This window comes from Staurois parvus, unplaced genomic scaffold (assembly GCF_062004578.1).
Source record: "Staurois parvus isolate SC_StPar_1 unplaced genomic scaffold, SC_StPar_1.0 ptg000538l, whole genome shotgun sequence".
Taxonomy (NCBI): Eukaryota; Metazoa; Chordata; class Amphibia; order Anura; family Ranidae; genus Staurois; species Staurois parvus.
This window is the reverse complement of record NW_028318334.1, coordinates 8,380,129-8,440,846: the sequence shown is the minus strand read 5'-3', so window position 1 is coordinate 8,440,846 and position 60,718 is coordinate 8,380,129. Positions and strand designations below refer to the sequence as shown.

Here is a 60,718-nt window from a genome sequence, read left to right as displayed (position 1 = left end):
CCTTTCCCGATTATGTGAATGCTGTGACGGCGAATCACGGCTGTCACATGACCCTAAAACTCCACCCCACCAATGATCAGATTTGTCCTGACAACCACCCCTGCACAGCCATTCACTGGGAAGATCAGTGTGCTGCTGTTTCTCCTCTCCCAGCTCTTATGCAGCTGAGAACAAAGGGTATGTGATCACTTATAAAAAAAAAAAGGTGTATATAATGTTCTTTTTATATTTATACGCAAATGTTGTACCTTTCATTTCTATTTTAAACTGAATGAGTTGTTTTTCAAGTTGAGGGTTTACAATCACTTTACCTCATCCCATGAATCTATAGCCTTCATCCTTAACCCCTTGGTGCCGGCACCTCCTGGCCCTTTAAGGGTTTCAGAAGCCGGGAGGCGCCGGAACCAAGGGGTTAAAGATGAAGGCTATTAGTTCATGGGATGAGGTAAAGTGATTGTAAACCCTCACCTTGTAAAACAACCCATTCAGTTTAAAATAGAAATGAAAGGTACATTTGCGTATATATATAAAAAGAATATTATATACACCTTTTTTTTTTTTTCATAAGTGATCACATACCCTTTGTTCTCAGCTGCATAAGAGCTGGGGGAGGAGAAACGGCAGTACACCGAGTGAATGGCTGTGCAGGGGTGGGTGTTGGGACAAGTCTGATCATTGGAGGAAAGTAGGCTGAGTTCCCAAACACTTACAGAACTGTCCATGTTGTGCTCTCATGCCAAGTGTAGTCAGTGTTTAACAGGAAAGCAGAGGGACTGTCAGGAACACCAGGGATTTCACACAAAGGAAGCAATGCAAAGAGAACAGGATACCTTTTATACAAGTACATGGTACTGCAGGCACATATAAGGAATAGGAAATATTGGGTTTACATATTCTATAGGCTGACAATGTACTTATGGGATACATGGAAACACTGCCATCTTGGAACTGTTCTGACCTGTATTACTGTGATTAACAAATTTCAACATTTCCAGTTTCAGAGCTGTCATTCCCTGGCTGCCACAGTCTGTGCTTGATTAGCTGTATTGGAGTGCAGGGGAGACATTGGGGGGCCTAATAGTCTCCATAATTAGGACCTGTCACTGCCAAAAGCACAAAATCATAGGGGTCTTGTTATCCTCCTTCTGATAGCATAAAAGTAAAATTAATAGAAAAGAAAAAAATAACAAGTGTAAAAAAAATAATAACTAGAAAAGCTACAATATCTGGGGAAATTGTGTGAAGTGTTCTTGCCTCCACCAGTAGTCTACAACTGCAGTGGGCGGAGTAACTGGGTGGAGTGGCTTGAGTAACTGTTGTGTGGTTGGAGTGGCTGGAGTAACTGTGAAAAGGTTGGACTGGGCGGAGTAACTATGGAGTGGGCAGAGTAACTTTTTAGTGGACCCTCGTACCGACGCGTTGCGCCACTCCCACCTCGTGACTTCATCAGGGTAACGTGGCGCAACGCGTTGGTACGAGGGGAGGAGCTTCCGGTGACGTCATTTTTGGTGTGGGGGCCATATTGGATCACCCTGTTGAGTACACCCATAGCATGTGGTAAAAAGCTGGAAAACTCGTGGGCAAATGTGAGTGTAATACTTATTGTCGTTTTAAATTTGATGCAATAAAAACCGGTTGCACTATGGAGGGTCTCTGTTTGTGTCTTATCATCATCCTGTGAGGAGCTGGCTGTTAGTCTGTTGGAGGCTGGAGACGTGAGGGGAAAGCCTGAGAGGGACCCATTCTGATAGGATCACTTGATCCTCAAAGCGTGTTGACCCTGTGGGGTCTAATGAAGGAGGTGAGGGGGTATTTTGGCTGGTAAAGGATTGGCACGTGTGTACCACGTATACGGCACATTATATATTCTTGCATGAAGAGTGAAGTGTGAGGATCATCACAAATTATCGTATTACTATTATTATATCATTTTGGACTTTTTGAATTGATTATTTGTTCACTAATTTTGTGCACCAGTATACATATTGTTTCACAATGTGCAAATAGAAATGTGTTTGTCACTTTTTTCACTAAATATTCCCCGTGAGGGAATTCACGTATGACACAACTATTTTATTATTTATGTATTGAATTATCACCTTGGATATATATATGTAGGGGATGTATATAGAGTTTGTGCATTTTAACACGTAATTTGTTAGTATTATTGGCGCTACACTATTTATTTTAATTGATCATTCACTTACTTGGGTATAAGTTTGGTGTCGGCAGCTTTTAAAGGATAGGATTCCATTTAAGCGCAGGAGGTTGTTTTTGGAATTTTTTGTTTTAAAAAATGTTATACCATAAATAATAAAATCAAAAAAGTAAAATCCCCCCGTCCCCTTGCGCAAAAGCAAATGTTTACATAGGTCATGCACATCTACGTAAACGGTGTTCGCACCACACAAGTGAGGTATTGCCGCAAACGTAATAATTCCAACACCAGACCTCCTGTGTAACGCTAAGCTATTAACACGTAAAAGGCTTTAAAAAAGTGTAATAACATAATAGAATTTAAAAAATTTTAAATACCCTTGCGCAAAAGCGAACGTTTACGTAGGTCCTGCACATATATGCAAATGGTGTTCGCACCACAAATATGAGGTATCGCCGCAAACATAATAATTCCAACACCAGACCTCCTGTGTAATGCTAAGCTATTAATCTGTAAAAGGCTTTTAAAGAGTCACCTATGGATAATTTATAGAATTTAATGTACCGTAATTTATCTCCATTCCATGAGTGTGCGCTACTCGGCGTAACATCATCTTTTATATTTTACCAAACAGTTGGATATTGTGTTTTTGTGCATTAAAATTTATTAAATGTATTTTTTCCTAAAAAATTGTTTGAAAAACTGCTGTGCAAATACTGTGTATAAAATATATATATGTATGTAAAATATATTGGTTTTGGGGGTAATTTTCAGGCAAAGAAAACCGTGATTTTTACATGTAGGAGAGAAGTGTCAGAATAGGCCTGGAGCTGAAGTGGTTACATTTGTTTCTTCTGTTCCATGTGACTTCTGTCACCCCTCCTCCACGCACGCCCTCCTCCTCCTGGAACAAGTTTCAGTTTCGTTTCTTCTGTTTTGTTGTCTCAGTTCTGTCACTGCGTCTTCCCCATAACAGCTTCCTCCTGTGGCTGTTACCTGCGTCCATTCGTTGTACAATGTCGAAAACTCTGAAGGAGCTGGATTCTATCAAGAGCAGTCTGAGCTGCAGCATCTGCTTTGAAATATTCAGCAGCCCTTTAAGTCTTCTTTGTGGACACACGTTCTGCCAGAAATGTATCCATGCGCACTGGGATTCCCCAATTCCTGTACCCGATACCTTCAACTGTCCTACCTGCAGGGAAAACTTTGCCCAGCGGCCAGAACCCCAAAAAAATGTTAGCCTGCAAAAGGTGGTGGACGATTATAAAGAACTGGAGCAGCAAAGGTTTCTGGTGGCAGCGGCACCAGAAAGTGGACCGAAGGGAGTTAAGACCGTGTGCCAGGACCACAATCAAGAATTGATTTCATATTGCTGCACAGAGAAACGGTGCATATGCTACAAGTGCATGATGAAACGCTGCCGCAATCATGATCTGCAGGAGATAGAAGAGCAAAGTGAGAAAGAGAGGGTGAGAGACCCACACAGACACTTCACAGCTACTTTTTTTTTTTTCTTTGGTGTTTGATAGAGCGGAGAAGAGACAAGTTTTTAATTAGCAGATTTCCATTCAAATCCTGTCTCAGTGACACCCGAACAATAAATGAGGGCGGAGATGGAGATAATGGGGATGGTTGGGTGGATCAACCCCCTCCCTGAGCATCTGTGGCACAGCATATGAGCTAGTGTTGGGGTGGCAGAGGTCTACAACGTAGAGAGGGCTATACTGAAGGGGTGAGCTGTATTGAGAAATAGAACTGTACTGAGGAAAAAATAGATCAAAAATAGCTGGACTGAGGAGGGGAGAGCTGGACTGACAAAATTAAACGTACTGATGGAAGATAACTGTATGGAGAAAAAGAGATGTACTGAGGGGGAAGGCTGTACTGAGAGGTGTATGGAGTAGGGAGAGGTGTACAGAGTGGGGAGAGGTGTGCGGAGTGGGGAGAGGTGTACGGAGTGGGGATGGGGAGAGGTGTACTGAGTGGGGAGAGGTGTACGGAGTGGAAAGAGGTGTACAGGGTGGGGAGAGGTATACGGAGTGGGGAGAGGTGTACAGAGTGGGGAGAGGTGTACAGAGTGGGGAGAGGTGTACAGAGTGGGGATGGGGAGAGGTGTACAGAGTGGGGATGGGGAGAGGTGTACAGAGTGGGGAGAGGTGTACAGAGTGGGGAGAAGTGTACGGAGTGGGGAGAGGTGTACGGAGCGGGGAGAGGTGTGCTGATTAAAAGAGATGTACTGAGGGGGAGAAAGCTGTATGGGGTGGGGCAAATGTATGGAAAAAAAAGAACTGTACTGAGAGGGGAGAGTTACTGATAAAAATAGCTGTACTGAGGGAAGAGAGTTATACTGAGGGGGAGAGCTGTACTGAGTGGGGATAAATGTACTAATGTACTGAAAGGGAAGATCTGTACTAAGGGGGAGAGCTGTACTGAGGAGAAGAGCTGTACTGAGTGGGCATAAATGTAGTGAGGAGGAAGAGCTGTACTGGGAGGGAGAGGTGTAAAGAAAGTGGAGAGAAACATACTGACAGGGAAGAACTGTGCTGAGGGAGAGGTGGAGATAGAACTTTCTTGAGGAGGGAGTAGGTCTACGGAGGAGGAGAGCTGTACAGGGGGGAGGCATTACTGAGGGGTCAGAGCTGTATTGAGTGGGAAGTTTTGCACTGAGGTAGCAGAGCTTTACTGAAGGGGGAGGGTGATACTGGGGGAAAATTCTCTGTTGTGGGAGGGATTCTGTAGCTAATGGGAGGGAATGTTTTGTTGTACCCTACTGACGGTGCATTTCACTCTCCTGACCCTTTCACTCTATATGTGATGCATTCTTGACCCCTTCACTGTGTGTTGCACACACCCGACCCCTGCACTCTGCTGGTCTCACACTTCTGACCCTTGTACTCTATATGTTACATACTCTTGATCCCTGTACTCTGTATGTTACATAGTCTTGATCCCTGTACTCTGTATGTTACATACTCTTGATCCCTGTACTCTGTATGTTACATAGTCTTGATCCCTGTACTCTGTATGTTTTGCACCCCTGACCTATGCTCTCTGCTTTCTGTTTGCTGTACTCTGTGTGATATGCACTCCTGCCCTTTGCACATTACAAACTTAACTCCTAACCCCTGCGATCTGTGTCTCAAGTATGATCCATGTGCTCTGTGTAACATGCACTCAAGTTTTTAGCCCCTTCCACTGTTCAAGCAATTTTGCCACATACACAGTTCACCATTGCACGTGCCACCTACTTTATTCCTCTGGGTCCCTGAGCCTGATCCCCCCTCCCTCACCAGAAAAACAGCCCTAAATGAAGAACAATAGGTGTCATTGAAACAGAGAGACACAGGAAGCAATAAGAGCCCAAGAGAGCATCTATCTACTAGGGGTGCTCCAAAATTTTGGTGGCCAAAACGTTTTTGGCCGAAAACACCCCCATTGATATGAAAATAAGCACCGATACAGGTGGTGAAAATAACCCGCCCCCTCGACGCTTCCGCCCCTCACCGCTCCCGCCACCCGCCGCCACTCGGTTACCTGAGAAACCACCAAACGATCCCAGTGCTGGGCATAGATATAAGTGAAGGAAAGATGGCCTCCACTCATCTCTATGCCCTTGGAGGACCGTAGCGATGTCACTTCCGGTTCCGGCATCTTGTAAACAAGGCCATTTTTTTAAAGCACTAGATCAATGCTTTATTTGATCTAATGTTTTACATTGTAAATGAGAGGTGTGGGGTCTTATTGACCCCATATCTCTCCATAAAGGGGACCTGTCACTAATTATTTCTATCACAAGGGATGCATGCATTTCTTGTGATAGGAATAAAAGTGATGAAAATTTGTTAAAAGGGCAGTGTAAAATAAATAAATAAATAAATAAATAAAAACCCCACCGTTTAAAGTGCTCCAGTCCTCCTGTGCTCACATGTAGTGGTGAATGCATATGTAGGCATGTGAGTTATCACCATGAACATCAGAGCAAGAGCAATAATTCTAGCGCTAGGCCAACTCTGTAACTACTAACCTGTAGAAATGTTTAAGTAGTACCCTAGTTTGACGCCGTTCTATGAGCGTGCGCAATTTTAAAGCATGACATGTTGGGTATCAATTTACTCTGCGTAACATCTTTCATATTTAAAAAAAATTGGGGTATATATTGTGTTTTATTTTTAATCATTAAAGTGTATTTTGTTCCAAAAAAATTGTGTTTGAAAAAAATATTAATTTTTAAAAACTGTCCATTTCGGTTTCAGTTTTCAGCCAAGCGCATCTTGAATTCTCGGTTTTGGCACCAGAATTTTCATTTCGGTGCACCACTACTATCTACGGTTGCCAGCTCCTTCCTCTCCTTGCAAAATAGGAAAATGTATAGCATGTTTTAATGATGCCCTAAAATATAACAAAAAGTCCTATTAACGTGTATATAAAAAGGTAAAACTTTATTTTGTTCAATTTTGGATAGAATAGGGAAGGAATAGAATCTCTGTCAAGTTGTAATGCTCTCTGTGTCCCCAATGGCAAACCACTCGAGCAGTACCAGGACCAGTACCAGTGCTTTATATAGAAATTGCAGATTCTTGCAGGTATGGAAACTAGTTCCAAGCAAACACTGTGTGCGAGCATGGCTAGAGCATGGCGCCCTCCTAGTTTGCTAGGGGGAATTAGTGTTCAATTGATAGAGAGGAGGGCTGAGTAGTAGCCTGAGTGTGATAGAAGGTTAAATTGTGGTCAGGAGCTGAGAGGCTCTGCAGGCCAGCCCCTCTGGAATTTTCCGCTGCTTTAGGGCTTTGGAGGAAGACCTAGAGACAATAGGTGGATTGGAGGAGTGGCTGGTTGCACTCTTGAGGGATCCCAGCTTATCCCCAACAGAAGGCTTGGCAAGGGGCTGGGACACCCTTAAAAGTGCTGGAGCCTGCTCAGTTGCAGGAGAGTTTGGGTGGAAGCTAGTGAGGAAGAAGGCAGGAGGCTGTGAGGAGGCCCAGTGGGGCCTACCTGCAGGTCTGGAGCTGGAAAGGAGGAAAGCTCAGAGCTGACTGACCCCCAGATCGAGGACTGCCTGTATGGCAGGGAAGGAGCGGCCCTGCTGATAGGCCTGGTAGCAGCCACCGACCCACCAGTGGTACAGGAGAGGATCTGAGTGAGTACACCTACACACCCTGGGTGGATAGGGGAAGAAGCACTCTTGAGGGAAACCAGATTAACCACCTACTGTTCATCTTTTAAAGTGACAAAAACCGAATCCCCTGTTCAGGGATACCTCTAGATTGCTGGGTAAAGATGTAGGGTCTGGGGTGGCTAGCTCTCCAACAGAGACTGTGCTGCAGAGAAGGTTTGTAAATAGTTCCAGGAAGTTGTCCTCAGGTCCTTCAGTCCATCAGTCCTTCAGTCAGTGTCCTTGGGCATCCTGTACACCCCAAACCCTATCCTGGTTCAAATCCCCTAAATAAAACAACAACGCCAAAGATCAAGGACTGATTTCTGACTCCGGATCCAAGTCTTGGTGAAGATGTGTGATGCCTGGCTGTGCATGAATATAGTTGGACCCAAATCTTCTAGCGACTTCTAAGGGGGTAGTTCTGCATATGTAATTGTTCATATCAGAAGTTACATGTGATTAGGGCCTCTGACCAGTCCTGGTTGCAGACAGTTTGCATTAATGGCTGGTGGTTCTGGCTTAACACAAACTGGATCCAGCCAATCATTCAGTTTGTATGGAGCCACATCTGTACACAGCAACCTAATCACCTGTCTGCACGAATTCTTAACATACAGGACTGGGCGAGGCTCTTTAGAGCCAGACATTACAGTTAAAACCCCAGATCTCATAATAATGACTGGGAGCTGGGACTTTTAATTCCTGGTCATCTGATCACTGTGATAGCCTCTGATTAGCTATTACAGTGATCAGTCACTGTGCAGCCTGCCCATGTGTGGCATTTTTCTCTCCTTGCAGGGAAGAAAAATGTCAACAAACAAAAAGTGTGTAAAAAAAAAAAAAAATAATAATAAAAAAAATAAATAAAAAAAATTGCTAGATCAAGGTTTGGTGAAAGTTTTTTTTATAAAAGCATTTTTTAATTTAGTGTCAGCATGTTTTAGGTAGGAGAAAAAAAAAGCAAAATGCGCACTATTGTTTTTGGGCCCTACTATGTGTACAAACAACAAATAATGTACACATATATGGTGTTGTTATAATTATCAGGAGCAGGAGAATTTATATTGGGTTGTTCTTTGGTGGTAAATTATGATAATAAGAAGGAATATGAAACTACATTATAAAAAATATATTTTTTTACTATTTTGGGCCAGTTTTCCTATGATAATAGAAAAAAATCAGGGGATACCCATTACCATTAACCACTTGCCCTCTAAAGGATTCAACCCCCCCCCCCCCCCCTCCTGACCAGGCCATTTTTTGTGATACGGCGCTGAGTTACTTTAACTGGTAATTGCACAGTCATTCAACACTGCACTAAAATGAAATGTATGTTCCTTTTTCCCCCCACAAATAGAGCTTTCTTTCGGTGGTATTTAATCGCCTGTGCGTTTTCTATTTTTTGTGCTATAAACAAAAAAAGACTGACAATTCTGAAAAAAAAAAACAATATTTTTGACTTTTTGCTATTAAACATGTCTAGCAAAAAAAAAAAAAAATCTAATTTCTTCATAAATTTACACCATAATGTATTCTGCTACATGTCTTTGCTAAAAAAAAATCCCAATACGTGTAAATGAATTGGTTTATTTGAAAGTTATAGCGTCTGAAAATGGCGGTATATATATTGGAATTTTTATTTTTTTATACTAGTAATGGCGGCGATCAGCAACTTATAGCGGGACTGCGGCGGGCATTCTGACACTGGGGGGAACTGACTAACTGCCACTGGCATCCCCAGTGACACCAATACAGTGATCAGTGCTAATAAAAAGCACTGACACTGTACTAATGACACTGGGCAGGAAGAGGTTAACATCTGGGGCGATCAAAGGGTTAACTGTGTGCTGTTATACGTTATGTGCTGTGTGTGTTTTACTAGGGAAACATGCTGCTGTGTATTTCTGTGCTGTGCAGAGAAATACAAAGCAGCACGCTTGTTGCTTGCAGGAGAGAGACATGTGCTGTTTAGATACAGGTCTCTCCCCTGTCAGTTTTACTTAGCGATTGCCATGTGCCGGCGGAGAATCTCTAGCCGGGGCCCGGTGATTGACATCCGTAGCTGCCAATGGTGGCACAGGAGGGCGGCATGTGCCCACTACCCAGAAATACAAATCACATATACTGTATATACATGACTTTGTGCAGCCCTGCGACAGTATTTCTGCTATTGGGCGGATGGCAAGTGGTTAACCACCAAAAGAAAGCCCCATTTGTCCTGAAAAAACATGGTATAATCCACCTGGATACACATAGTAGTTGTGATGATATGTACAGTTGTACTAGCACATGTCAAAGTTGCCAAATTGTGTTTAGGCATTAAAGCAGTTTTTCACCCTCCCTACCCCTGTAATTTTTAAATTAACCCCTACCTTCACGATGGTGAGATCAACACATTTTAGATACACTGTCCAATGGAGATCCTTCACTCTTCTGTCAGCACATGCTCCTGTGCCACCATGTTTTGCATTGAAGTCATCGAAACACCCCGCTAGGCCCACTCCCTCCTCTTTTACTGAATGAAAGGCTTTGCCTACCGGGATATATGACAATTGTATCCCGGAAGGCTACGGGAAATAGTGCATGTTGTTCACCTATGCGAATGACGTTCAATGGGGGCAGGGTCAGCCAACTTCATCCCTAATCGTGCAAAGACTGGAGGAGGGATGATGACATGGAGGGTGAAGATCCACATTAACATTTGTTTTATTCTCCATCCTGAAGGAGTTAATCCACTAATCATTGTGACCTAATGAATGGCACCACAACACATCGCGCTTAGTTTCATGTGTTGCCACAATGCAAGGTAAAAAAACACGTTTTACATTTGCTAGTGCAACAAATACTGTAAGTCTGAATAGAGCCTTATGGATCTACACAACATCATTTGACAATTCTTTTTCTCTCATGTTACAGAGGAATCTCCGGAATGATTTTGAATGCAATGGCCGCCAGAAAGAGATGACAGAAAAAGAGATTAAGGACTGGAATAGTAAAAGTCAGCAGTTTAAGGTATGGGATAAGTAAGTAATGTAATCCAGGCTGCCGCTTCATTGTTTGGATCTGAAAGGATATCTATACCCAAGAACAAAAAGGGAACATATTCTAGCCTACCAATACCTATACATTTTTCTGTACAGAAAAATACCTGTTGATCCTGCCAAAAATCTTCAATTCTGGTAATTCCCTGTGTAAATGTGAGATCTCAAACAATGTGATCACCCTTTCCAGCTATATGGGGTCACCATCCATAGAGATGAGGAGAGGGGGAGGTTTCTAGTCCAAACAAGATGAACAGCCAAGGATGATGATGATCCCCTATAAACGGTACAGCGAGTGGCAGGATCTTTGGGTGAAAAAAAAGGAAAAAAAGATTAAAAAGAATACTAATTCAGACACCATAGCTAAGGACTTGTAGGCTGCAAAATATTACATTTTCCTTTTTTGGATTTGGCTACGCTTCAAAGAAACCCTGTCACCAGACCATTCATTTTAACAACAAACCTTCCCATAAGATTATACAGTATACACAGTTGCCAACATTTAAAAAACAGTTTTCAGGGACACCTTTTTCTTAATGTGTGTCCAGCAGGACATTGTAGGAGGAGCATATACTTTAATTAGGGTGAGGGATTCATTTATAATGGGCATGATTCTATAAGAAGCATATGGTTGCCCTATTCATTTATTTGTTACAGGAATATATAAAGCTACATAGTTGGTAAGGTTAAATAAAGACACCAGCCCATTCAGTTCAACCTGTGCGGATGTGTGTGTGTTTATGTCAATACCATCTCCCATATCCCTGTATAATACGTTCGCTAGGATGCCCATCTAAGTTTTATTTTAAGCTATTGACAATTCCTACTGACACCAACAATTGTGAAATTGTCCTACTAAGCCAACAGCTAGCTGACAAAACTGACAGAAGCAGTGTTTTGTTTCATTCCAAAACTGAATTTACTTATGTGAAAATTTCTGTAAAATGGCAGTGCAAATTACAAATGTATACAAAGAACATATTTCTTGCAAACATCTACCTAGAAATCACAGTGAATACATTTAAATGTGATCTATCTATGTATATGGTTTTGACAAGCACAGTAAAAAGAACTTACAGGCATATGTGTAGCAAAGGGAGAAAGGAGGCCTTCACTGGTGTTATTCTAGAAGCTGAATGGCTGCAGTGGTTTAATAGAAAATCTTGTTTTAACAAACATCCTGGTCTTGTTGAAGGGGACTAAAAATAGATGCAGTTTGCATGAATGCTCAATAGATGGCTCCCTGCTCAACACAATGATGATATACAGAACACAAATCATACAATGTAAGGAAATGTAGTGCTCAGCAGGGGAAAGAGACAGTCCACAATTATACAAGGAGAAGAGTGTCTCTATGTGGGTATTCCAAGGCTATAATCCAGACGCTGTTGCTGTAGAGAGTTAGAAGAGACTTTGAAAAACAAGCATAAAAGCTCCAATCTGAGTGTAGCACAATGGGTTTATTTCTGACAAGCATCAAATTGCACACTTACAAAATAAGATGTATAAACAGACACTCATCAAAGACGGGTGTGTCTGGGTTTGGTGATTGCCAGAATGGTACTTGCCTGACTGCATTGTGCCAAGTGTAATGTTTGGTGGAGGGGGGATTATGGTGTGGGGTTGTTTTTCAGGGGTTGGGCTTGGCCCCTTAGATCCAGTGAAGGGAACTCTTAAGGCGTCAGCATACCAAGACATTTTGGACAATTTCATGCTCCCAACTTTGTGGGAAGAGTTTGGGAATGGCCCCTTCCTGTTCCAACATGACTGCACACCAGTGCACAAAGCAAGGTCCATAAAGACATGGTTGAGCAAGATTGTGGTGATGGAACTTGGCTGGCTGCACAGAGTCCTGACCTCACCCCGATAGAACACCTTTGGGATGAATTAGAGCGGAGACGGTAAGCCAGGCCTTCTCATCCTACATCAGTGCCTGACCTCACAAAATGTGCTTCTGGAAGAATGGTCAAACCTTCCCATAGACACACTCCTAAACCTTGTGGACAGCCTTCCCAGAACAGTTAAAGCTGATATAGCTGCAAAGGGTGGGCCAACTCAATATTGAACCCTACGGACTAAGACTGGGATGCCGTTAAAGTTCATGTGCGTGTAAAGGCAGGCCGACCAATACTTTTGGCAGTATAGTGTATGTGTGCATGCACACATTGGCTTTAATCAGCTTTTTAGGCATGGGCATTCTAGAGGAGTTTTTTTAGCTGTAAAACGCTTGCAAATGTGGTAAAAACGCAACAGACCGGCATTTTTGAGACACATTTTTTTTCTATTTTTGTTGTGCTAAAAATGCTAATGAGGGTAAATGAGGCAAATGCAGCTATACGCTAATGCAAAAATGCTACAAAACGCAGAAAAATTTGCATGTTTAATGTGACTCTATAATGCGAACTCTACCAGCGTTTTCAAAATGCCCAGAGTGCATGTGGCCTAAGACTTTCTCAAGGCAGTTTAGATGAAACATGCATAGGGGGTTGAACCTAATGCTGGGAGGTGAGATCTGTGCCTTGCTGTGTTTCCATCTGGGATTCCTGCCTGTGTGTCCAGCAGTGAAGGTTGCACTACTCTGATAGAAGCATTTTAAAAAATAATACAAACATGAAAAAAAATATAATAAAATATACTGTATTGAGAATTAAAAAAAAAAAATAGCTTTAAGGGTTTGTCTTTTTTCTTTTTAACCACTTGCAGACCATCTGCTCGCATTGTGTTGGCAAGCAGCGGCTCTGGGCAAAGCGTCATAACCTTACGTTGCTTTCTATTTCAGATTAAGGTGGCGTCTGCTCCCCCCGCTGCTCCCTCACCCAGCGAGAGAAAAGAGAACACCACATTGTGAATAAAAGCACTACATTTTACACACACACGTTAGATTAGCGCATTTAAACCTTTGATCGCCCCTATTAACCCTTTGATCGCCCCATCACCCAGCTAGTGCCATTAGTACAGTGTCAGTATATACAATTTTTCACTGATCGCTGTATTCCTGCCACTAGTGACATCAGATAACATCAGGGTCAATTAGCGCCCCACCCAGCCAGGGTCAGCTAGAGTTATATTGCCCACACACTATCGCACACATGCTATTGGTCGCTGATCACCACCATTACTAGTATAGTGTTTGTACGGATCAATATATTGATCATGAACAGAACTATACGAGTGCCTCCTTTGTATAGTGTCCCCAAAAATGCAGTGTTAGCAGAATTAGCCTTGCTTGCTGCCAGCACTAGCGTTTTGCCCCTTCGCTGTTTTTCACAGAAAATTTGTATAAATTGCCAGGCAATTTATACGAACAACAATACATCACCACCCACCCAAATTCAGCTCTTTCCAGGCAATTCACATGAATACCTATCACAGTTTCTGAATTTAAAACTTTTTTGGGCCTAACCCTTAACATTACAAAAAAGAATGAATTGCAGGTATTTTGGTCCACACACTTGATTCATCACATACCCGTGTTCTCTGCTGTTACATATATGCCCAACACGGACCAGCAACGGACTGGTACGTCGCTGGACTTTGAGTGGTTATACCGGGACGATGCCTGCAGATACAGGCATTATCCTGGTATCATTTTTTCAGCTGGTGCTCGGCTTTCATGCAAAAGCAATCACAGCTGCTAATTAGCTGCTGGATTGTTTTTAGAACCAGTGGGATAGGACGTTTTCCCCCCAGCCGCCTTCCATGGCTTTCTTGGGCTCTCCTGTCCCACAGGGGAATCTGAGAATGCAGCCAGCAGTTCCACCGGATGACCATAGATCTGATCAGAGACCAGAATGGCTCTGATCATCTCTATGGTCTAAGAAACCAGAAGCTCTGAGCATTTCATCATTTCCGTTTCACCAGATATTGACAGCGCCATTTTTAAATTGGGAAAGCATCTGATCACATCGATCTTGGTGAGATCAGATGATGTAAGGGCAGGGGAGATATCTAGAGTCTAATAGACCCCAAATTTCTCAGAGCAGAATACCTGTCATTGCCTATTGCTGTCACAGGGGATAAAGAGGGGGTAAAAATAAAAAAAAAATCACCCCCTCCTTGCCCCCCTTCCCATGCTCATGTGCAAAGACGAACGCAAGCGTTGGTCCCATGTTGGTATGTAAACAGATTGCACCATACATGTGAGGTATCACCATGAACATCAGATTGAGGGCAGTCATTCTAGCACTAGAACTCCTGTGTAAATATAAAGTGGTGACCTGTAAAGGCTATGTTTTGTGTTTTTGTGCATTTTTTTGTTTTTTTTATGTGAACAAAAAGTGTCAGAAAAGGCTTGTTCTTCAAGTGGTTAGAAAAGTGGGTGATCTGTGGCAGAAGCTTCCAATGTTGGCCCTGAAATGCCAGGATAGCAGAAGCACCCCCCCCAAAATGACCCCTTTTTGGAAAGTAGACACTCCAAGATATTTGCTAAGGGGCATGGTGAGTATTTTGCAGATTCTTTTTCAAAACCCTGTGACAAAAATTATATCTGCAAAATACTTACCATGGCTCTTATCAAATTCCTTAGATTGTCTACTTTCCAAAAATTGGTCATTTGCTGTGTGTGTGTGTGTGTGTGTGGGGGGGGGGGTGTTTGTACTATCCTGGCATTTTAGGGCCTCCAGAACTGTGATAGGTAGTGAGAGAGTGAAATGAGGAAATAAGCCCTTTGAAAGCCTTACAGTGGTCATTAGATTTTGGCTGCCAAAAAGTAGCAGAATATGTTTTGGGGTGTTATTCCACATATACCCATGGTATGCACGAGCAATATATCATTTAAATCATAACTTTGTGTAAACAAAAAAAATTGGTAATTTTTAAAAAAAATTGTGGCAAAAAACTAAAATCTTCCATGAACTCAACATGAACTCAACATGCCTCTCAGCAAATTCCTTGGGGTATCTACTTCCCAAAAAGGGGTCATTTTGTGGGATCTTTGTACTTCCCTGGTATTTTAGTACCTCAAGAAATGTGATGGGCAGACAGAAAGTAAAAGCTGTGTAAATTCCAGTATATATACCATAGTTTGTAGATGCTATAACTTTCACAAAAAACAATTAAAATAAACTTATTGGGATTTTTTTTTACCAAAGACATGTAGCAGAATACATTTTGGCCTAGATTTATGACAAACTTTGGGCTTATTGGATATTTTTTGTAACGGAAACTAGAAAATCTCTTTTTCGGTCTTTTTTCGTTCATATCACAAAAAATAAAAAACCCTGTGGTGATAAAATACCACCAAAAGAAAGCTCTATTTGTGTGAAAAAAGGACAAATTTTGTTTGGGTACAGCATTGCATGAACGCACAATTACCAGTTGAAATAGGGCAGTGCTGAATAGCAAAAAGTGGCGATAAATCTTCCGGTGGTTTAAGATAACAAAGAAAAACAGAAATATAAATGTATCCATAACAAAATATATAAAAGTGTAACAAGTAAAGAAACTTGATACTCATGATGATGCATACAGTATGCATAAACAGACCAAAACATGGTACATATCAGGTGTGACATATGACAGTAGCAATACAATAAAAATGACGAAATGGCAGAATAGATCTAGATACAGAATATAGCGTCATATAGAGACCAGAAGGCTATGCAAGATAGAAGTACCTATAGCTCAAGGCATTCTCTGGCTCAGGGAGATTGAGAAGGGAAAAAGGGCAAATGAATTATGTTAAAAAGGTGTTTATGGCATGTCCAAGGGTCCCACTTACCATCAAAGTGAGTCTTCGAACTATGTAGGATGTGAAACAATTTCTCCAAGAGCATGACTGCCTCAAAACTACGTTTGATCTGTGGCAAGGGTATTTCTGGGGACTTCCAATAGAACACAATCACCCATTGAACTGCAACACACAGCGTATGGATAATTTTTTCTTGGACATAAATAACCCCAGAGAGGGGGGCGCACAATAGGCACTGAGCCATGGCTAATGAGACTGGGCAACAGACCAATGTAGCTGCAAAGAATGGTATTTTCCGCCAAACTTATTGCGCCTTGCCAAAGAAACATGTGAGAGTGTCCCTGGGAGAGGACAGCCACGGAAACATTTGGGTGATACAGTGGGGTAAATAGTATGTAATTTGACTGGGGTTAGATACCATCTGGTTAACAACTTCATAGCCATTTCTCTAACATAAAGGGATCGAGTGCTCTTTTGATGGGTTGGTCAGACAGTCTTCCTAATCCTCCAGAGAGAATGAGGTACCACAATCCTCCTCCCATTTAGACACATGTTTCAATTTATCTGGGGAATTAACAACAATTCTTTAGTTATAAATGTCAGAAATAAGGCCTTTACCTTCAGGGGAGTTCTCAGAAATTCTTTTGAATACAGAATAGGGTGAGTAGCAAGTAAGGGCTTAGTGGAAGGAAAAATGTGGCAAATTTGTAGATATCGGAAATGCTCAAGCTGTTGAATATGACTAGTGTCTTGGAGAACTAAGAAAGATACAAAAGTGGAGTTAGTTTGAAAAATGGACCAAAAAAGTAGCTTTTGAAATATCCACCAAGAGAAATATGAAGGTCTACAAAATGCATGGGAAAAAACAGGATTGCCCAAAAATGAGACATGAGGTGGGGTAGATGAAACCATATTGTGTTTTTGTTTTATAGAGGTTCCAAAGTGTAAGAGAGTGAGAAACCATATGATTAAGTAAGGCGGTGTCTAAAAATTGGGTGAAATGGACTAACTCTCAAAAACGAACCCATGGAACCCTGGAGGGTAATAATGTTCCATTGGGAAGAACCATGCAACCTAATATATTGAGGCCCAAACCTCAACTGTGTCAAGAACAATATAGGGTGAGTCTAGCAAAATGGGGCAAAATTAGTCCATATAAATGTATTAACCTCCATCTGAAAAGTCCAATTATGATTTTGTTAGCTGAATAGGGAGGGCCCCGAATAAATATATACGTTTTGGGAGGGCATTCATTTTAATGGCAGTAACGCAGCTTAAAAACAAGACTGGATAGGCAGTCCAGAGCATGAGCATATCCCGAATCCTAGACAAAAGTGGGGCATAATTTAAAAATAATAGAAATTGCAACATGGGGCAATTAAATTCCAAGATAGGAAAGGGATTTATATCCATGGAGGCGGATTCTGGTACAAGAAGATTTATATAAGGCCCTAAAGATGTTCAGAAATTTTGGCTTGAACCCACAACACAGTAACAGAAACTCTAAATATTGCCAGAGAATATTATCAAAAGATGTCAAGGCTCAGTAGCAGTACGTTGCACGAAAAAAAGTTTGCATCTTGAATAAAAATGGTAGCAAGACAAATATTATCAGTAATTTGGTGACTCGGGATGAAACCCAACTCCAACAGTCTAGTGAAAATTTTAAGATCATTATTTATGACCCAACTTGGTCTGTGATTTTGTGGCAGAGTATGATCTGTGGAAGTCTTAGGGATCAGTGACATGTTGCCCAACATCTACCCAGGGAACTGACAGCCTTGTAAAATATAACTGTATAAGTATGTGAGACGAGGTACCAATAGAGCCACAAATTGCTTATAATATCGTGCCAAGTATCTTTCTTGCCCTGCAGCAGAATTGCATTTACCGGTAAGTGATTTCATAATAGAGAGAACATCCTCTTCTGTACAGATTGCACTTAAAACTTCCTGTTGGGATGAAGAAAGAGATGGTAAAGAAATGCCATCAAACCAGGACATCACAGTTTGGGGGACAGGGGAAGAGGGCATGAACAATAATTTGGAATAAAAATCTTTAAATAATAAAAAAAATAATAGAATATTTTTGAGGTGTCCTGAGGTAATGAAACCAATTGTCCAGCAACATTACAAAATTTATAAACATGAGTGGGTCGTAATGTTTGGTTCATCTTACGTGCAGACATGGCCAAGTTGGAGTTACTACAAAGTAGGAAGGAGGGCACAGTACAGGAGAGAGTCAGGAGGACATGGTACAGGGGGCAGCAAGGCACAGTACTGGGGTCAGAAGAGCACAGTATGCGGGGGGGAGGAGGGTCAGGAGGACACAATACACGAGGGCAGGAGAGCACAGTATGGGGAAGTGGCAGGTGTGCACAATATAGCGGGGGTAGGAGTTAACAAAAGGACACAGTATGGGGAGGTAGAAGAACACAATACAGGGGTGAGTAGGATACAGTATGGGAGGGCAGAAGGGTACAGTATGGGGAGAGTCAGGAGGGCATGGTACAGTACAGGGGGCAATGATGTAAAATACCGATACAGTGGATATAAAAAGTCTACACACCCCTGTTAAGATGTCAGGTTTATGTGATGTAAAAAAAATGAGACAAAGATAAACCATTTCAGAACTTTTTCCACCTTTAATATGACCTATAAACTGTACAACTCAATTAAAAAACAAACTGAAATTTTATAGGGGGGGAGGGTAAACAGAAAAAAAATAAAATAATGCGGTTGTATAAGTGTGCGCACCCTCTTATAACTGGGGATGTAGCTGTGTTGAGAATTAAGCAATCACACTCAAAATCATGTTAAACAGGAGTCACTACACACCTGCCATCATTTAAAGTGCCTCTGATTAACCCCAAATAAAGTTCAGCTGTTCTAGTAGGTCTTTCCTGACATTTTCTTAGTTGCATCCTACAGCAAAAGCCATGGTCCGCAGAGAGCTTCCAAAGCATCAGAGGGATCTCATTGTTAAAAGATATCAGTCAGGAGATGGGTACAAAAGAATTTCCAAGGCATTAGATATACCATGGAACACAGTGAAGACAGTCATCATCAAGTGGAGAAAATATGGCGGAACAGTGACATTACCAAGAACTGGATGTCCCTCCAAAATTGAGGAAAAGACGAGAAGAAAACTGGTCTGGGAGGCTTCCAAGAGGCCTACAGCAACATTAAAGGAGCTGCAGGAATATCTGGCAAGTACTGGCTGTGTGGTACATGTGACAACAAGCTCCCATATTCTTCATATGTCTGGGCTATGGGGTAGAGTGGCAAGACGGAAGTCTTTTCTTGCGAAGAAAAATATCCAAGCCCAGCTAAATTTTGCAAAAACACATCTGCAGTCTCCCAAAAGCATGTGGGAAAATGTGTTATGGTCTGATGAAACCAAGGTTGAACTATTTGGACATAATTCAAAAAGATATGTTTGGCGCAAAAACAACACTGCACATCACCAAAAGAACACCATACCCACAGTGAAGCATGGTGGTGACAACATCATGCTTTGGGGCTGTTTTTCTTCAGCTTGAACTGGGGCCTTAGTCAAGGTAGAAGGAATTATGAACAGTTCCAAATATCAGTCAGTATTGGCACAAAACCTTCAGGCTTCTGCTAGAAAGCTGAACATAAAAAGGAACTTCATCTTTCAGCATGACAATGACCCAAAGCATACATCCAAATCAACAAAGGAATGGCTTCAGCAGAAGAAGATTCAGGTTTTGGAATGGCCCTTCCAATGCTCAGACCTGAATCCGATCAAAAATCTGTGGGGTTATCTGAAGAGGGCTGTACACAGGAGATGCCCTCGCAATCTGACAGCTCTGGAGTGTTTTTGCAAGGAAGAGTGGGCAAATATTGCCAAGACAAGATGTACCATGCTGATAGACTCATACCCAAAAGACTGAGTGCTGGAATAAAATCAAAAGGTGCTTCAACAAAGTATTAGTTTAAGGGTGTGCACACTTATGCAACCATATTATTTTAGTTTTTTATTTTTACTTCCCTCCACCTAAAAGATTTCAGTTTGTTGTTCAACTGAGTTGTGCAGTTTATAGGTTACATTAAAAGGTGGAAAAAGTTCTGAAATGATTTATCTTTGTCTCATTTTTTTACATCACAGAAACCTGACATTTTAACAGGGGTGTGTAGACTTTTTATATACATTGTATGGTCTCAAGTAAAGCAGTGCAGGGAAGCTGCTGTCACAAATCTTACCTGTTCTGGCATGATGTCACTGGGCTATAGCTGCAATCCAAGATGACATCTTCCTCTACCCTGTTTCCAGGACTCTTCTGGTGCTTTTCAGGGGTTAAGGAAGAACCCCCAATGTGGAGCTTCTTACTACTGCTGCTGCTTGTGTGGGTGGGATGTGTAAAACTCCAATCCCTCATCAGAGAAGTATACTACCCACCCACCCACACAAGCAACAGCAATAGTAAGATGCTCCTAGGGAGCACGCACAGGCAGTGAATGCGAGGGGCCGTTTATAAAATGCCACCCGCTTCGGCACTGCCCCCATTCGGCCGTTTATGTACATGGGCCAGACGGGAAGTGGTTAATTCTGAAAAAAAACACAATATATACACCATTTTTTTGTAAAATTTGAAAGATGATGTTATGGCGAGCAAATAGATACCCAACATGATATGCTTTAAAATTGCGTACACTCGTGGAATGGCGTCCTATGGTACTTAAAAATCTCCATGGGTGACACTTTAAAAATGTCTACAGGTTACCAGTGTAAAGTTACAGAGGAGCTCTAGTGCTAGAAATATCTTGCTCTGAGGTTTGTGGCGATACCTCACATGTGTGGTTTGATACCTTTACATATGTGGGCGTGATCTACATATGCGTTCATTACTGCGCACAAGCAGGGGGCGGCATTTTAAAGTTTTTTTTTTAATTTATTTTATATATTTTATATTTTTTACACTGTTGCTTTAAAGAAAATGTTTTAATCACTTTTATTCCTATCACAAGGAATGCATGCATTCCTTGTGATAGAAATAATTAGTGGTAGGTCCTCTTTATGGAGAGATATGGGGTCAATAAGACCCCACATCTCTCCTCTACAATGTAAAGCATTAGATCAAAAAAGCATTGATCTAGTGCTTTTTTAAAAAAAAAAGTCCTTTTTTACAAGGCCCCGGAAGTGATGTAGTGACGTTGCTCCGGTCCTCCAAGGGCATAGAGATAAGTGGAGGCCATCTTTCCTTCACTGATCTCTATGCCCAGCCGGCACATGCACAGATGCTTCAGGGGATACTGATTCTCATGGGATACTCATCTTGCCGCTACTCCGGGATTGTTCAATGGTTTCTCAGGTAAGGCTGAGAACCACTGAGCGGGGGTGCAGCAAGGGGCGGGGTTATTTTTGGCCTTTATATTGGTGCTTATTTTCATATCGGCCAAAACGTTTTGGCCACCAAAATTTCGGGGCATCCCTAGTAAATAGGGCTTTTTTTTTCTCAGAGAAGAGGTGCAGGTACTCACATCACCCTGTCAACTCTTCCCCGAGTGGAAAAGAGTAAAGAGTGTGCACACAGCATGGAAAAGAGTGAAGCGGTGCACGCAGCACGCCATGCCACGCTAAATGGCGGGTGTGGTCAGAGCTCAGAACTCATATTACACAAGGCCCACGGTTCAGGAATGCGTAACGTACAGAGTTCAGGAGTACAAGTCAAACAGAACTCAGGGGTGGATACCACAGCTGTATAACCAAAATTGACCTGCCCCCAACCTCTCCATTACACAGCCCCCGCATTACAGAGACCCCTGATAGTACAGGATAGCCCCACACAGTACAGATTTCCAGCTGTAAAAGCCTACCTCATGTAGACATCTAAATGGTTGGAGACTGACGCAGTGTGCTGCCATCTTTCATGCAATATCAGCAGACCCCTTAACTTCTTAGCAACTACATAAAAGGTTATGGTGGGAGGGGAGGAGCAGAGGAGCTGGACCAGCACAGATAGTATTTGGACACTCCAAGAAAATGAGAGGGCAGGAGGCAGAAGGGACTGTAACTGTGCTTACTGGAGTGGTTGAATTACTCAGCCAGATCAAAGGCAAATAGGCACATAGAAATTGTTTATGAGAAGGATAAGCATTGCAGCTAAGCATTTTAATTTCGTTATATGCTTTTACTTGCATGTTTTTAAGTTGGCGACAGTGTCTCTAAGTTTGGTCAGCTGCAAACATTTAGATCACCAAGAGTCTAAATTCAATCTTACTGGTTTTAGGAATTCCATACTACCCTGGTGTCCAGAGTGATGACCAAGTTTGACCAAGTGCGGAAAACAGTGGAGGAATGTCAGACGCTGGTTGTGGAGTCTGTAAGGTATGAAGAGAAAGCAGCATTGGCCCAGGTTTCTGGCCATCTTCATCTTCTACAGCAACATCTTCAGGACCTAAACAAATATCATACAGAGGCAAATCAGCTGCTGGATACCAGGACTAATGATACCGAATTTCTCGAGGTAAATCTATGATAGAGCGCACCCCAGGGCCGGTGCTAGACTATTTTGCGCCCTAGGCAAGACCAGCTATGCCCCCCCCCCCAAAAAAAGAAAAAAACTTTTTTTTTAAAAAACAGTAGAAAATATTAAATCAACAAAACACAAAACTGCTAAATTTCTTTGAATTTGCAAAAATATGTGCCATAAGATGCCACCAGCACCAATTTAAAAGGCAAAATCAGTGTCACGGACGTATCTGTGGTTGGCAGTGGCAGGGTGACAGTTGCAGTGATTGGAGGATGATGGATTCACACTCTGACAGATCCCAGGCTGGAATTCCCCAGGCAATGGGGGGAGATAAAACTCTGACAGCAGGCAGCTGAACTGAGCGATCCCACACAGTAACAGATCTGACACAACACACCACCAACACTGACACAGATCAGCAGGCACTAGAAGAGCAGGCTGTGGGCTTGTGATGATCAGGTCGCACCAGGGGCGGACTGACAACTCATGGGGCTCCCGGGCAATTGGGGATCATGGGGCCCCTGTGTCCTTGCCCACACTCAAAATACACCCAAAAAAGCCTATAAAAGGTACCAGGGGCATTTTATGGGGCCCCCTACTGACCCTGGGCCCTCGGGCAGTGCCCGAGTGCTCGAATGGTCAGTCCGCCCCTGGGTCACACACACAGACATGAGACATCAGAGTCAGACATTACCTTCCTCTGCAGGTGCAGCTCCGCCTCCACTGATGAATGGGAAGAGAAGGGCTGGAACACCACAATGATCAGCAGCAGCCAGCCACTTTGCAGTAAAGGACGGAGTCTAAGAGGAACACTAGAAGGATGGAAGGAGCGGCAGCTCAGCTGCCACACTGGCCTCAGACAACTGGCATTTATTATTATTATTATACAGTATTTATAAAGCGCCAATGGTTCACTCAGCACTGTACATTACAAAGGGCGACAGAACATGTGACAGAACAATACCAATACAATGCAAAACATGAGGGGATTGAGGGCCCTGCTCTTTCGAGCTTACAATCTAGGAGGGAATTTTCCTCTGTCCTTTCTTCCTCCCCTCTGCTGCCCCTCCCCTCAGATGAAGGATCATTCATGACGTGGCGAAAGCTCACATAGAGAGAGTGCTGGCCTGTGCTGTGCCCAGGTGCTCCTTGGTGGCAGTGCGCCCTAGGTGACCCCCAAGTTTGCCTAATGGAAGCACTGGCTCTGGAGCACCTCCTTCTATTATTTTACTACAGAGCCAAAACACACTGTAGCCTACCAGCAATCCTGTTTCGTTGCTGTAATCTGACATAAAATCTAACAAAGAAACACATTAGTTTAGCTTGAGGGGCCACGGTGGTGTGGCTTCACACTTAAAAGTTATGTAGCAAAAAAGAGGAACTTTCAGTTTAAACGAAAAAAAAAATACTGTAGCTGCTGACATTTCTTCTCCAGTCTTCAGGTCCCCGGCACCACTATCTTGACTGTGGGAAGCCAGGTGTGACTTCCTGATGTTACATAGCTGGCTTCCCATGAGAGGCTGCAAATGGTGAGGATGGCTGAGCTTCTACTCAGGTGCCTAGTTTAGCCAAGCAGATGTAGGAGTGCCCTAAAAAAATAAACCTCTGTAACGCTACCCTCTTAGGAGCTGCTAAGTATTTTGAGTTTTCCGTTCCTTTTTTGAGCCCTGGCACAACCCCCTTGCTGACACCACCATAAGACCTGAATCAGAGATTTCCCCTAGATTAAACACACACAATAACCACATAGTGTGTGATAAATAACAAATTAAGCTGTATTGAAGCCATATTAGCAAAGATACACATATGATGGATCAATGATTGATGTGAGATATATGAACTACCAGGAGAAATAAACAATAAAATACAGTACAATCACACTTTAAGTAGTCTCAATGGTCATGCAGGACTTTAATCAGAGCTCTCCTACTGAGCAGAAAAGGAGAGAGATCAAGAAAGTCAGACTATCTTGCTTGTGGGCTCCCAGTAACCAGAACCAGTGCTTAAGGGTTTCTTTTCCTTTACACAGTGGAAAAAGTCCCATATCAGACCTTTCACACAATGTGAAAATTACTCTTCTGTCAACTTTGATGGAGCTCTTTATGTTGGTGCACAGTGGAGATGTGACGGGCCTGAGGTTGTTCTTGGAATTGAGGCACAGAACAGAGAACCCCAAATTACCAAGTGATGCCTTCAGGGGTAGGGCTACAGTTGTTTTGGGGATGGCATTGTATAGTACTTTAAAGAAGAGGCAATGGTAAACCAAATATGTGGCTGGGGGCTGGGGAAGAATGAAATGGGGAGAGAGGTGCAATGTCCAGGGAAGGTATGGAGGTTGTGGTTGGGAAAGGGGGGTAGTTGGTTATAGTTGAGAGGGTACACTTTATGTTAATGGCATGGGTACAGGAGTTGGGCCATAGGGTGGCACCAGGTATCTGTTGGTTTATGGTATTGTCCAGAAGGGCTGGCAGGTAAATGGAAAGGGACAGGTTTGGTTAAGTGTGAGAAGAAGTGGAGGAAGAAAGGTCTTTTGGCACCTATTGGACCAGAAGTGGTGAAGGGTGTTGTGGGTGGTGGATATGAAAAAATTAGCCAGGTATTAAGGAAGGCAGGGGATGAGGCAAAAGAATGTATATGGGGTCTGGGAAGGAATGAAAATTCCACAAGTCATCTTTAAACACTAGTCCAGGGCACTTATACCCCCTTCCTGCCCAGGCCAATTTCCAGCTTTCAGCGCTGTCACACTTTGAATGACAATTGCGCGGTCATGCAACACTGTTCCCATATGAAATTTTTAGCATTTTTTTGAGACAGATAGAGCTTTCTTTTGGTGGTATTTAATCACCTCTGGGATTTTTATTTTTTCCTAAACAAACCAAAAACCACTGAAAAGTTTGAAAAAAAAAAGTTTTTTCTTAGTTTTTGTTATACAATTTTGTAAATAAGTGATTTTTCTCCTTTACTGATGTGCGCTAATGAGGCTGCAGTGATGGGCACTGATAGGCTGCACTGATGGACACTGATAGGTGGCACTGATGAGGAGGCACTGGTAGGTTGCACTGATGGGCATTGACAGGCATCACTGATGGGCACTGAAAGGCAGCACTGATACATGACACTGATATATGGCACTGATAGGCAGCACTGACTGGCACTGATAGGTGGCACTGACTGGCACTGATAGGTGGCACTGATTGGCAGCACTGATTGGCATTGATAGGTGGCACTGACTGGCACTAATGGGTGACATTGAAAGGCATCTCAGATGGGCACTGATATGTGGCATTGATGTGCACTGGTAGGCACTGATATGTGGCATTGATGTGGCACTGATGGGCACTGGCACGTGGCACTGATGGGCACTGACAGGTGGCACTTCTGGGGCCACACTGATCATCAGTGTCCTGATGATCAGTGTACATGTCCCCTCCGATTACCGGATCTCCTCTCGAGCTATCAGCGTGACAGCTCGAGAGGAGAGAAATGCCGATAACCAGCATTTCCATGTTTACATGTGATCAGCTGTGATTGGACACAGCTGATCACATGACCGAGCCGACATCTTCGGCTCTTTCCGTGATCTGCTGTGTCCGAGGGACACAGCGCACCGGCGATCGCCGCGCCGCATGCTCCCTGAGCCGCACATGCGCAGTGAGAATAGTAGGACGTCATGACGTCCTATCAGAATGAGAGAACCACCTTGCTCCAATCATTGTACTATAGGGCAGGCGGAAGGTGGTTAAAAGCGGTTGAATTAAAGGATATGTACATCTTTCCTTACATGTTACACCCGTAATCAGGGTATAACATGCTACTGTTGCAGCAGCTCTTGCACCACTGATCCCCCATTGTGACAGTAGGCAGGGGATCTTCTCTCCACACTTGCTGTCACATTAATAAAAACCTCAGGCCTCTGCCCATCCGGCCATATCTCTCATCCACAGAGCTCTGTGAATGGGAGAAATACAACTACCATCAGCCGTTGTGCTTGATGGCCTGTAGTTCTCAATGAGCTACCAGGGCGCTGATGAGCTCTCTAGGTAGTTCATTGATGCTTCCTGTCATTCAGAAACAGCCTGTCCGTACGAGGTACAGGCAGAGAGCTACACTGACAGTTTGCAGGAGCCTGAGATTGCACCTGGGATCTGCTGTTAGTGGGTACAATGCTTTACAGGCACCTAATTCAAATAAACAAATAAATGCACATTTTTTTCCCCTACAAAAGATGTGCATTTATTATTTTCTTTACAAAGCAGACTTTACTTGAGTCTTGGGCTCAATGCACACTAGTGCTTCTTTAGTCCTCATTCACACTGAACGTTTTTAGTGTTTTTGCATTAGCGGTTAGCGGCGTTTTCCCGCATTTTGTGCATTTTTTTACCAAAAAAAAAAAATTTTTGGTCAAAAAAAGTCCAAAAACGCCGGTTTGTGGCATTTTACCACGTTTTTCAGTGTTAGAGCATTTTTACAGCTAAAAAACTTCTCTAGAAGTCCACTAGTCCTGGGTTTTTTTCCCAGCCAAAAAAACATTGATTACAGTCTATGTGTGCATGGACACATAGGATAACATGCTTGGGGGTTCACTAGCTATAGAAAAAAAACGTCAAAAGCCAAAAACAGCAGCTGTAAAAACATCCATTGTGCAGGAGGACTTAGACCAGGCTCACATATGTGCAAAAATCTGTGCAGCCGACCACCCACACAGAGAAATGCGGACCCGCGGGAGGGTGCCATTAATTCTAATGGCACGCCGCCCGCACTGCAAAAAAAGGAACCGTACTGGGAACCAAGGTTCTGGAGTGTTTTCCAGCAGAAAAAACAATGAAGACTCCTGAACGCTACTAAAATGCTCCTAAGGCTCCATGCACACTAGAGCTTTTTGTAAGCTCAAAAAGTGCTGGGAAAAACATTGGATTAAAAAAAGTTTAGCAGCGCTTTAGTGGTTTTAGTAGCGCATTTAAGAGCATTAGCGTTTTATTAGCATTTTTACAGTGCATGTAGTGGAAGCTAGAAAAAAACCTGTTATGAGTGTTTTAGTAGTATTTAGTGCGTTTTTTTCTACTGGAAAAATGTTCAAAAAAACTCTACAAAAACAAATTTTTTTTCTGTTCCTACATGCTGAAGCTCAAAAAATGTTGACCAGACTTCACTGTGCTGAAGACCCAGGGAGGTGAAGAAGGGGGCGCACTAGCCCAGAGGTGATGTGCCAGGAGGGGGAGGAGCTCTGGGGCAGGCCCTCACCATACAACAGGTCAAGGACATGGGGAGGGGGTGAGGTGGGCCACACTACCTTGCAGTGGCTTCTTTGGAGGGGACATGCCGCGATGATACAGTCTGCGGAAGGAGGAGGGGGACCGTCGACTTTAAGCCCTGCTGCTTGCCCGCAGCAGGGCTAAATGTAAAGAAAAACCTCCTGCCCGGCGCCCCTAACTGCATGTCCCAGTGTCGGCGATAGGAGTCATACATCCCTGTCATATTATATGCTTTTTGGTAAATCTAAAGGAAAATTGTACAAGGCCTAGCAATACTTTTCTCGACAGCTCCATGTCAGCACAGCTGGGTAAGGGCCCCGGGTAAAGGCCCTGCCCCCCATGCTTCAAGAACCTAACTCATAAATTTGAGCCCACCTGCAGCCTCATCGTTCCTCTTTTTTTCATCCCATGTGCAGGACTTAGGTGTGCTCCTCTGCCTGACTGGTCTAAAGGGCTGGCTGTCCGTCCATGCGTGTGGGTTTCAGCTGGACGTGGTCCCTGGTGTACCGGCTAAATGACGCATAATCCAGGGAGCCCTGCTGCTGGTCCTCGGGGCGGCTTTTATCACGGCTAACATCCTTTTCTGGGGTCCGCTGGGTCCATGTGAAGTGGGCAGTGGTGTAAGCAGAGTCTCCTGTAGGCACGCACTTCCGCACAGTGCCAGTGTTTACAGTCGGATGGCAGAGGGTAAATTTATGAATATCTTGTTTCCAAATGAATGCTGCATTGCTGGGTATGGTTGTGTCTTGCTCCCTGCAGCCGATGTGCTTCCCCTGAGCTCCTCCACAGATAGTAGTCTGCATAACAGGTGCGCAAAGTCTGTTCACATGGCATTAACCTGTTGGTGACTTCTCATATTTGCTTTACTATTGTGCCATTATGCCAACCAGCAGTGTCAAACTGGCAGCCCTCCAGTTGTTGCAAAACTACAAGTCCCATCATGCCTCTGCCTTTCTGAGTCATGCTTGTAACTGTCAATCTTGCAATGTCTCATGGGACTTGTAGTTTGGCAACAGCTGGAGGGCCGCCAGTTTGACACTTGTGTGCCAACCCCTTCAAAAGACCAGATCTCTCAGAGAAAGTAGAGGAGTTGCTTGTGGATAACCACTGTAGCCAGCATTGCCTGTTGGAGTATGGGACGTCCTTTATATTTTGATTGTGCTGTTCAGTTTCTCAAAAAAAAAAAGAGAAGGTCTTTATGATGTCAACAATTCCCTTGGATGGTTTGTGTACATTGCAGAATATTGCTGCAATTCTGATGCAGATTGCTACTTTTCTGTTGCTCTTCCTAACAAAACATTTTCGTTATCTCTTGCTCCCTGGCAGGGCAAAGTTTGGTTTATTACCCACCTGGTGACTTCAGGGCTGTGGTTGGAAGCTGCCTATCAACCTTCATCAAGCAGGTGTTAACCCTTTAGGATTTGTTAATAAGCAAGTTATTTCTACTTCATTACATTATTATGTTTTTTTAACTGCTTTAAGCAGCAGGCAAAACCCTGTGAAATAATTATCTAGTCTGGCAATGAGCAGTCTCAGAGCTTTCCCAAGCAAAGAAACCTTCTTCAAACTTAAAAAAAAAAAAAAAGACACAGATGAACCTGAATGTAAGTCTTTCATTCACCCTGTAAAGGGGTTATATATTCTAACAATGAGCAGTCTAATAGCCTTCCCTGGCAAAACAGCCTCTTCAGCCTCTTCAGAGGGGTAGAGATGAATGAACATGATGGGATAAATCTTGCTTTGTTCAAGAAACCAGAAATGAGGATGATGACACTTAACATGTTGTCACATTCATTAAACAAGTGGCCAGTACAATCAAAAGGAGTTGTTTCAACTCACCTTATGAAAAGGATATATTTTCTGGCAATTAGAAGCCTCATAGCCATGCCAGGCAAGACAGCCTCTTTAGACTCTATGAACAGGAAGATGTGGACGAACATGACTGTATATACCTGCTGGTTTAAGGAGCCAGGGATTGTGATGATGACACCTAACAGGATGTCACATTGAATAAACACATTGTCAATACACTCTAAAGGAATGGTTTCTACTTATCCTTTGAAAGTGTTATCTGCTTTGGCAATGAGAAGCAACCTAGCCTTCCGAGGTGAAACAGCCCTTCAGAGTTTCCATAGAGGACGATGTGGTTGGACATGACTGCATGAATATTGCTTTGTTCAAGCAACCAAGGATAAAAATGATTACTCACACTTACACTGTGAAATAGTTATTTATTTATCAATGAGCAGTCTCCTAGCCTTCCAGACAAACAATCCTCTTCAGACTCTTCCAAAAGAAGATTTGGATGAGCATGACTGTATGAGCCCTGCTGGCTCAAACAGCCAGGGATAAAGAAGTTGACACCTAACAAGTTATTACAGTCATTGACCATGTGGTCAATACATTCTAACAAGTTATCTGTATTGACCACATGGTCAATGACTATTTCTAAAGGAGTTGCTTCCACTCACCTTGTGAAGGGTTCATATATTCTACCAATCAGCAGTCTCAGAGCCTTCTCAGGCAAAAAAGCATGCCAAGAAACACTCGGGGCAGGAGATCCTGGTGCGGGGGCGTGACCTAAACATGGCGCCGATAGGGAGCGTGTGAGGAGAGCTCTGGTGCACACGCCTAGAATGGCATGAGAAGTCAGCATAGAAGTACCTTTGGGATTTGGTTGGCGCATCCCCAGTCATGGAGGAGTGATCCCGTGTTCCCAGGTGCAGCTGGGAGAGCAGTGTTGGTGTCAGGGCTCCCGGGTATGACCAGAGGTGTGTGACTGATGCAGGGAAACGCAGACTTCAGATATGTTATAAACAATATAATTTATTAACACTAACCATACAAACATAAATGCAGTGCAATACTAAAACATAACACAGTGCAAACAAACCAACCAACCACCCACAGATAACAGTACATACAATGCAAGCGTCGTCAGGCAGACCGGGTCAATATCAGTCGGGCAGGTAGGTACAGGGGGGGCAAGCGGAGAATGGTCGGGGTCACAGGCCAGGTTCAGCAGGTAGCGGGCAGCGTGGTACAGAGGGTCAGGCAGAGGAGAATGGTCAGACAAGCCAGGGATCAGAGCAGGGTCAGCAGAGAATCAGACAGGAACAGAGAGCAGGAACAGGATACAGGGCCCAAGAGAAACACAACACCAAGGCAGAGTCTGCAGGTCTGAATGTCCCTTAAATACACCAGTATAATTAGTTCCAGGTGTTTGACTGGCTGCAAGGTTGAGTCTCTGATTGCTGGGAGCACCCGCTGGCCAGCCCTAGTACTGCAGCTCATAAGGCAGCTGAGTCCCACTATTGCTGGCCAGTCCATTTCTGACAGTACCCCCCCTCAAGGAGCAGCCTCAGGACGCTCCAAACAGTCCTAGCTGGGCAAAATGTTCCACCGCCCGGGTCTGGTAACTGGCGGGATATCAAAGACTGGCACACCGGGCAGGACTTCGGGCAGTGGCACACCGGGCAGAGGCACATCGGGCAGGACTCCGGGCAGAGGCACATCGGTCTGGACTCCGGGCAGAGGCACATCGGGCTGGACTCCGGGCAGAGGCACATCGGGCTGGACTCCGGGCAGAGGCACTCCGGGCAGCGGCACACCGGGCAGAGGCACATCGGGCTGGACTCCGGGCAGAGGCACATCGGGCTGGACTCCAGGCAGAGGCACATCGGGCAGAGGCACACCGGGCTGGACTCCGGGCAGAGGCACATCGGGCAGGACTCCGGGCAGAGGCACATCGGGCAGGACTCCGGGCAGAGGCACATCGGTCTGGACTCCGGGCAGAGGCACATCGGGCTGGACTCCGGGCAGAGGCACATCGGGCTGGACTCCGGGCAGAGGCACTCCGGGCAGCGGCACACCGGGCAGAGGCACATCGGGCTGGACTCCGGGCAGAGGCACATCGGGCTGGACTCCAGGCAGAGGCACATCGGGCAGAGGCACACCGGGCTGGACTCCGGGCAGAGGCACATCGGGCAGGACTCCGGGCAGAGGCACATCGGGCAGGACTCCGGGCAGAGGCACATCGGGCAGGACTCCGGGCAGAGGCACATCGGGCTGGACTCCGGGCAGAGGCACATCGGGCAGAGGCACACCGGGCAGAGGCACATCGGGCAGAGGCACACCGGACAGAGGCACATCGGGCTGGACTCCGGGCAGAGGCACATCGGGCTGGACTCCGGGCAGAGGCACATCGGGCTGGACTCCGGGCAGAGGCACATCGGGCTGGACTCCGGGCAGAGGCACATCGGGCAGAGGCACACCGGGCAGAGGCACATCGGGCAGAGGCACACCGGGCAGAGGCACATCGGGCAGAGGCACATCGGGCTGGACTCCGGGCAGAGGCACATCGGGCTGGACTCCGGGCAGAGGCACATCGGGCTGGACTCCGGGCAGAGGCACATCGGGCTGGACTCCGGGCAGAGGCACATCGGGCTGGACTCCGGGCAGAGGCACATCGGGCTGGACTCCGGGCAGAGGCACATCGGGCAGAGGCACACCGGGCTGGACTCCGGGCAGAGGCACATCGGGCAGGACTCCGGGCAGAGGCACATCGGGCAGGACTCCGGGCAGAGGCACATCGGGCAGGACTCCGGGCAGAGGCACATCGGGCTGGACTCCGGGCAGAGGCACATCGGGCAGAGGCACACCGGGCAGAGGCACATCGGGCAGAGGCACACCGGGCAGAGGCACATCGGGCTGGACTCCGGGCAGAGGCACATCGGGCTGGACTCCGGGCAGAGGCACATCGGGCTGGACTCCGGGCAGAGGCACATCGGGCTGGACTCCGGGCAGAGGCACATCGGGCTGGACTCCGGGCAGAGGCACATCGGGCAGAGGCACACCGGGCAGAGGCACACCGGGCAGAGGCACATCGGGCAGAGGCACACCGGGCAGAGGCACATCGGGCAGAGGCACACCGGGCAGAGGCACATCGGGCTGGACTCCGGGCAGAGGCACATCGGGCTGGACTCCGGGCAGAGGCACATCGGGCTGGACTCCGGGCAGAGGCACATCGGGCTGGACTCCGGGCAGAGGCACATCGTGCTGGACTCCGGGCAGAGGCACATCGGGCTGGACTCCGGGCAGAGGCACATCGGGCCGGACTCCGGGCAGAGGCACATCGGGCCGGACTCCGGGCAGAGGCACATCGGGCCGGACTCTGGGCAGAGGCACATCGGGCCGGACTCCGGGCAGAGGCACATCGGGCCGGACTCCGGGCAGAGGCACATCGGGCCGGACTCCGGGCAGAGGCACATCGGGCCGGACTCCGGGCAGAGGCACATCGGGCCGGACTCCGGGCAGAGGCACATCGGGCCGGACTCCGGGCAGAGGCACATCGGGCCGGACTCTGGGCAGAGGCACATCGGATTACCAGGCGAAGCAGCAGGCAGCGGGCCACCAGGCGGAGCAGCAGGCACCGGGCCCCCAGGCGGAGCAGCAGGCACCGGGCCCCCAGGTGGGGCAACAGGCAACGGGCCCCCAGGCGGGGCAACAGGCATCAGGCCCCCAGGCGGAGCGGCGGGCGCCGGACCCCCAGGCGGAGCGACAGGTCTCGGGCCCTCAGACGGAGCGGCGGGCGCCGGACCCCCAGATGGAGCGACAGGTCTCGGGCCCTCAGGCGGAGCGGCGGGCGCCGGACCCCCAGGTGGAGCGACAGGTCTCGGGCCCTCAGGCGGAGCGGCGGGCGCCGGACCCCCAGGTGGAGCGACAGGTCTCGGGCCCCCAGGCGAAGCGGCGGGCACCGAGTCACCAGGCACGACAGTGGGCTCCGAGTCAACTGGCATGACCGCTGGCACTGGGTCAGACATTGGATCGTCTGGCTGGACAGCGGGCATCGGGTCACCAGGCATCAAGTCATTTGGCTCGACAGCGAGCACCGCGTCATCTGGCAAGGCAGTGGGCTCCGAGTCAACTGGCATGACCGCGGGCACTGGGGAAGACATTGAATCGTCTGGCTGGACAGCGGGCATCGGGTCACCAGGCATCAGGTCATTTGGCTCGACAGCGGGCACCGCGTCATCTGGCAAGGCAGTGGGCTCCGAGTCAACAGGCACGACAGTGGGCACCGGGTCATCAGGTACCGGATTGTCTGGCTCGACAGCGGGCATCGGGTCACCAGGTATGACAGCGGGCACTGGGTCACCAGGCATCAGGTCATTTGGCTTGCCAGCGGGCACCGCGTCATCTGGCAAGGCAGTGGGCACCGAGTCACCAGGTACGACAGCGGGCTCCGAGTCAATTGGCACGACAGCAGGCACCGGATCAGGTACCGGATCATCTGGATCAACAGCGGGCATCGAGTCAACTGGCCTAATAGGATCGTCAGGCTGGATCAGTTCATCATGCTGGGTAGAGGCATCAGGCTGAATGCCGGCGTCCGGCCGAGTAGAGGCTTCAGGCCGAGTAGAGGCTTCAGGCCAAGTAGAGGCATCAGGCCGAATAGAGGCATCAGGCCGAGTAGAGGCTTCAGGCCGAGTAGAGGCATCAGGCCGAGTAGAGGCATCAGGCCGAGTATAGGCTTCAGGCCGAGTAGAGGCATCAGGCCGAATAGAGGCTTCAGGCCGAGTAGAGGCTTCAGGCTGAAGAGAGGCATCAGGCTGCGTACAGGCATCAGGCCGAGTAGAGGCATCAGGCTGCGTACAGGCATCAGGCTGAGTACAGGCATCAGGCTGAGTAGAGGATTCAGGCTGAGTAGAGGCTTCAGGCTGAACCACGGAAGGCAGGTTCACCGGTTTGGATACTGGCAGGATGGTATTGGTTGGAAAGAATTTTTGCTTTTTTCTGGTTTTAACTACTGGAGCACTGCAAGTAAACGCAGGTCTGCAAACGAATGGAGCAGCTGGAGACAGAGAAGAACTGGAGGATGGAACAGGAGAGGGAGCAGTTGCTACAGTGGGCTTTTTTACAGGATTAAAGGCAGGATAGGTGCAGCGAGTGGGAACAGGGTACTGACATGCAGTAGATAGCAGGGCAGGAGGAGCTGTTGGGAATGCAGGAATAGAGTTTTGAGGAAATAGATTAGAAGCAGGACTGGGTCTTTGTAAGCTGACTGAGGCTGGGTGCAACAAATCTGTCCATGTCTGCAGTATGGGTTGAACAAAGCTGAGCTTACACAAAGCCTGTCTGACCAAAGACTGCACTGCGTTTATACAATCTCTTAGTGTCTGTGGTGAACATGTGGAATAACGCTCCAGAAAGTAACCCACATCATCCTCTAATAACCACACCAGGGACTCTACCTGGTCTGCACTAAATGGTGGCAAAAATTCATCCCTGCATTCGGGGGTACCAGATGAAACCAACTCAGCACAAACCTCAATCAAAGGCTGCACCTCAGAGAACTCTGTGCCCTGATCTACTAGAACATGAGCGAGCCGTATACATTCTAGCAGTTCATCCCGGGTATACTCCTTCAGAGTTTGATAAGCATACTCCCTGTCATCAAACACTAGCAGATATAAATACGCAACCTCATCCAGATCCATCCTTCCCATCAACAAGCCAAGATGGCTTCCCTGTGCAGCCACTTCTGGTCAGGATTGGCCTTGGTGTAATGTCAGGGCTCCCGGGTATGACCAGAGGTGTGTGACTGACGCAGGGAAACGCAGACTTCAGATATGTTATAAACAATATAATTTATTAACACTAACCATACAAACATAAACGCAGTGCAATACTAAAACATAACACAGTGCAAACAAACCAACCAACCACCCACAGATAACAGTACATACAATGCAAGCGTCGTCAGGCAGGCCGGGTCAATATCAGTCGGGCAGGTAGGTACAGGGGGAGCAAGCGGAGAACGGTCGGGGTCACAGGCCAGGTTCAGCAGGTAGCGGGCAGCGTGGTACAGAGGGTCAGGCAGAGGAGAATGGTCAGACAAGCCAGGGATCAGAGCAGGGTCAGCAGAGAATCAGACAGGAACAGAGAGCAGGAACAGGATACAGGGCCCAAGAGAAACACAACACCAAGGCAGAGTCTGCAGGTCTGAATGTCCCTTAAATACACCAGTATAATTAGTTCCAGGTGTTTGACTGGCTGCAAGGTTGAGTCTCTGATTGCTGGGAGCACCCGCTGGCCAGCCCTAGTACTGCAGCTCATAAGGCAGCTGAGTCCCACTATTGCTGGCCAGTCCATTCCTGACAGTTGGTGCTAGTCCGGCCCCATTCGAAGTGGGGAGGAAAATTGGCAGAGGTGAGCAGGGGATGACAGGGGAAGCTGGGAGCCGGCTGCATAGGCCCCTGGGTAAGGCACGACCGTGAAGAGGAGCAGAGAGAGAGCAAAGCACAGGTGGACCCCCTATATCCCCCATGGAGAGGATGATGGAAGAATAGATCCAGACAGCCACTGCAGATGCAAAGGATGCAGAGAGAGCAGCTGAGTAACAGAACTGGAGGAATGGTTAGTGCTCAAATAAAATGAAATTCTGACATTTTGAACATGCTGATTTGAGTTGCATATGCAGATGACTGGGGAAAAAAGTATTTAAAAGGCTGTGGGAAGTGAAATAGGGGGTCACCTAGTGGAAGATAAAGTAAGAAAATAAATAAAAGGACAAAAAGGGATAAAACTGGAAGACTGGAGGAACACTGAAAAGTAAATAAAGTAGTAGATTTTATTTAATTTTTCTATCTTCAAGAATAAGGATATTATTTGTGTTTTTGTTCACATTGGTCTGATTGCTATACTGCCTGAGATTAGAAACAGGCAGGGGGAAAGATATTGTGCAGGTTGCATGTAACAAACAACAATATGAAGAGTAAATCAGTAAAAGGAGGAGGGGCAAAACACCTAAGATAAGTAACAACACAATAAAAAAATATATACCTTCGAAGGAGAAGAGTCCAGGGAGTCAGACCCCTGAGAGACAACAGGGAATAGGAGGACAAACAGCAGGAAATAGTAGTGGAGATCAATCTAGTTTATCAATAGAGATAACTGATTTGAACCATGGCAAAGAGATCCCAAATTTGGAAAGCGAGACGGATAGAAGGAATTCAGGAGAACAAAAATAGAAATAATAGATGTGTTCGCAAAATTAGAATACTCTATAAAAAAATGACATGGCATTAATTCATAAGGACGTCGGGTAGGTTTGAACAAAAGGAGACTGTCTTACAAAATGGAAAATCAGGAGAATAGAAACAGATGGAATTATCTGAGGATCCGGGGATTACCCAAAGAATCCCAAGGAGAAGATCTAAGAGATGTAATGAACAGTGTTAAATCCACTAATGGACAGACCTATTACGGATCTACTGAAAATTGACAGAGTTCACAGGATAAAGAGTCCTCCAGGAGTGACTACCGGAACCCATGGGACGTGATAGCGCATTTTCACTATTACGAGGATAAAATAAGAATCTGGGAGAAAATGAAAGGCAATAACATGTAGAGAGGTGAACTTGAAAATATATGCAGATATAGCACCTGAAACATTGGAAAGAAGAAAATTGCTGTGACCACTGCTGGAACAAATGCGAAAAAATATCCGATATAAGTGGGGATTCCCTGCATGTCTAAATGGATGGAAAGATGGACATTCAGCTAGGCTAAGATTCCCAGAAAAATTACGGGACTTCTGTGAGAGGCTAGATTTACAAGTACCTGAGATTCCAAATTGGACAGAGGGAAAGAAGGAGGAAAAGGGACTGGAAAAACAGAGATGGCATCTGATTCCAAGGAAAAGACAGCAATAGAGAAGAAACAAGTGTGGAAGAAAGAAGATTGAATAACAATGTATAGAAAAAAAATGTAGAAAAGGAAAAACTAGTTCCTGAGAGACTTTAGGAACAAGGTGTTTTAACAGATGGCGAAATGTAAAAAGACTACATTTTCTTTTTTTAGAGGGTAGACCTCGTTGGTTATTTTTTTTTTCTGCCCCCCTTCCCCCCTGGCCTTGCCTCAAGCGCCCTTACTATATACCCCCCTTTGACTTGGGGGGGTACTAAGGGGGGTGGTGAGGAGGGCAGAGGTATAGGGTAATTTGGGCAACACAATGATATGGAGAAGAAAGATTATACTCATGGTGGGACACGGGGAGGCCCAGCATGCTTGGAAACCCCCTACCCAAAAGGGAGAGAAAGGGGGAGTGGGAGGCGTCCATGGATGGAGTCCAGCCCCAATTAGAGGGATCAAGGGTGGGGATGGAACCACAACAGATCCAAGGGCTAGACTTGGGCCATATTAGTTTAACAAAGGTGGTGGGTGGGAGGGGGTTGGGATGGGGTTTTTTTTTAAATTTTCATGCGGCTCCAAATTTACTATTTAGATTCCTCCATCTTTATAGACCAAATGCAAGAAAGGATTACCATAAAAAGATGTTGGATAAGGACATAATTAATTTAATGACCTATAATGTAAAGGGACTGAATACGCCAGTGTCAGGGCTCCCGGGTATGACCAGAGGTGTGTGACTGACGCAGGGAAACGCAGACTTCAGATATGTTATAACCAATATAATTTATTAACACTAACAATACAAACATAAACGCAGTGCAATACTAAAACATAATACAGTGCAAACAAACCAAACCAACTACCCACAGGTAACAGTAAATGCAAGCGTCGTCAGGCAGGCCGGGTCAATATCAATTGGGCAGGTAGGTACAGGGGGAGCAAGCGGAGAATGGTAGGGGTCACAAGCCAGGGTCAGCAGGTAGCGGGCAGCGTGGTACAGAGGGTCAGGCAGAGGGATGGTCAGGAACGAGCCGGGGTCAGAGCAGGAGAAGTCAGCAGAGGTACAGATCAGGCTGGGTCAGCAACAAGACAGGAACAGGAATAGGAACAGAAACAGGAAGCAGGAACAGGATACAGGGCCTAGGAAAAACACACACCAAGGCAGAGTCTGCAGGTCTGGCCATCCCTTAAATACACCAGTATAAGCAGTTTCAGGTGTTTGGCTGGCAGCAAGGTTGAGTCTCTGATTGCTGGGAGCACCCGCTGGCCAGCCCTGGTACTGCAGCCCATAAGGCAGGTGAGTCCCATCATTGCTGGCCAGTCCATTCCTGACAGCCAGTAAAAAGACATAAGATGATTATAGAAATCTAGCAGCATTCAATTGATGTATTCCTACAAGAGACACATATATATCTCATGACACAAGAATTAAGTTACAATCAAGATATTATCGGACTTGGTATTATGCAGACTCGGCAACATAACGAGCTAAAGGAGTAGTGATAGGGATGGCAAAAAAATGTAAGATTTACTATAGAAGATAGATTGGTTGACCCAGAGGGCCGGTATCTATTTTTGAATGGAAAATTATACGGTATGAAATGTAAGCTAGCAAATATTTATTGTCCAAATAAGAATGCAATGGTTTATTTAGAGCGGTGATGGCGAACCTTTTTAAGCCCGAGTGCCCAAACTGCAACACAAAACCAACTTATTTATTTCAAAGTGCCAACACTGCAATTAAACCTGAATGAAGGGCACTGATAGGTGGCACTGACTGATAGCACCAACTGAAGGCACTGACCGGTGGCACTGCTAGGCGGCACTGATGGGTGACACTGCTGGGCACTGATGGGTGGCATTTCTGGGAACTGATGGGTGGCATTGATAATCAGGGCACTGATTATTAGTGCAGATCTCCCCTGTCACATCTGCCAGTTATCAGCAGTACTTTCTTCATGCTGTGACAGCAGCCAATAACCGGCAACTATATTTACATTGTGATCAGCTGTGTCATTGGCCTTTTACCTTATCACGTGATCAGCTCTGTCCTTAGGACCCAGCGATCACCATCAGCACCAGGTGCATGTCGCTGGGGGCACACAGGATTCGTGTTCTGGGAGGACGTCCATGGACGCCCTCCCAGAACTAGACAACCGTGATGTAGCCGTCTGTCGGCTATAGCGCAGTTGGGAAGGAGTCAATCTCACCTACGGCAGTGTTGGTGTGGCTTCCAACCCGGCAGCTCATTCCCATGCACGCTGAACACGTTGGTCCCAGAGCAGTGTGGGAGCTGCTTCCTCTCATCCACGCCCATCTCCTGATACGTCACCCCTGGCGCCAGAGCCGTGTGGGAGCCGCTTCCTCTCGTCCACGCCCACCCTGGCCCCAAAGACATGTGGGAGATGTAGTTCAATGGGGGGTGCAGTGTGGATGAGATCTGGATGGCCAGTCAGTGTGCACGGTCCGTGTGCGCTCATCTTCCTCTTTTTCCTGGCGTGCCCACTGAGATGGCTCTGCGTGCCAGCTCTGGCACGCGTGCCATAGGGTACGCCATCACTGATTTAGAAGATACTTTAATGAAATTGATGGATTTCAAGAAAGGAAAATTGATTTTGGCCGGGGATTTCAATCTTTGCATGGATCAGCAACTGGATACTTCGTCTCATGTTCAGAGAGAAGGAAGAAAATCTTTAAAAAAGATGTTACATCAATGTCAATTGATAGATGCATGGAGGATTAAGCACCCAGGGGAGAGGGATTACACGTTTTACTCATCTGTACATGTGACACATTCCAGATTGAACTATATACTGATGGGGGGCGCTCGTGAGCAGCGCAAGGCATGGCAGCTCAGTAGCCGTGCTCCTCCACCGGCGGGCACAATAAGTCCCTTTCTGCCTCCTGGGGACCCCCAATTTGTCCCCCACCTGTGCCCACACTCTCCTCTGACCCCCCCGCTGAAATGGGAAAGAAGTCAGCAGCCCCCCGCGCCACCGGCGCTCGCGCTCAGAGTCGGCCAGCAGATGCATCCTACTCGCGAGCGGAATCCCCGGCCTTGATTTCGGCCGCATCCCTGCTGCTACCCGCAGGTGGTCTGGATGATTTTTCAGACATGGAGAGCCTGCCAGACATCTCCACAGACCTCCCACAGACCACCTCACAGGCCGCAGACCACCCACAGACCACCTTACGGGCCACAGACCACCCGCTGCGTTCCTTGCGGGCTGCAAAACACCCGCGGCCCCCCTTGCGGGACGCAGCCCACCCTCAGCCCTCCTTGCGGGACGCAGACCACCCACAGCCCTCCTTGCAGGACGCAGACCACCCGCAGCCCTCCTTGAGGGATGCGGACCTCCTGGCCAGGTTCAATACCATGCTGCAGCAAGAGCTTCACACCGCTACCTCCAAACTGGCGAACCATCTCACTAAGGAAATTCGTGAGTTGGGCGGCCGCACTGATGCTCTTGAAGAGAAGATGGACGCTGCGGCGAAGGTGATCGAAAATCATGAGCAAGACCTTACAGATTTGAGAAGAGAACTTGACGCGGCTCTCTTGCGTCTGGAAGACTTTGAAAATAGATCCCGTCGGGGTAATCTTCGCCTGCGTGGTCTGCCCGAATCCATCGTCGACCTCATGTCCACCGCCACCGCGCTTTTTCAAGAGTTAGACCCGGCGATACCGATAGACTGTTTGGAGTTCGATAGCATTCATCGGCCCTGGGTCCGAGGAGGTCTGAGGGTCCTCCTAGGGACATCATAATTAAATTCACCTACTACCGTAGGAAAGAATCGCTCCTTCGCTCTGCGCGAGACAAGCAGAATCTTCACTTTCAAGGTCATCCGTACCAGCTGTTCGCAGATCTGCCACCATCCACCATCCAGAAACGTCAACAGATGAAACCCTTCATGTCAGTCCTCTTGAACCGTCACATCAAGTACCAATGGGGCTTCCCATTTAAGCTTATATTCGCGTACCAAGGCTGGAGCCATGTTGTCCATAATCTGGAAGAGGCCAAGTCAACCATGGATGTGCTACACCTTCTGACCTCGCGGGATACCTCTGACAGCCCGATGCGGCCCTCCGGTTCCCATCCTCCTTCATCCCAGCTGGAGCGTATATGGGAGAAAGTTGGCGGCCGTAAACGCTCCCTCCCTGGTACCCCTCCGTTGTCCAGATCCTCTCGCTCCGATCCAGGTTGAGTACGGTCGGATGGGTAAGATTTTTTACTTTTCAGATGGCTTGGTCCACTGACGTGACTCTCCGTGTTTCTGATGGGGTGGAGACCTTGACTGGCCCTTGTAGGGAGAACTTTTCGTATGTTTTCTGTAGGTTGCGGGTTTTAGTCTTACAATTTGAAATATTCTTCCGTGCAACATTGGTACGTGCTGGTGGTGATCCTCATTCCCCGCCACCTCCTCGCTATCCAATTTTGAGTTGAATTTTTTGGGTCTTTTTTTTTCTGTGCGTTTCCGCTACTGTTATTGTTATGCCAGGATTTTGGTTATGTGGATCTCCGGCTCCTGGGTTTTTTGTTTTTTTTTGTCTGGGGGGGAGGGGGTGTTATTGTACCTCTTTATATATACCGGGGGCCTTCCTGGATCATGGCCCTGTGCCTTATATGATTGGTGCTGTTTCCGATCTTACGGGTCCGTGACCCGGGAATGCCTCCTTTTTATCATGCAAATATGTCAATGTATCTGCCTAAGTTTTTCATATATCTTACGGTATCCTATTATGCATTCCTTACAGTAATGTACTTGACGTTGTCTTTTTACCTGGTATGTTCCTCCCCCCTTCCCTTTTTTTTTTTTTTCTTTTCCTCTCCTTCCCCTTCCCTTTCCCTCCCTATGAAGGTTTATTATGTATTATGTTGTCTATGACGCACCCATGTGCCTGGTGGTAGAGCCACCCCCTATGTGTGTCCTTGCTGTTGGGACTCAATTTCCACTAATTGTGGTTTTGTTACACTATCTTGGAGTGTATATTTTCTTCTTCTGTCTCTCTTTTCCTGTCTGCTTCTTTTTTCTTTCTCACGGATCCAGAGCAGCCCAGGGTAAGGTTGTATTTGAGGATTGGACCGTTATTCCTAGCGTACTTTGGCAGCTGAATTCCTTTGAATCAGTATGGCTTTAAAACCTTTGAAGATTTGTTCTCAAAATATCCATTATTATTATTATTACTATGAGTTTATATAGCGCCAAAGGGTTTGCTCAGCGCTGTACAATCCATGGTTTTAACTCTCCGACCAAGCGTTCTAAAGTGTTCCAACATCTTAAGACCCAGGACGTGGACGTAGTCTGTCTGCAGGAGACAAGGTTTTCTCAATCCTCCGTGCCGTGCTACCTCTCTCACCATTATCCAACCTTTTTCTCTGCTTCGGCCATTGAGAAACATAGGGGTGTGGTGATTGCTTTTAGATGCAATATGCTGTTTACGTGCAACCTGGAAATAGCTGATCCCACTGGCAGGTATTTGCTCCTCCGGGGAACCCTTTGGGACCAGGAGGTGACCCTGGTGGGTTATTACGCGCAAATAGATTCCAACACAAATTTTTCTCTCACTTGTTGAAGGTGATTTGGCACCACCAACGTGGTATTCTTTTACTGCTGGGCAATTCGAATGTTGCTCTTAACTCATCTGTCGATCGCCGTTACCCGACGGGGGGGACAACTAACCATGACCTTTCTCAGGAATCTAAACTGCTTGATACTTTGCAAGCCTATGGGTTGGTAGACGTCTGGTGGGAAATGCATTCTATGTCGCGGGAATACACTTTTTATTAGGCCCCACACTTGAGCTTTTGTAGAATAGATCACGTTTTCATTTCCTTCAAGCATTTATCTTTAATTCAAAAGATTGTCATCTTGACCTCACCCTGGTCTGATCATGACCCTTTGGTCTTCTCACTGTGTCTTTCTGGTATGGCTCGGCCCTCTTTTTTGTGGAGACTCAACGAATTCCTGCTCACCACTCAGGCTTCTTGCTCCCAGGTTCTCTCGCACATTCAGTCCTATTTTACGGACACTGTGGGCTCTGTAACCTCGGCCATCACTTTGTGGGAGGCTCACAAAGCCACCATTAGGGGTCATTTGATTCAGATCACCTCATCTAGGAAATGGGCCAGAGAGAAGAGGATGTCAGAATTGACCTCGAGATTGGCTGTGGTGGACGCTACTTGGAAAGCCTACCCGACTACGGCCAACAGGAAAGCTCGAGATGTGGTGGCTGCTGAACTTGATCTTCTCTCCACTACTCAAGCTCAGAAGGCATTACGTTGGGCCGGACATAGGTTTTATATACGTGCCAATAAACTGGGACCAATGTTGGCCAAGAAACTTAATTCGCTTGGTTGCACGCATAAACCTATTCGACTCCGAATGAGGGGCGGTGGCCTTACCTTGGACCCTGTGAAGATTACACATAGATTTGTGGATTTTATGTCCTCTCTATACCAAAAACCGAACACCTTTGTCACTGAACATGCGGATAGTTTTTTCAATGAGCTGAACCTGCCCTCTTTGTCCGTTGCAGCCCGAGATGCCCTGAATGCAGATATCTCTGAATCTGAACTCTTTCAAGCCATCAAATCTTTGAAGGCCTCCAAGGCTTCAGGTCCTGATGGATTTTCTGGGCTTTACTATAAACAATTTGCCACCGTTTTGGTCCCTCACTTAACGGCCTTTTTCAATTCTTTGAAGCAGGGTTCACGGCTTTCTTTGGAGTCTCTCCAGGTGCATATTATTATGATTCCTAAGAAATCTGAAGATGTTTTTGAACCGTAAGCTTTCAGACAGATCTCGCTGCTAAATGTGGACTTGAAGATTTTGGGCAAGATTTTGGGCACCCGAATTAATAAGTATCTACTCTCCCTTATTCATCGAGATCAGGTTGGCTTCGTTCCGGGAGGACAAGCTGCTGCTAACATCCGTAAAGTCATCCATCTCATTCATATTTTACATTGCCGCAGGATACCAGGATTCCTTTTATCCTTGGACATTTATAAAGCGTTCGATTCACTTTCATGGGAATACTTGACATATACGCTGTCTAGATGGGGGTTTGGTGATGCATTCCCGGCATGGATCTCAGCTTTATATTCGTCTCCCTTGGCCTGTGTTAAATATGCAGGTTTTTTTTCCTCATCCGTTCCTATTTTCAGGGGCACGAGACAGGGATGCCCATTATCACCTGCTCTTTTCGTTCTTGCTCTTGAACCTTTAGCTGCAGCCATTCGAAATCACACAGATATTTCAGGTGTCCCCTATGCCGGCACTCAATACAAGGCCAACTTCTATGCGGATGATGCCCTTTTGGTTTTAACCAATCCTCTCATCACTCTCCCCAATCTCCAAGTCATATTGGACCGTTTTTCAACCGTTTCTGGCCTCCGCATTAATTTGTCTAAAACCACGGCTTTGAATATTATGCTCCCTGCCGACCTGGTTGAACGGTTGCAGATACACTTTCCCTACCGTTGGACGTACCATTCTCTGGCTTATCTTGGCGTTACACTTACTTCCTCCTATTCTACTTTATTTTCGGCTAATTATTACCCCTTATTGCACTCTGTTACTTCCTTGCTTCATTCTTGGCAGTTTCCTTCTCTATCTTGGATTGGTCGGATACGTGCTGTCAAGATGACTATTTTGCCGAAGATCCTGTACTTTTTCCTATTCAGGTCCCTGCGTTTTTTCTTTGTGTATTGCAAAGCCGGATTCACAGTTTTATTTGGGCTCATAAACAGCCTAGAGCCACTCTATATACTCATAGATTGCAGGGAGGTTTGGGAGTCCCACACGTTTCTAGATATTACTTGGCGGCCCTGATTTCCCAGTTGTCTATGCTTCATGCCACGACAGATATCCCGTTATGGGTACTATTGGAATTACCCAATTGTGCTCCGCTTTCCTTAACTGCATTGCTTTGGCTCCCGCCTAAGCTACTCCCTCCGGATTTGAGCCCTATCATGCTTCACAGTTTACGAACCTGGGATTCTGTAAAATATTCGGGTAATTTGATTTCATCATTTCTACCTCTTTTGCCGATCACATATAATCCTTTATTTCTGCCAGGCCTAGAACACCCCCCTTCTTTCTCTTGGTGGACCTCCCATGGCTTTGTTATCGTACATGATTTTCTGAACGCTCGTACGTTTCCTTCATGGGAATCTCTTCAAGCATCAAAGGGGGTCCCGCCATGGGAATATTATTGGTATTTGCAATTGCGCCACTGGGTCCTTTCCCGTCGTCGTACTTCTGCATACCCTTACCGCAAAACGTCCTTTGAACACGTTTGTCAGCACTCCCCAGGGTCCCCTGGTCTCATTTCTGTAATTTATGCTTCCCTTAACAGTAGGTCCTCCTCACCGCCCGTCTTATGTCTCTCAGTGGGAGCGAGATCTGGGTGGCTTGATTGCAGCGGAGGATTGGCGTAGGGCCTGTGGCGAAATGTTCATTCAATACGGTCACTCTTGAGGCAGCCTACAAAGTTCTCCTGCGGTGGTACTGGGTCCCGGCTCGGACTGCGCACTTTAATCCGACTGGCGGAGATAGATGTTTCCGGAATTGTGGTCTACGCGGGGACGTCTTACACATTTGGTGGTCGTGCCAGCGATTGATAGGCTTCTGGTCTAGGGTTTGCTACAAACGCTATTTCACATTACGGTCCGTAGGGATGCAAGGGTGGCCCTTCTACATTGCCCAATTCTGGGTCTGTCTAGATCTCAGCAGAAACTAGCATCCTACCTATTTATTTTGTCCAATCGCGCCATAGCTCAGGCTTGGAGTACCCCCTCGGTTGTTTTCCAAGGGGTGAAGACCCGGATGAATGATATGTTGATCAATGAAGAAATGTCTAGCATTCTTCATGATTCTCATCCAAGATTTCTTAAGGTTTGGGAACCTTGGATATGATATTCCTTGCCATTCCTGCCCCTTACTAGTTATGACCCCTTATAATTGCTACCTGTGCTAGCCCTGGATCCGTGACTCTTCTAGTCTCCCTTTCCTCTGTTTTCTTTCTGACTCCCTTTTTTTTTTTTTCTTTTCTTTTCTTTCTTCTAACTTTTTTTATACCCTCTTCTCTTTACCGTATTCTATTTGACTACTGCTGATAATATTTGGTTCAGTTTTTGCCATCCTTCCTTGCTGTTAATGGTCATTTTATTATTTGGCTAATACAAGTCAGCAGGATGTACCTGTTCCTGAGTTACTGTTACGCTCGGCCCCTGCGTGGGCGTATATTGAGCTTGTTGTGTTCATAAAACAAACTTTCTTAATCAAAATATTGAAACAGAACTATATACTAATAGAACACAGATTACTAGAGTCATTGATTAAATCCAGTATTTAAATTACTTCTCTCTCAGACCATGTGGCAGTCACAATAAGTTGAAAATAGAAGGAGATTTAAATAATATAAATACATGGAAGCTAAATGAGACACTATTACTAGGATCAGGAGACTGAAGGTAGAATAAAAAAAGAAATAGAACAGTATTTCCAGTTAAATGAAACCAAATGCGTTTCAGTGGCCAGGATATGGGAAGCCCATAAAGCATTTATAAGGGGTATCCTGATTTCAATAGGGGCAGAAAAAAAAGAAGAAACGGGTGGAAGAACAGAAATATAAGTACAATATAAGATAATTTGAAAAAGATCTAATGGAACAGGAGACAAAAAGTGTTTTCAATATGGTGGCAAAGGAAAGGTATCAGTGGGGAAATAGACCAGAAAAATATTTGGCAAAAATATTAAGGAAAAAGAAATCAGTAAATTATATACAGAAGATTAGAAACAAAAACGGGAGAGGTAGTATACGCAACTAAAATGATTGCTAGCTTATTTTAAAAATATTATAGTTTTCTGTATGCGGTTAAACATAAGGATCAAAAGGTTTTGGAAGGAGAAAGATACAAGAAAATTCAGACATATTTAAAAACAGCTGGGTTACCTAGATTAGAGATGTTAGAAAATTCAATTTCACAGGAGGAAATACTAGAAGCAATAGCAAGTACAGTGGCAGGGAAGAGCCCGGGGCCTACTGGTTATACAGTAAGATATTCTAAAAAATTTAAAGATCAGTTAGTGCCCAGAATGTGTGTATATGTGAATGCATTAGGAGTTGGCACGTTAATGAGAAAGGAGTCGTTTCTGGCACATATTACAATAATACCTAAGGAAGGAAAAGATCCATCCCAATGTGCCAATTACAGGCCAATTTCATTATTAAATATAAATACGAAATTATATGCGAACGTTATTGCTAACAGGTTGAAAGATCTAATGCCAGAATGGGTATACCTTGACCAGGTGGGGTCAGAGAAGCGGGAAGAGAAGGAAGAGATAATGGTCTAAGATCATTACTCCTCCTTTTTTTAAAGAGTAGGAAGGAGAGGTCCCCAGTGGTTTTCTTGTCAATAGACGTTGAAAAAGCGTTTGACAAGGCAGACTGGGGATTAATGATTAATTAGAAGCAATAGGATTAGGACCTATATTGATGCGATGGATAAAAAAATGCACATAATCATCCCTCCACAGCAGTGAAGATCAAGGGTACATTATTGCAACATTTTATAATGCATAACAGAACAAGACAGGGGTGCCCACTTTCGCCTCTCCTGTTTGTACTATCTTTGGAGCCCTTGTTGGCTACTATACGAAATAGTGTAGATATAAAAGGAATTCAAATTGGAGATGTGGAACACAAGTTGCAGCGTATGCAGATGATATATTATTTTATGTTGTAAATCCTAGATTAACACTACCAAATTTAATGAGTATATTAAAACATTATGGGGAACTGTCAAACTTTAAGATAATTTTTTTAAAGTCAGGGATATTGAATATTAATCTACTGAAGTCAGAAAGTCAGGTGATTCAAGGGAAATTCCCTTTCACTTGGAGGGATAAAGAAGTAAAATATTTAGAAGTCAAGTTAACACCGTCATTGAAGGGTGTATAAAAATAGTGAAAAAAGTGCAGTGCTATATATCATAAAACTAAAAAACAAAACATGATCATTGGCAACATGATGAATAAATGTGAAAGTCCAAACACAATTCTTCTAAATAGAATTTTTCTTTCTGCCGTGATCACCAAGTGGTCCAACCAAAAAAGTGGTCAATTCCTCCACCAGCTTCATCTGCTCACCTCCAGCAGTGTGACCTCACATATAATATGTTATCTTTTTGTTGTCACAGGGTCTTCCACTCCTTGCACCAGTTGGATGTGCTCCAGTACCACCAAACGTTCAGCTGTGTGGAACAGCACAGATGAACGCAATCACTAAGGTTCTGCCTGAAGTCACAAGACTACTTCAGCAGGAGCTGCCCAATGCATTACACCCTGTGGTGGCACAACCAGAAACTAGAGGTAAGTGTAAATGTGAGTTCCCCATATCAACTATTACGATATATCACAACTGAAAATTTTATTTAGTTCCAAATATGTTTAAGTTAATCATTTAATTTCGTCATATTCTTTATTTTAGAATGATTTGTTTTCAGAATTAGTTGGTGTATATTCGCATTCGTTTCATATATTCCTTATTTTCAAATTAATTTAAAATTCGGATTTTGAAATTTGAATTTCAAAATTCAACCGTAAAAATTTGGCTATATTCATTCTATTCTAATCTGTTCTATTTTTTTCTATTATTTTTTTTCTATAAATGTTTTTAAATTATTTTCTATTCTGTTCTTTTCTATTTTATTCCTTTACATTCTATTTTGTTTTGTTCTATTGTTTTCTGTTTTATTCCAATGTATTTGATTCTTTTCTATTCCTTCATTTTCTATTCTATTTTTTCTTTTATTTTCTATTCTATTTTATTCTATAAAGCAGCCTACTGTAATGGGAATCATCAGTTTATTTCACTTTTATACTACTGTACTTATACTACTGTATTTATTGCATTATGTTTCCATTTTTAAATCAAATTAATTTTCAATTTAATTTTTGAATTAAAAATAGTTTTCAAACTCAGACAATTTGTTTTGTTATAATTTATTTTGGATTAATTGAAATTCTTGCCATTGTAATTCGGAAAGTCGGATACAACAGAATCTCAGAAAATTTCATTCAAATTTCAAATTGCACATGTCTAAAATACAATAGCATGAGTTCCCTGATAAATCATTTTAATGAGCATTTTCTGAGCTCACCTCTAGCTGATCTCCAATTGGGTACTCTTTTTTTTTTTTTACTCCAAAATGCTAGGTTCCAGGTTATTTCTGCCCTGCAGCCCACACAAACAAAGGGGCAGGAATGATCCGGCCCTGCAACTCATTGGAGTAAAAAAAAGAGTGCAAGTTTGGATTTTAGCTAGAAATTAGTTTTTAGGACACCCAATATCTAATGATGTTAAATGCACTCTACTATGTTGAATGTAATGAGTTTCCCTCTTTTACAGAGAGCTCAGTAAGGTCTTCCAGCTTCGAAATAAGAGGTACATGTTGCCCAACACAGACATCAGGATCATTTCCTAGTACCCTGAAGACAGAACTAGCAACAGATACCACAACCATGAGCACCATCAGAAACAAACTTTTTCAAGGTATACTGTCTCATCATGGACTTAGATTGTAAGAAAACTTATTTTTCCAAGTATGAACTTGGTAAGCTTACACCAGCCCAAATCTGGATAGAGTAAGAAAGAGGTAAAAATTCTAGTTTTTTTCTGTCTGTGACCCCAAGATTCTCTCCTACTTCCTTGTGTGCACATCTCCCCAAGGATTGGTCAGAGCATAGTAAATGTTCATGCTGGACATTTGAATTTTCCCACCCTAAGCTCTGGAAGATTCTCGCAAAGGCAGAGGGAAACAAACAGAGCCATCTTTAATACTGATTGGACCCGGGGCAAACATTTTTTTGCCCCACCATGCAATTTCACTCTCCAACTTTTCTGAGAAGAACAATAATTATCAGATCAGGCAGCGATTGCACCTGGTTGCCAGAGGTTACAGCATATTATTCCTGCTCACTGACTGGTTGATAGAGGTTATAGCACACACTAGGGCTCACTGATTAGTTGCTAGAGGTTGCTGCACATCATTACTGCTAACTGATTGGTTGCTAGAGGATACAGCACATCATTAGGGCTCACTGATTGCTAACCTCTGCACCCCAAACCTCTCCACTCCAGCCTTCCCCCCCCCACTTGACTCTACATGCCTGCTATGCTCATCTATGCACCCACCTTCCTTACATCTGTACATCCCCTCCTTGCTCACCTGTGCACCCCAAACTGTAGTTCCTTCTCTGCCTACCTCTGCACACCCCACCCGCACCACTTTGCTTACCTTTGTAGAACAGGCTGATGATAGGCTCAGTGACCACAGGACTTTCAAGCATGCCCCTGTTTACGTCTCCAGTGGGCAGCATTCAGCAGAGGTGATGGTGGATGGAACCTCAGGGGGGCATAATATACATATGAATGCCGTCGCTATTTACATATCAAGGCTGGTTAATAACATGTAAATACTGACATGATCTGGGTCATCTGTACACTGCAAACCAGGACAATTGGCAAATATGGGGTAGCTGCTTTGGGCCCCAGAAAAATCACTGGGCTCAGGGCAGCTGCCCTTTTTCCCTGCCCTAAAGACGGCCCTGGAAACAAAGTCTCAGCTTGTAAAACCATGAGCAGACCTTGGCAATCAATCACTGTTCCTCTGTTAACAGAGGGTGCCAAACTTAATTTACCTAGCATCCTATACTAGGAGTGTTCTACACACCTATGCAAGAAATGGGGTTATGTGGGCATCATCGAGAAAGGAAGACACAGACAACAATATAAACATTGTCAGAAGATCAAACCCCTCTTAATTTGTTACAAATGGGTTTTCGGTTTTGTCTGTGCCCTTATTAGAGAGATTTTACATTATTATTATGTTCCCTTCCTCACTGGGCGCCAAGTGTTGGTCCTATAGGAGTCCTACTCTGGGGTGGGTTCTTCTGGGCTATGCTAGGCACCTTGAACAGTCACTTTTGACCTGTTGCTTTTAGGGAGAGCTCAACCTTAAGGTGGGCCTCCAACCTAGAGATGGCCATGCACTGTGTGCCAGGACAATAAACTGGACTAGAGTTAACTCTCCCTAGCCCCGAATCAATGTAAACTTTCACGGTCAGTAGTTGCAATTCGGAGGCCCATGCTGATCCAATGCTGACTCCACCTGTCCAGCATATCTCCCCTACCTCACTCCAAGTAATGGAATGGAGTCCAGCTGAGCACCTAGCATGGACTCCATGCATGCTCTGGTAACTCTGCCTCTTTCATACCTATGACCAGGTTGGGAACCTCTGCTGTGCTAATATGCTCCCATATCAGACGGACCGCTTGGAGAGGGTGCCGATGACAACCCCCTCATTGCTAGAAGACATCCCACCTGTCAGAAGTACATGCTTCATGACAGGCTGCCTTTACTGGCTGTAGACTTCTGTTACCCCTGGTAATCACATGCTGTACTCTTTAGCATGTTACTCTGATGAATCTGTCTTCATCCCCCAATGTGTTTTACTAACCCAAGCTGTAGATCATGTACAGTGGGAAAAACAATTATTTGACCCCCTGCATATTTTTCAAGTTTGCCCACTGACAAAGCAATGAGGGGTCTATAATTTTTTATCATAGGTGTATTTTAAATGATAGAGACTGCATATCAACCAAAAAACCAGAAAAAAAACCTGATACAAATTTTATAAATTGAGTTGCAATTCAGTGAGTAAAATAAGTATTTTTTAATCCCTACCAACCAACTATAATTCTGGCTCCCACAGACTGGCTGTGTGCTCATGTGGTACAGAGATTAGTCCTGTCAATTTAAGAACGTGCTCCTAATGACAACTCGTTCTGTGTATAAAGGACACTTGTCCACAGAATCTCTCTTTCTTCCATTCAAACCTCACCTTGCCATGGGCAAGACCAAAGAGCTGGGAAAGGATGTCAGGGACAAGATTGTAGACCTGCACAAGACTGGAATGGGCTACAAGACCACCAACAAGAAGCCTTGTGAGAAGGAGACAACTGTTAGAGTGATTATTTGCAAATGGAAGAAATACAAAATGACCATCAATTGCCCTTGGTTTGGAGCTCCATGCAAGATTTTGCCTCATGGAGTAAGGAAGATCATGAGAAAAGTGAGGGATCGGCCCAGAACTACATGGGAGGAGCTTGTGAATGATCTCGAGACAGTTGGGACCACAGGCACCAAACAAATCATTGGTAACACAAGACGCCGACATGGATTGAAATCCTGCAGCGCCTGCAAGGTCCCCTTCCTCAAGGCACATGTATAGGCACTGTGGCCAGATGAGACCAAAATTGAGTTCTTTGGCATTAACTCGACTTGCCGTGTTTGGAGGAAGAAAAATGCTGACTATGTCACTAAGAACACCATCCCCTACAGTCAAGCATGGAGGTGGAAACTATATGCTTTGGGGCTGTTTCTCTGCTAAAAGTACAGGCCAACTTTGCTGCATTTAGGGGCCAATGGATGGGGCCATGTATTGTAAAATCTGGAGTGGCTCAAGAAGAAGCACATTAAGGTCGTGGAGTGGCCTAGTCAGTCTCCAGTCCTTAATCCTATAGAAAATTTATGAAGCGAGCTGAAACTTCGAGCTGCCAAGCAACAGCCAAGAACCCTTAAGGATTTACAAATGATCTGTGAAGAAGAGTGGACCAAAATCCCTCCTGAGATGTGTGCAAACCTTATAACCAACTACAAGAAGCGTCTTACCTGTTCTTGCCAGCAAGGGTTTTTCCACCAAGTACTAAGTCATGCTTGGGGATCAAATACTTATTTTACTCACTGAACTGCAACTCAATTAATAACATTTGTATCATGTGTTTTTTCTTGATTTATGGTTGATGTTCTGTCTCTATCATTTAAAATACACCTATGATAAAAAATATAGACATAGACCCTTCATTTCTTTGTAAGTGGGCAAACTTACAAAATCTGCAGGGAATCAAATAATTATTTTCCCCACTGTATAGCTGCTTGCCGACCATGTAACTTACATATACGGTGGCAGAGTGACTGTCATGTGCTGAATCACATGCCTAGTACGTGATCCACATGCTCAGCCAGGGGGTGCTCATCTGCCCGCTGGTCTGGCTGTGCTATGATTCGTTACAGCACATACTGATCACCAGTTCCTGGCCAATAACTGACTGCTGGGACCTGGTGATCAGCACTGAACACAGTTGACCACAGCTCTGTCATTGTAAACAATTCAGAGCTATGTTCACTAACAAGGAATAAAAACAAGATTATTATTAAAAAGCAGCATACATTTCACACATTAGGCTGATCATCGCCATTAGTAGTATTTAAAAAACAAAAATTCCAGTAATATAAGCCATAGTTTGTAGATGCTACAACTTTCACGTAAACCAATGCACGCTTATTGGGATTTTTTTGTACCAAAGACATGTAGCAGAATACATTTTGGTCAACATTTATGAAAATATTTGATTTTTCAAAATTTTTTTGGGATAGGTTTTGTTTTATGCCAGAAAGTAAAAAATATTGTGGTTTTTTTTTTCAAAATGGTCCTTTTTCGTTTAGATCGCAAAAAATAAAAAAACAAGACGTTATCAAATACCAGCAATACAAAGCTCTATTTGTGTGACAAACACAATATAAATTTCATTTTGATACAGTGTTGCACAACTGCGCAGTTGCTAGTTAAAGTAATGCAGTGCCGAATAACAAAAAATGGCCTGGGTCAGGAAGGGAAGTAAAGTGGATAGAGTGTCAGTAGCTTTCATGCACCCCTTGAATAACCAGGAATGGCAAAGTTTTAACACTTTACTTGAGTAACTTGACTATTACAAATAACAGTTCTTCTCTAACCTAGTCCCTACCTCAGGTTTGGCTGCCCCAGAGTACCTGTACAGGTGAAGTCCATGAAAAGGCAAGTCCATAATGGAAGATGTCTAGAACTGGTGTCATCAGGGTGGACTGAAGTTTTTGACAACCCCCCTACATATTAAAGGCTCTGAACCACAGGCCCACGGCAGGAACAGGTCCAAGTGAGGAAGCAGCAAGACTAAGACCACGAGCTAGGTCAATGCCCCTGAATTTAGACCAGTTTTCCCTTTTTATAGGCTACAGGACCAGTGGGCCAGACTCAAAAAAGGACCTGGGAAATCGTGCACAACATTTAATTATCTCCCAAACGGGGCAGCAATCTACAGTCAGGTCCATAAATATTGGGACATCGACACAATTCTAACATTTTTGGCTCTATACAGCACCACAATGGATTTGAAATGAAACTAACAAGTTGTGCTTTAACTGCAGACTGTAAGCTTTAATTTGAGGGTATTTACATCCAAATCAGGTGAACGGTGTAGGAATTACAACAGTTTGCATATGTGCCTCCCACTTGTTAAGGGACCAAAAGTAATGGGACAATTGGCTTCTCAGCTGTTCCATGGCCAGGTGTGTGTTATTCCCTCATTATCCCAATTACAATGAGCAGATAAAAGGTCCAGAGTTCATTTCAAGTGTGCTATTTGCATTTGGAATCTGTTGCTGTCAACTCTCAAGATGAGATCCAAAGAGCTGTCACTATCAGTGAAGCAAGCCATCATTAGGCTGAAAAAAACAAACAAACCCATCAGAGAGATAGCAAAAACATTAGGCGTGGTCAAAACAACTGTTTGAACATTCTTAAAAAGAAGGAACGCACCAGTGAGGTCAGCAACACCAAAAGACCCGGAAGACCACGGAAAATAACTGTGGTGGATGACCGAAGAATTCTTTCCCTGGTGAAGAAAACACTCTTCACAACAGTTGGCCACATCAAGAACACTCTCCAGGAGGTAGGTGTATGTGTGTCAAAGTTAACAATCAAGAGAAGACTTCACCAGAGTGAATACAGAGGGTTCACCGCAAGATGTAAACCATTGGTGAGCCTCAAAAACAGGAAGGCCAGATTAGAGTTTGCCAATCGACATCTAAAAAAGCCTTCACAGTTCTGGAACAACATCCTATGGACAGATGAGACCAAGATCAACTTGTACCAGAGTGATGGGAAGAGAAGAGTATGGAGAAGGAAAGGAACTGCTCATGATCCTAAGCATACCACCTCATCAGTGAAGCATGGTGGTGGTAGTGTCATGGCCTGGGCATGTATGGCTGCCAATGGAACTGGTTCTCTTGTATTTATTGATGATGTGACTGCTGACAAAAGCAGCAGGATGAATTCTGAAGTGTTTCGGGAATATTATCTGCTCATATTCAGCCAAATGCTTCAGAACTCATTGGACGCCGCTTCACAGTGCAGATGGACAATGACCCAAAGCATACTGCAAAAGCAACCAAAGAGTTTTTAAGGGAAAGAAGTGGAATGTTATGCAATGGCCAAGTCAATCACCTGACCTGAATCCGATTGAGCATGCATTTCACTTGCTGAAGACAAAACTGAAGGGAAAATGCCCCAAGAACAAGCAGGAACTGAAGACAGTTGCAGTAGAGGCCTGGCAGAGCATCACCAGGGATGAAACCCAGCGTCTGGTGATGTCTATGCGTTCCAGACTTCAGGCTGTAATTGACTGCAAAGGATTTGCAACCAAGTATTAAAAAGTGAAAGTTTGATTTATGATTATTATTCTGTCCCATTACTTTTGGTCCCTTAACAAGTGGGAGGCACATATGCAAACTGTTGTAATTCCTACACTGTTCACCTGATTTCGATGTAAATACCCTCAAATTAAAGCTGACAGTCTGCAGTTAAAGCACATCTTGTTCGTTTCATTTCAAATCCATTGTGGTGGTGTATAGAGCCAAAAATGTTAGAATTGTGTCGATGTCCCAATATTTATGGACCTGACTGTAGCTAGGCTAACAGTAGGCAACCTGCCTACATGCATACACAGTATAAGCAATCAACCCTAAACTACCTAGTATATAGAGAAAAGGAGTGAGCGCCTAAAGAAAGAGCATCTATGCACACAATTGGGTACCAATAACACCATACAATAGGAATATCTAAAATCAAATTGTGCAGCGCTAAAAAAGGGGGTACAATATAGTGTCCGAAAAGACAATAAATCAACTGATATATCCCAATTTAAAGGGAATATAATAATAAAATAAATTAATTAATTAATCAGATAAATATATAAAAATATATAAATATAAAAGTTCCAATCAGGTGACTGGTGAATCTTGATCCGGCAAAAAGTGCTATAGTGATGTAGGTAATACGCACTCACCGGATGCGCATATTAATTGCGCCTTATACAAGTAAATCCAGATGTCCTCTGATGGGGCCTGGAGCTGAAGGGTCTTCCCTCTGGGGGACGTGTAATCAGATATGAAACAGTAAGCCAGGTGCCGGGGTATCCTAATCCCTTCTAGGAGTGGTAATGTATCACCAGGTATCTGTAGAGAGTGTTAGCCTGTCCTGGGATAGTAGGCCTGTGGGTTTAAAGCACACCCCCAGGGGGTGGAAACAGGAATACTCCCATAGTGTAGTAGGTAATGTACAGCTTTATTAATGATGCATCAAATTGGTAAGACAAAGTGAGATATAAAAATAGACAGCAGTGTGACTGACCATCTAGCATTAAAGATGGCCACCGGAGCTCCACGTTGCTCCGGCGGCATGACGTCACGGCGTGGTGTTGCTCCTCCTGACGCGTATCGTGTGCAAACACGTCCTCAGAGGGGGGTCGCGTCAAACATGTCTGAGGACGTGTTTGCACACGATACGCGTAACCAAAAAAATGCACATGATCCTTTTAAGGCGGTAGCAAAGTTTGGTTTGCAACTTTTACCAACAGGTTAGCTTATAATAATGCTCACCTGTAGGTTAAATGAATATCTCCTAAACGTGCACCATTTAAGAGATATTCCAGCAAGCAGTAGCCAATGACGTCACCGGTGCATGCGGTCTGAAGGGATGGCATACTTATGCCATCTCTTCAGAGCTCTGTGCCACGGTCATGACTGAAGTGCACATGCGCAGAAGTGACATAGTTGCGGCTCAGCCATTCGAATGGTCGGAGCCAGCAAACCCGGAAAGAAGATTAGATGCAGATGGAATGACAGCACGCTGGAGGGATCCATTCTATAGGTAAGTCACCTTCTCCCACGCTTGCCTCCAGGACTTCTCCCGAGCCTCTCCCATCCTCTGGAACTCCCTACCACAGTATGTTCGGCCAGCCCCCACCCTGTCTGCCTTTAGACGATCTTTGAAAACTCACTTATTCAGGGAAGCCTACCCCACCTCCACCTACGAACTGTACTTGAGCCACCTCCACCAGATCATTGCCTACAGCTATCACCTTTTGTACCACCTCCCCCTTCCTTTAGATTGTAAGCTCCATGACCTATTCCTTTTGTACTGAAATGTATTGTAATTGTACTGTCTGCCTTTATATTGTAAAGCACTGTACAAACTGTTGGTGCTTTATAAATCCTGTATAATAATTATTATTATGTTCTAGCATGTGGTGCATACTAGCACAATATGGCTTAAGCCTGCAGGGGTCCCTTTTTTCTTTTTTTAAAATTTACTACTGCTTTAAGCAACACAGTGCAACATAACGCGCTGTATTTGAATTGTGGTACTCTGCAGTGTGTTGTGGATGAGTTGAGGTGCCATTAAAAATGCCCCAATAGACAGGTCTGAATAGGGCCTCAGTACCGACAATGAAAGTTGACCAGAGATTGAGTTGCCATAATGTTTTTATTAATCTAATGCACATCTGCTTGCTTCAATCTACAGATTATAGAAACCTGATGTTTGACCCAGAGACAGCCAACAAATACATTATAATATCACAGCAGAATTGTAAAGCCACACACAAGACAAGCTCAAGGACTAATACTGTTCCTGAATCCCCCAAGAGATTTCAAAGCTGGCAGGTGATGTGCACGGAAGGATTCTTAGAGGGAAGCCATTACTGGGAGGTGGAGATCTCAACCTACTTTGTGCAGATAGGGGTAGCCTATGATTCCTTAAAACGTATCAATGTAATGGAAAACCAGATTGGAAGAAACAACTGTTCATGGAGTCTGGAGTTACGGAGCATGGGCCATTCTGCTTGGCATGATAACAAGGAAATTCCGCTGAACCTACCAACGTGCAGAAGAATTGGTATTCATTTAGACTGTGCGGCTGGCAGCCTTACCTTCTATGGCATCATGGATGGGGGTCTGGAAAATCTACACGTGTTCCACTGTGTTTTCTTAGAAAGATTATACCCTATATTTTGGATTGGAGATGATGTCAATGTCAAACTCCACCATGTGCAGAATAATCTGGGGAAGGATGGGGCAGTGTGACTAAAAAAATGTAGCTATGAAACATAAAAATATGTATGGCAAAGAACCACGTGTGCACAGTCTTAGTAGGGCTCTTTTACACCTCTGCATGGTGAGTGTTTAAAACATGTATTATGTGTTTAAAGCCCAACCTGCTGCCTCCCACATGTGATAACCTTCTCTCCTGGAGGCCCCATACCCCCCCCCCTCGGGTGTAGGTCTTTTTAATATATTTACCTTTTTCAGCAACCCTGATGTCAGTGCCATTCTATGCATCAGTACACAGTGCTTTCAGGGCACCCTGGTGACATTCACAATAATCTCCTCAGTCTTCCAGGTTGGGCGATGCTGTGCTTTATTCGACCTGGAAAACTGAGGACATCTTGGGGCAGACAAGAAATACTGCAGGGACAGCTCCAGATTGAAGGCGAGTGTTGCAACTGAAACTGTATTTTTAACTACTGTTGGGGGGATTCATTTTTTCCATTCTTCATCTAAGCTGGAAGTGGGCTTTAAATGCATCTACATACATTAAATTACATGAGGTTTGTTTTGCCGGACTCTGCACAAAAGGTGCAACCAACAAGCAAGACACATTTAACACATTACACCTAAATATCAGAGGTATGGAGTGGATACCATGTTATTCTTTATAGCTTTCTCTACAAACTTCACAAAATCTATATCTGACTCTTGGGTATTTGAAGAGCATCCTCTCCTAGTGTTCTGATGAAGAAAATTTTCTTGCATTGACTTATATAAGTATGCTAAAAGATATTATGTTGTATGACAATATTTGAAAAGTAGACTGTGACTATGATCCTGCCTCTGCAGAGCTTTCTGGTTGTATCAGTAAAATATTTATGTTGTCTCTGGTTTAACTTCTATAAGTATAAGTATGATCCTGCTATTGGTACAACATTTTAAGCTTTGTCAATTAATTTTAGTGCTGCATGCTGTGTTTGGGGCAAGGGTCACATTGTAGCTGGACAAGGGAGTAATAAAGTATAAATCAAGCCCTGAAAGGAAAGGAAATGGAAGGACCACTTTACTGATAGACCATCACCCCCTAAATAGAAATAGCTTTTAAAAAAAACCTGTTAAAACTAAAGTTAAGAAAAAAAAATTGTTTTTTTTTATTTTTTTTTTTTTAAAGTGCCATCTTTTTACTAAAGAATGACCATGGGGATTAAATATGAGTCAATTTCAGCCCCAAAAAGTCAAGAAAACAGCTGGGAAACACCCATTTCCTGGGGTGGGAGAGAGAGAGGAGAGAGAGAGAAGGGGGGGGGGGAGAGAGTGGGGAGAGAGAGGGGAGGGGAAGGGAGGAATAGAGAGGGGAGGAAGAGAGAGAGGGGAGGGGAAGACCGGGGGGAGAGCAAAAAGGGGGGAAGAGAGTGAGAGGGGAGGGGAAAGAAGGGCGGAAGAGAGAGAGATGGAGAGAGAGGGGGAGAGAGAGGGGGGAGAGAGAGAGGGGGAAGAGAGAGAGGGGGAAGAGAGAGGGGGGGAAGAGAGAGGGGGGGGAAGAGAGAGGGGGGGAGAGAGAGGGGGGAAGAGAGAGAGAGGGGGAGAGAGAGGTGAGAGAGAGCGAGAGGGGGGAGAAAGCGAGAGGAGAGATGGGGGGAGAGAGCGAGAGATCCCAATTTTGCACACTCTTTCTGATTCCACCCCGTCCACACCCTTTAGAAGTTTCAAATATCTTAAGACCCTGCCATCACTACCATTGTCATCTAACAGATGACGCTACTGGACTACGATTAAATCTTAAGATAGGGCCATCTTTAGGTTACCAGCTGACAATTATGACACTGAGTTCCAGCTGCATTCACACCTTAGTTGAACCCTTTCAAGTGACTTCTTCCAGGCATGACAACAAAGAAATCTACAATAAACACCTTTAGATAGTTCCTCTATATAGAATTCCAGGGCTGGGTTATGATGTCT

General features: G+C 44.8%; 1 protein-coding gene across 1 annotated transcript; it reads left to right on the top strand.

Annotated features, from left to right (window-relative positions):
• Positions 1-3,066: 3,066 nt before the first annotated feature.
• Positions 3,067-59,644, top strand: TRIM65 (tripartite motif containing 65). The gene is made up of 6 exons (XM_089690655.1): positions 3,067-3,627; positions 10,230-10,325; positions 22,297-22,533; positions 48,692-48,863; positions 49,903-50,046; positions 58,236-59,644. Exons 1-6 carry the CDS (start codon positions 3,175-3,177, stop codon positions 58,793-58,795), a joined length of 1,662 nt encoding a protein of 553 aa, XP_089546781.1. The 5' UTR covers positions 3,067-3,174; the 3' UTR covers positions 58,796-59,644.
• Positions 59,645-60,718: the final 1,074 nt, after the last annotated feature.

Coding starts and splice junctions, on each gene's coding strand:
- TRIM65 (XM_089690655.1), top strand. CDS start 3,175: ATGTCGAAAACTCTGAAGGAGCTGGATTCTATCAAGAGCAGTCTGAGC. Junction 3,628..10,229: donor AGCAAAGTGAGAAAGAGAGG/GTGAGAGACCCA, acceptor CTCATGTTACAG/AGGAATCTCCGGAATGATTT. Junction 48,864..49,902: donor GGCACAACCAGAAACTAGAG/GTAAGTGTAAAT, acceptor CCTCTTTTACAG/AGAGCTCAGTAAGGTCTTCC.